General features: G+C 42.6%; 1 long non-coding RNA gene across 1 annotated transcript; it reads right to left on the minus strand.

Moving 5' to 3' along the window:
- Positions 1-11,832: 11,832 nt before the first annotated feature.
- LOC141982335 (uncharacterized) lies at positions 11,833-31,296 on the minus strand. Its single transcript, XR_012638033.1, has 4 exons — positions 31,059-31,296; positions 29,284-29,457; positions 18,507-18,596; positions 11,833-12,235 (listed from the first exon to the last, which is right to left on the minus strand). It is a non-coding gene; the product is annotated as an uncharacterized LOC141982335 (long non-coding RNA).
- Positions 31,297-72,089: the final 40,793 nt, after the last annotated feature.

The raw sequence follows: 72,089 nt of genomic DNA on the forward strand, positions 1-72,089 counted from the left end.
CATCAACAGTCCACACCTTTTACTTTGGAAAAGCTGCTACAGGAGCAAATCTGTCTGTTAGGTCCATGTCTAGTCCAATGTATCACAGTGCCTGCAAGACAAGTCAAATTTTCAAAAGCTTGTCCTGAGTACAATTTCTTGTGTAGTACACATTTTGGGAGGCAGTGCAAGCGGAAGATGTGTAAATTGGGGATTAGACCTGATTGGAACATTTTTGATTAAATATTTATTTGTCAAATATGACGTTTCACCAAAGCCAAACATTTTAAGGATGTATTGATTTCAACAAAGTTTTTGATAGAAGATTCCTGAGGTCCAGGGTAGACTCTCTGGTCATTTCCAGAGAGAAACCCCAGATCAAAAACCTGAACTTTTTTATCTAAAAATTGGATGTTTCCACTAATTCTGTTTTACAACAATATTTTAAAAGTTTTGTTTTTTTCCAAAGAAAAACAAAAACAAATGTAAAAACCTCAAAAGTTGTCATAAGCTTTACTGAGGATTTTCAAAGAGGGTGGCTGGACATCACTTGCAGGGCCCGAGCTGGTAGGTGCCCTCTGAGCATCCTTACCAGATTGGGCTTCTCAGGTGAGTTCACACAAAATAGCTGGGGTTGGGAAAGGAGGATGAGGCCCTCCCTCATAACATTTAGCCCAGTGGTTAGGAAACTCGCCTGGGATGTGCAAGACCCCAGTTCAAGTTCTCCCACCACCTGAGGGATCTACCACCTAGTGCTCTAACCATTGTGCTCTGGATTAAGTCCAAAGAAGACTATGAAGAGTTACAAAGATATCTCACAAAACTGGGTGACTGGGTAACAAAATGGCAGATGAAATTCAGTGTTGATAAATGCAAAATAATGCACATTGAAAAACGTATTACCAACTATGCATACAAAATGATGGGGTCTATATTAGCTGTTTATCACTCAAGAAAGAGATCTTGGAGTCATTGTGGAGAGATCTCTGAAAACATCTGCTCAATGTGCAGTGGCAGTCAAAAAAGCTAACAGAATATTAGGAACCATTAGGAAAGGGATAGATAATAAGACAGAAAATATCACAATGCCACTCTATCAATGCATGGTATGCCCACACCTTGTATATGGCATGCAGATCTGTTCACCCCATTTCAAGAAAGATGTATTCGAATTGGAAAAGGTACAGAGAAGGGCAACACAAATGATTAGGGGTATGGAACAGCTTCTGTATGAGGAGAGATTAAAAAGACTGGGACTTTTCAGCTTGGCTAAGGGGTCTATAAAATCTTGACTGAGAAGTGAATAAGAATATGTTATTTACTCCTTCACATAATACAAGAACCAGGGATCACCCAATGAAATTAGTAGGCAGCAGGTTTAAAAGAAACAAAAGGAAGTACTACTTCACACAATACACAGTCAACCTGTGGAAATTGTTGCCAGGAGATGTCGTGAAGGCCAAAACTATAACAGGGTTCAAAAAAGGCCTAGATAAGTTTATGGAGGACAGGTCCATGAATGGCAATTAGCCAGGATATTCAGGGCACCCCATGCTCTGGGTGTCCCTAGCCTCTGTTGCCAGAAACTAGGAGTGGACAACAAGGGATGGATCACTTGATGATTGCCTGTTCCATTCATTCCCTCTGAAGCACTTGGAATTGGCCACTCTGGGCTAAATAGACCATTGGTCTGACCCAGTATAGACGTTCTTATGTTTATGTTCTTATGGATATGCTGACGGGGAGCTCCTCAATCTGTACTGTTAAAGCTGTTGCACTCCAGATAAATAATTAAAGAGTCATTTGGGCCCGTGAGAGAGCATACAAGTCTGGTGGTTAGAGCTGAAACTCTGGTCCCCCTGCTTCTTGCTAAAATTGCATGGGCACCTAACTCCAGAAAAATGGTTCACACTGAGAATTACTAGCAGAGATAGGTGCCTATCTGCATGAGAGAGGAGAAGGGCTCAGCAGGTACCCCCATTGGCTAGCTTAAGCAGCTCCCTTCACAGCAGGCTGATTTTTGTGAATTGCACTTTTTGTGAAGTGTCTCTCCCCATTCATTGTATCGGAAGCCTATGGATATTCCTACACAGCTTTCTGGAGCCAGGAGCAAGCCTCCCAGCCCAGTTTGATAACTTGGGCTCACAAGGGTCACACTAGTACTCTAAAAATAGCTGTGTAGATAGTGCTGTGGAGTTGTGGCTTGGACTGGAGGTTGAGCTCTGAGGCCTGGGGAGGGGGTAGGCTTCAGAGCCCAAGCTCCAGCACAAGCCACAACTAGTGCAAGGCCTGCCTGCTAGCCTGAGTCTGTCAACCCAGGCTGGGAGGCTTGCTTCCATGGGCTTCAGAACACTGCACAGATGTACCCTACATGCCAAACTCAGGCTTTGTGAATCACAGTGCTTCTTCTAGACACCTAAAAGTTAGGTGCTATGACACTCAGCGACATCACGCCAAACTCCTTTGGTGCAACCAAGTCATAGCTTATAAAAGTGTAACTCTAAAGATATATTGCTCACTACTAATCCTAAACTAGCTCCTAAGTGTCTAGGGTAGATAATGTCTATAAAATACATATTTCTGAAGCTGTTGTGGTTTTTCCTACTTGGTAGGAACATCTATGATCCTGTTGTCTTCTCCTTGTTCTTCCCCGTCACTCTCTGTTTTTTTGTTATGTTTTAATCTCCATGTTCTTCACTTAAATTGACATTTCTTTGGCGCAGGCCTTTCTGTTTTCTTAAGGGTCATGTCGTGTACACAATATATCTGTAGCATATGGTGCTGTGCAAGTACTATATAAAAATAACTGCTGCTGGCATATAAGGGACAATTTTGCCAGCAAAATAAATAAACAAATTGCAAGAGAGAAACTGATAATGAAGCTCCAGTAGTTGATCAGCAACCAAAGCACAAATCTTCAACAACTGAAATGGACTGGTAATCAAGGACTACCATCTCACTCAGCACACTGTGATTTCTCTTTATTGTTGGAAATTGATTTTCCACAGCCTCCTCTGAGCTCCATACTCATCCATAATTAGCTGTGATGTACCTGTTGGGGGCTGGATTTCAACTGGAAATACATGATGCTCTATGTTAACTATTTGTTGCGTATCTGAGTAAATACAGGGTGCCTGATTTCCACCTGCTTTCTCACAGAGATGTGGTGGAGACTCATTGTCTACAGAGAGACTGTGGCTTTGCAGAACTTCCAGGCAGCTTTTGCTAGTTTAGTGACACACACTGAGAAAAACTCTCCTGCTATGGTTTGCTCCATATTGCTACCCTAACCAATCAGGGTGGGGAAACTTGCCATGTTGGTTGTTTGGGATGCTGAATGTCCAAATATGTGACTTGATACTGGACTCAACATGTCATCTGGCCATCACATTGTTATCCAGTATCTTTATTCTGATTAGCATGCTGTCTGAGAGATCCTAGTCACCTTCTTTAATGACGGATTTGCATATAAATGGAATATGAATCAAGGGTCTCATCATCTCCCTACAGTGTACTAATCTATAAGCCATTTTGCTGAATAATGGGATAAAGAGTGGAATATAAAAATATGGAAAAAGAGAGAGCTGATAGCCTGTCCGAATATCTGTGGCTATTCTAGCCGTTCACCCAAATAAAGCTTGAGCCTGAGGGCGTCTGTGGTGAGGAAAAATGATAAGAACAACAAATCTCATTTTTTGGCACAGTCAATTTGGTATATACAGTATGTTTCCTTTTCTTGTCTAAATTTTATAATATACATACATGCATGGGCCTCTTGGTGTATGCTTTTAATTAAATGGCTATTATAATAAAATTATTTTCCTCTGCAAAGATGTCTGTCTCTGTGAGATTTAATGACAATTTATTATTTCCATCATAACTAAACAACGCTTTAGACTGAAAACAGGTACTTTTAATATAGCCATAGGTTTCATATATGATACAGAATTACCTTCTTGGAAGTTATACATATGCATAAACCCTGCACAAATACCAATATGGAATAATGACACAGATTTCCTCCCTATTCTTGATTTTATGTGTATAATATTATCATCAGTATGAATATAATTCTGAGTGCCTTTTGAGAAACAGAAGGAAGGTCTGAGAGTTGGGCCAAATTCTGGGGTGAATTATTCATTGACAGTGACATCTGCAAATCGTATACTCTAATGTGAAACATACAGCAAGTAAATAAATTATTCCTTTTAGATATATTAAATTCCTTATATGGAATAGATACTACATTCCCTGATTTTTTTTAAAAAAAAGTAGATGAGAAATGGAAACAGACTGTTTGCAATTTTCTGAGATCATGAGAAACTGCTGAGCCAATTGGTTATTTCTACCCACTTGCTTATTTCTCAATTAATGCTCCTGTAACATAAAGAGTAAACAAGGGTTGCTCTGCTTGTTGCTTAATTATCCATAACAAAACTTTGTGAAATGTGGTACCTCAGCAATTGAAGGTACCATAGTTGTATGCAAGTGCCTGCCAATAACAATATGAAAAACTTCATAGGCCTGCCAAGACTGCTTCTCAGTGAAGCTGAGGCTTCTCCAAGTTATATGAACCATTTCCTGCATATGGGTTCCACTTTTTCCTTCAGCGCAGCTTGAAAAAGAGATTTATCATACCCGGCTATCTTCTCTTCAGACTGCAGTCTTGGGGTTGCTTCTGGGAAAGCTTGAATAATTAAATCTGTGTGCTGTCGGTTAAGGACGTTTCGGAACTATTTTTTTTTCTTTTATCACAACTCTATGTTGCAGCCAAGTGCTGCAGTTAGACAACATATTATAATCTATATCACACTGATTTCCCACAAGCTGCATGAGATGACAGGAAACTTTTGCATAGTGTCTTATATACTTAGGGACAGATTGTGGCTTGGTCTGCCAGTACATGTACATATAAGGGAGTCAGGCACAATAAGATCTCCCCTTAAGCAACAATGCGAGCTAGTTGGATCATGGGTCCAGCTGCACAGGACTAAGTGAAGCAACTCGCCTGTTTACGCCCTCCTCAGAGTAAGTGGGCATGGATGAGAATGCGTAGAGCCATGGCTCCACTCTGTTGCTCACTGACCAGAGTAGCTGAACCAGCACAGAGCTGGGAGTAATTTGATCCCAATATAGGCCAGCAGTAAATTACTAGCACTTGGGAGCAAGGGGGAAACAGAGAGGAAAGTGTGCCTCAGAGAATTATCCCTGAGTGACTGTGCTTCCTACGGTTATTCCTGAGTTGGTGCTACTTATGCACCACCCCTTGCTCAGGGGAATGTCTAAAGCTAAAATCTAGCTCTTACAGAACACCTATTATGGGCAAGCTTTTCAAAACTGCATGCAAAATTGGCCAATTTGCATACATAAACATGCGTTTGATTTTTGTGAGTGTATTTGTGCATGTACAGCTCTGAAAATGTTGCTCTGTATGTTATGTATATATGGTTTATTTGGGAGGATAAGTACATAAAGATCATTCCTCGGTAAATATACAGTTAGAGATGTGTATTTATATACAAATACTTTAAATCCTCATTGGCTGTAAATATTTCCTCCCACAGTTATGTTTTTCAGAAAGTCTTTTTTATTCTAAACACACATTCACCATGCAACAAAAGCAACAGTAACTTTAATTCCAACTTGGCACAGGAATGTTCACTGTTTTCTTAGATTAAACTCCTTTCTCCAGCTGTATCTATTTTAAGGGCCTGATCAACTCCACAGTTGGCTCTCATGCTTCCTTAGGGTAGTGAAAACTTGTGGAGAACACATAGTTTATGCAGAAATGAAAAAAGAGCAGAGACCATAGTCTTTCCCAGATTCCACGAGCCTCCCAAAATTCAATATTAAATTAGCTCACAGTATTTCTCATTAGCTCCTAAGTGTCTAGAGTGGATAATGTCTATAAAATAAATATTTCTGAAGCTATTATGGTTTTTCCTAGTTACTAGGCCCCTGGGTGACAATTGGATCACGGTCCCAATTCAGCAAGGTACTTAAACACATGCCTAACTTTAAGACTGGGTGTAGTCCAGTTGTAATCAATGGGACTGTGCACCATTTTAAAGTGAGGTACGTACTTCAATACCTTGTTGAACTGGGGCCTATGTACAGATCACAATGACTGAAACTGAGATTCAGTCTGTGTTACATGCAGTAACTAATAATACTTGCTGAGAAGAACCACGGTCCATCTCGTAGCAAGTGAAAAAAGAATGATTACAAATCACATTGAGGCTTTCTAGTCAAACAATGCCCCTTTGTAATTCTGTTTTCAATATGTTACGTGTGTTGCTTCCAAATACTTTGTACTTTATTATTTGTTCACAGGTAGCATTTGCTGAGTGACATTAGTGCATGTGGAGCAGTACAGAACATACAGGGAGACACAGAGCCTGCCCAATCTATTTTAAACACCAGAAATGTCAGTTATATTTAATCAAGCCGATCAAAAAAAGCTGTCTAAATGCAGTTCAGCCTTAATTGACAGAATATATGGGCAGTAGGATATGAGATGAGAGGTACTTGTTTTAAAGCTATTTATTTTGGGAGTGAAAAGCAGGTTTCTCAAGCCTTACCTACTAATGATATAGCAGAGTAGCAGGTGATATTTCTACAGGTAATAGAGCATGTGGTAATTCAAAAGGGAGCTTGGAAAGCAATACTTTAGGGAGCTTCAGTTTCATCCTTCCTAATAGGCTAGCCTGCTCAATAGTTTGCGGTCAGGATTAGGTTCAATCATGCAGTCATTAGGTTCAGCTGTGGAAGTGGATTGTGGGCCTTTTCATCACAGCTCTACCCTGTGACATTTGCAGGTGTGCAAAGCAATTGCAAATTGGCTGTAAAAAGCTACCATTCTGCTCTGGTGGAATTTTACACCTACTTCACAATTCTTTGGCACAAATGTGAATGACTACGCATGGTGCAAGGGTGTGGAGAAATCAGGCGGCTCATCTGTATAGTATTTTATATAAAGTATATATTTCAGATGTCAAGAGAATGAATTTTGTCAGACTCAGACAATCTTTGCTTGCTTTATCCATCTCTCTAGCTCAGGGATCGGCAACCTTTGGCATGTGGCCCATCAGGGAAAGCTGCTGGCGGGCCAGGCCGGTTTGTTTACCCGCAGCGTCCGCAGGTTTGGCCGATCGCAGCTCCCACTGGCCGCGGTTCACCGCTCCAGGCCAATGGGGGCTGCGGCAAGCGGCGCGGGCCGAGGGATGTGCTGGCTGCTGCTTCCCGCAGCCCCACTGGCCTGGAATGGCGAACCGCAGCCAGTACGAGCTGTGATCGGCCAAACCTGCAGATGCTGCAGGTAAACAAACCTCCCTGGCCCACCAGCGGATTTCTCTGACGGGCCGCGTGCCAGAGGTTGCTGATCCCTACTCTAGCTGGTTATCCCAAACATGTGGGTGGCACCAAGCCCTATAAAATGAAAGATGAGACAGACAACATTGTTTTTGTCTTGGGCTTTTTGTTTGTTTGTTAGTTTTGGTCAGTCATCTTAAATGGATGAGAGGGTACAATTTGTTTTGGAAGAATAGTTAGTAGAAAAGAGACAATGGAAGAAAAAAATCTGTTTCTGATTAAGCTAAGTAGATATCTTTCTGTAATCTACATGGGAATAGAAGAAGAACATTCATTTAGATTAGGGCTGTTTTAGCACTGCAGCTGGTTGTCATTTCATGAATTTTGAGTTTTTGACAACATTTTGAAATGAAAATTTGGTTTTCACCAACATCTCCCTTCTTCTCTCTTCATCCCTCTCCAAAATGAACATTTTTACAGAAGCTTTTATCAAAAATGTTTGCATTTTCAACAAGCAACAACACCTTTTATAATCCAAATTTTTAACATTTCAAAATGTTGACATTTTTCCATTTATTAACCTGTTGCCTTTTTCTTGCAGTCCACCACACTACTTCATCATTGCAACATTTTACCTACAATTGGGAAAGCAGGTTAGCAGCTTTCTCTCCAGTGTGGTTCCAGGCACTGCTGCGTATGGTGCCATTTGGTTAGCACAGTCCTTCCTGCAGACTAATATTACCGCCCTCTGAGATTTGATGCACTCCACTATATTTGTATATCAAGCAAGTCCACAAGTCATTCATGAATTTGATGTAACCCCCAAGGAGATTACCTAGATTCCTGGGGCTCTGTCTGCTGGAAGCTCAGGGAGAGGCACGCTGCTCCCTGGTAGGGCGGGGGAGCCAAGGCAGACTCAGAGTCTGCCCGGCAACCAATAGGAAGTGAGATGCCCTCTCAGGGAGCTCAGGAAAGGGGAGAAGCCATTTTTTGAGTTAGTCTGGAGCCAGCGAGGGCAAGGGCAGGACTGGCTATGTGGGGAGCTGGTGAGTCCCAGGCCTGCATGCAGGGTTCCCCCTGAGACCTGGCTTCTAGGGACCTGAAAGCAAGATCCCTCAGCTGGGCCTTTCCCTCTCCACTGATGGCTCCCAGTTTGTAGAGTTTTGCTGGGGAGCTTCCCCAGCCAGGTTGAGTTTGCCCTCCAGCTCCCTAGGTGAGACCAGTCACCACATGGTCAGGTCTGCTCTGGCTGCTAGTCCAGGGCTGCTGCCTGCTGTGAGTGTGTCTGGACGCTGGGATAGGAGACGACAGTTTGCATTTTAGTACAGTTGTGTAATCTGCACCTTGAGCCCTGCACCCCTTTGTGGTGAGGGGAAATTCTGGGACCGAAGCAGCCTGACTCCTGCCTGAAGAGGATCCCTGCTAGCAGAGATCAGCCCCTCTGCAGTGACCGAGGAGACCAGAGTCCTCTCTGAACCTGAGGATCATTCATGGATTTTGTGAGTGCACCATCTGTTAGTCAGTCAGGGAACTTGTTTGGGGTCCCCCTACTCCCTGAACTGTGTCCTCAAGCCAGGGAGTAAGGGTTTGGGGGTTTTATAACCTGCTGCATATTAAACCTGTGGAGGGGGTTACCACCTTCTCCTACTTGTGAGTCCTTTGGGCTGTACTGAACCCAATCAGCCACCCTGCTAAACCACTGCAGAGAAGATATCGTGGTCATAGGTCATCAAGGGCCCCAACAAAGTATACGTACCAACTGGACACTGACCTTACATTTGCTACATCAGGTCCTGTGACTGGGGAAAGTCACGGGTATTATCAGCATGGGCGCTGGTGACCCTAAGAATAGTGTTTTACCCTGTTACGTTACATTTGTTCCCTGTTTAATATAATTACTGTGTTGAATACATTGTATGTATTTGTGTTATTTCTTGGGAGTCTCCAACTATCCGGCAAGTAAGTGGGAATTACACTGTGGTTAGAATTTTCCTCCCAAGCTGCCCTGGTGACCCTGCCAGGAAGGAGCAAGGGCGGTGGAGGCACAGCCAAATAAATTCACAGGGAAAAATAAAGAAGACACACCCTGCTGAGTGGGGGCGGAATCCAGAAGAACCCAGGCCTGTCTATCAAAACCTGTAAGCAGATTTGTCATTAAAGAAGGTAACCAGCTGGAGAGGGGGTGCTACATTGATTATGCAAGTTAACCCTACATTTTAGTGCTGATGTAAGGGGCTTACTACTGACTCAGTTGGAACCTTCACACCCTGTGCTTATCCTCAAGGAAAGCTATAAACTATTGTCTGTTTTATAGATGGACACTTTAAAAAGAAATTTGCCTAGAGAAAGCCAGGAATCTTACCCCTCACCATACAATTGCTTTTTTCATACGAGACCCGTGTGCAGATAAACCTTGAAAAAGCTGTTCTTGAGAGATCACCTACCTCTGCCTCCTGACGCCTACCATACACTGCCTGACCTTGCCCTTCGCTTGTGACCTCCACTCACTATTGTTGTCCACAGGCTCATCTCTCCCTTCCATCCATGCCGGGGGGCTGCTGGTAAAGGGCTTGACAAAGCAACACATATAATTTTGGATACGGTGGCAGCCTGTACTGTCAGCACCTCCAAAAAGGGAGTGTTTTGGGGTGGCAAGCTGGTGCTTCCATGAAGAAGGTGGCAGGAGGTGGAGACCTTTAGGTCTGCTCCTAGATGACAGCAAAGGGGAGTCATAGCCTTGAGGTTCAGTGAGGAGGTCTCAGGCCCAAAATTCTCAAGTTGAAATTGGGCTTTTGTATGACATGGATTCAAGACAGATCCTGACCTAGAATTCCTGATTCAAATATCCCTGAAGTACAGAAGTATTCAAATCTAGAGTTATGGCTCATCTCTACTGGAAACTAACTAGCATTTTGACCTAAAGCTTGAATGTAGCAACCATGAAAATACATCACTTTATGTATTATGTTAACATGATTTTATTCTATTTTCAGGCCAACCGCCATCTATTTTACTTTATATAATAAAATAATAATTAGTTACAGCTCTTCAAATGTTGAGTCTTTCATCCAAAGATCCTACAGCAGTTGACAAACTTTGCAAACAATGTGAATATCCTACAGTCCTTATTCAGGCATATCTCCACTGGGATGCAATGGGAATTTACCATAGTAAGGACTGAATAACTACTTTCTATATAGCTCTGTAGATTGAGGATCAGAGAACCCAGCACTGAATTGAGCCATCTTTTGGATAGATGGCAGAAGCCTTTAAGCAGCTTACAGACATGCCATGCAACAAATGAGTCAAAATGAAGCCTATGATGTTTGTCTCAAATTCTGAGGGAGTTTTATGCAGGCAAAATATATTGCTTGATTTGAATTTAGTAGAACAATACACTTGCAGATGTGGCTTGAGATTTTCAGTGACCACAGATGGTCGGCATTTTAGTTAACATGTAATCTAAAAGAAAGCACCTCCAACTGTCTGGTGCCCCCTCAGGCCATATTGGGAAATGACTCATTTCTGATTCAGAAGGAAGACTCCTACAAACTGTATCACCAGTGCCACTTCCTGTAGCACTTACATTTTGCTTGGTAGCCATCCACCAAATCCAAGACATTTTGAAAACCAGGAATAGAAGCTGAAATATACTGTGTCTTATGTGATATGAATCCAGTCTTCTACCTCTCTCTGGCATCTGATAGTTACACAACTAGTATAATGAAGAAGCATTACAATCGTGATATCTGCTCAAACGGCAGGCAGTATTGCTTCAGACATTCTCTCTAATGGCATGTGTTATGCAGGATTTCAGACTAGGAGATCATGATGGTCTCTTTTAGTCCTAACAACTATGCATGTGTAAATAATTGGTGGTTATACTTCACGTAACAATGCCCTCAAACCATTGCTTTCAATTTGATAAAGAGAGGTTGCTTCTTGAACTTGGTTTTTAGAGATTGTGTAAAGGAGGTAAAATTAATCTACAGTTTTTATAGACAAAAGTTGCCTCTAATTCTTGATTAGCTGATTTGAGGAATGGTTTAATTACATTATTTACTTATACTGTGCTAAGCTAAATCAAATATTCTACTGGATTGCATTAACTTCATACAAACGTGTCACTGTAATGTTAGGCAGCTAAAAATGTTCTAAATCCCAGCTAGAATGGAAATAGATGCAATTATATGAAGTTTCACATGTCATAAAAAGAGAAGTACTTAAAAGCATATAGTATTATTAGGCTGGATTTCCCAGAAGAAGAAAGACTACTCTGAAAACAATATCCCTTTATTTTTTATCCCTTTAAATCCTTCTTTGTGTTACACATTTCCTGATTTTCAAAAAAACCCTTTCCCATGTTGGAGCTGTGCAGTCTGTTGCAAATATTTCAGTTAGTACAACCGCATATAGTCCCTGGCTGATACAGTCACTACTAACTCAAGTTCAGACATTTAGACAATGTAAGACATGATGGACTTCCAATATTTTCATGTGTAGTGGGAATATCATTAAGGGTGTGACTCTTTCTCTGGGGCAGGGTAATTTGCAGGAATATGCAGCAACATTAAAAAATTCATAAAACTGTTGCAGTGTGTCAGAGACCATGGAATTAGCATGAATAAGAATCAGATAATTTCAGTCATATCTCCATATCTCTGGTAAGTTTGGGTAGGGTTCAAAATCTCCTCAGACCATTAAAAATCAGATCTCCTAAATATCCAAATTAGACACCATGGCCTCATCTTTACAATTCTGTGTCTAGGTAGTCATTTCACAAGGATACTAGTGGAGATTTGTTGTCTTCTTCACTTGTGTTCTGTCATGAGGATTCTTCTGTTACCATAAATTTGTCTATGTACATTTATCTGAAATAGACAAGGAAGTTCCATGTCTTCATTGTCACCTGCAGATTGGTGGTCCCATTATAGTAATCCCCTACCTGAAACAAACAAAAATGTACCTTAAACCTCAATAAAACATTTATTTATATGCTTGGTCAAATTCAATTTGCCTGGCCTTTGAAAATCTACATCTGTTCTGTATACAATTTGTATTGCCATTTGTTACGCAGATGTGTAACAAGACAAATACCTGTCCAGGCTTACATGTGATTCAGAAATGCATATGTTGATCATACTATTGGAAAGAGGTTAAGGAAAAGACAATAAATCAACCTACAAATAGTTTCACTTGGAAAGGTCTCGGAGACCAGGGTTATTTTTATTTTAGGATGCTTTTAATTTGAATCAAAAATGCTTTACCACATGTTCAGCCAGAAGTTCAAAAGGATTGGTAACAAACATTTAATCTTTTTTATTCTGGGATTGGCACTAAGCCCTCATCAAAAAGCGTATGCAGTCAAACAGCTTATCTCCACTGAGCTGTTTCCCTTAATGTGTTCCTAATTATAATCCTATATATTGCTCACTGTGGCCGACTGAACAATATGGCAGTAATTTCTTTACAGGCCTCAATGTTCTTTGAACTGTGAGTACAGAGGACTAGAACGGAACCAGATCAATGGGATTTGAGTGCTGGCAAATCAAGCCAGATGCAATCTCTGGAGAATACATTTCCAGCTGTTCTCCAGAAAGGAACTTGAGCAGGCAGCTGGGAACTTTGCTACCCCTTACAAAATATACCTAAGTAGCTGTATGAAAGGTGTAACCATTGTTATCTCCGTTGAATTCTGTGTCTATGGAAGTTGTCCTATACCCCACAGAATGGGGCAAAAGTTCACAGCAGGGCAGCTGGGTAGAAACAAGGCCAAGTTTATAGGTATTTTTCATTGCTAGAATTTGTTAACCCTACTGAGAAGTTTCTAAAGGATTATTTAAGATCTGTTTCATGCAAATGTTTCCATAAACTGAATACCGTAATTTAAAGGTGAATGGGAAAAAAATGATATATCACTATTTCTTTGCTCTTTTTTTACTGTAAAGAAAGTCTGAGCGATTCGTGTTTGTTTTTTTTGTTTTAAATTCTTTTAAAATTAGGAATTCAGGTGCTCTCTACTCTCTTTTTCCTGAATGAATAAATGGTTAAATGGATAGAGATGATTATGACATCACAGATATCAAGCAAGTGACATTGGTTATGACATGGTAATTGACATGATATTTATTCACGGTTTAAAGCACTGTGTTTTTCATTTATTTGTTAACACATATTTAACACCAATACCATATAAATACTCAAGATGACTTTGCTAAAGATCCAGTATCCTGCCCTTTCAATAAAAGTTCCTTTGAAGGTCACTTTCATGACATTTGTACAGTTTGTGTAAGATGATGTTTTGCAAACCTTACCACAGATACACTTAAGCTGAAATTACCCCAAGCATGGATGGCCCGTGCAAAGCATTTTGCATCACTTAAGCCTCAAAATAGGGGCACACAGGACAGCAAGATGACTGAAGCATCAATGGGTTCCCAGGTTGCTACACGGTGAGGGGCCCAGCACAAGCTTTAAGAAATCCAGGAAAACAGGTGAACACTGCACTACATGGCTCCAGCAACCCCCCAAATCCCGTGCAGGAATGTCAGAGTGGCAGTGATCACTGTTCTAAACCAGAGGCTGAAATAGCCCTGGAGAGGATGCCCTGCAAACCTGTAAGTTGCCTGCATTTGAGGGGTTGGAAGGAATGACCTCTCACAACCCATATGTTCCAATACTAAGGTTCTTTTTTAAAAAAAACCTTGGGCATTGGCAGTTATTTGGGGGTGGGGAGTTGAATCTGCAAAGCGTATGGGGGTTATGCAGAGGTTCGAGTAGTGGAACAGCTGCAGGGGGTGCCAGCCGAGCCTTGTCCATCATGGAAAGAGCTTTGTTGTTGATCCTGCATCAACCACCACAGAAGCAGTGTGTTGTATTTAATTTAGATTGCATAAAGGGTCAAAAGGTGTTAACATGACCCTAAAACTGTCCAACATTAAACAGTTTAAAACAAGGACTGGGGTTTGGTCTACACCAGGAATCGGCAACCTTTGGCATGCGGCCTGCCAGCGTAAGCCCCCTGGTGGGCCGGGCCAGTTTGTTTACCCGCTGCGTCTCCAGGTTTGGCCGATCGCGGCTCCCTCTGGCCGTGGTTCGCCGCTTCAGGCCAATGGGGGCTGCAGGAAGGGCGGCCAGCACATCCCTCGCCCCGCACTGCTTCCCGCAGCCCCTATTGGCCTGGAATGGTGAAACGCGGCCAGTGGAAGCTGCGATCGGCCGAACCTGCAGACACTGCAGGTAAACCGGCCCGGCCCGCCAGCGGATTTCCCTGACGGGCTGCATGCCAAAGGTTGCCGATCCCTGGTCTATACAGACCTCATCCTGCTTAGTTCCATGGCAGACACATTAAGAAATTCATGCTAACATTTTGAGATTTATTGGTTAGGTGCACAAGAGGAAAGGAGCTAAAAGATGTTCTAAAGCACTTTAAAATTGAATTTGAATGATTATGTAGAACAAACTTAACCAAAACCTATCAACATCCCCTTTTAAAGGGAGGATATCCACTCGTGCCTGTTATTTTGTGGGACAATCTTTTTGGTGGGAAGGAAAAGGTTAGTTTTGTTGCTCAGCACTGCGATGCTAAGAATCGTCACTTTTCCTGCTTTTGACAAAGAGACAGATATGAGGGGGAAGACAGACAAGGTAGCAAAGGGGGAAAATATAGCTTTTGATGCTCTAGGTGGCAGGTCAGTCAGACAGATGCTTTCGGTTGGCAGGTTAGCCACGACCACTGTTGTCCTGGGCTCTGGCTCCTCTGCTGGTCTGGGACATCATCTAGCTGGTCTGGTCCCTCTCCTTTACCAGTCTTTCTCTGGCTGGGCAGAGCTGGCTGGGCTGTCTCTTCTCGTTATGTTGGTGTCATGTAGTACAGTTGACCTCAGGATCAGATGAAAAGCAGAGAGACAGACAGATAGACAGAGACAGGACAGGACAAGAGGAAAAATAGTGGTGCAGAAAGAAACACACAAGGGAAATGGAGACACAGAGCAGGATCTTCCAGGTCTCTGGCTGGAGTCTGCGCTGATGTGGTGGTGATGGCCAGGTTTCCTTGCTGATCGGCTGAAGTGTGGACTTCAAAATGACTTTTGAAGTCCAGGGGAGAGGACAAAGTCCCAGTAGTGGAGAAGAGGCCTGACAGCCTTTCCCCCATTCCAGGAACCACTCAGTCCATGTATCCCCCCGCCCCTGCAGGTCTTTTTCCAAGGGCTCCGAATGTAATGTAAAATGGTGATGTAAAATGAATGTTCAGCAGATCTCGCATGTAAATACATTGCAATGCCGGCTACAAAAGTGCCATGCAAATGTCTGTTCTCACTTTCGGGTGACATTGTAAATAAGAAGCAGGCAGCATTATCTCCTGTAAATGTAAACAAACTTGCTTCTCTTAGCAATTGGCTGAACAAGAAGTAGGACTGAGTGGACTTGTAGGCTCTAAAGTTTTACATTGTTTTGGTTTTGAGTGCAACATGTAACCAAAAAAAATCTACATTTGTAAGTTGCGCTTTCATGATAAAGAGATTGTACTATAATACTTGCAAAAGGTGAATTGAAAAATACCATTTCTTTTGTTGATCATTTTTACAGTGCAGATATTTGTAATAAAAATAATTTAAAGTGAGCACTGTATACTTTGTATTCTGTGTTGTAATTGAAATCACTATATTTGAAAATGTACAAAAAATCCAAAATATTTAATAAATTTCAATTGGTATTCTATTGTTTAACAGTGTGATTAAACTGTGATTAGTAGTGATTAATTTTTTAAATCACAATTCATTTTTTGAGTTAATCACATAAGTTAAAAGTAGGGCTGTCGATTAATTGCAGTTAAGTTCTGTTTAAAGCTTCCTCATTTTTTGTAGCTCCCCATTTTAAAGATAAATGCTTCTGTGGTAGGTTTCTTTGATATTTCCCCCCTACAGGGATGTAAAATTTAATTACATCATGGTTGCTATTATTGAGTGTTTCAGCTATATTCACCTCTTGGACCAGATCCTGACTAAATGAAGAATTGCCTCTTCTCTGGTGGGTTCCATGACAAGCTGCTCCAAAAAGCAGTCATTAATGGTGCCTAGAAATTATATCTCTGCATCCCGTCATGAGGTGACACATTCCCAGTCAATATGGGGATAGTTGAAATCCTGGTTTCTGATTTTGTAGCCACTCTCATCTGCTTAAGCATTTCAAAATCATCATCACCAATCTGGTCAGGTAGTCAGCAGTATATTCCTATTGCTATACTATGCAAACATGGAATTTTCTATCCATAGAGATTCTATAGTACTTCTTGATTTATTTAAGATTTTTACTATTTTCACTCTCTGCTTTCTTTCACATAGCATGCCACTCCCCCACCAATGCAACCAACTCTGTCATTCCTATATATTCTGTACCCTGGTATTATGGTGTCCCATTTACTATCATCATTCCATCAAGTTTCTGTGATGCCTATTATACCAATATCCTCATTTAATTCCAGGCACACAAGTTCACCCATCTTAGTATTTAGACTTCTTGCATTTGTATACAAGCATTTATAAAATTTGTCCATATTTAGTTGTCTGCCTTCACGTGATGTGATTGAATGAAATTCTTTTTATTTTGACTGTTTCTCTTCAGGTCCTGCCTGTACTTTATCAACTTCTATCCTCTCCTCTTTACTAGGATATAGAGTATCCCCTTTAATAAATCCTCCACTAAGGGATCTTTCTGTCTGAACCATGTGCTCCACCAGCCCTTAGTTTGACCTTTTCAGTTTAACATGCCAGCAATCTAGTTCTGTTTTGGTTTAGGTGGAGCCCATCGTTCCTGTATAGGCTCCTCCTTTCCCAAAATATTCCCCAGTTCCTAATAAACTTAAATCCTTCTGCCCAACACCATTGTCTCATCCACATATTGTGATCCTGCAGTTCTGTCTGTCTAACTGGCCCTATGCGTGGAACTGGAAGCATTTCAGAGAATGCTACCATGGAGGTCATGGACTTTAATCTTTCATCTACCAGCCTAAATTTGGCCTCAAAGACCTCTCTCCTACCTTTTCCTATGTCACTGGTACTTACATGTACCACGACCACCAGCTCCTCCCCAGCACTGCACATATGTCTAGTTAGATATCTCAAGAGGTCTCATATCTGGCAGGCAGTTTACCATGTGGTTCTCCCAGTCATCACAAACCCAATTATCTCTATTTCAAATAATCAAATCCCCCATTGCTATTACCCTTCTCTTCTAATAACTGGGGTCCCCTCCACCAGAGAGAGATCCTCAGTACAAGAATACACCATGATATCATCTGGAAGGAGGTCCAAAAGTGGGATTATTTACATCTGCTCCATCTTGATGTTCTCAATCCCTGAGACTTTCATTCTCAGCAGCACAGAGGCTGTCTGACTGGGGTGGGACTGCTCTACTGTGTCCCTGAAAGTCTTGGCTGTGTACTTTCTGGTATCCCTTAGCAACTCCAGTTCAGATTTTCTGGTCTCAAGAGCCCGTACTTGGTGTCTGAGAGCCATGAGCTACTTGCACTGCATGCACACATTCACTGCCTAGGAAGCTCAAATTAATGCAATAAACTGGATAGTCTCCAGTCTGCTGCTGGACTTCTGCCTGCATTATTTTTAATCTTGCAGGGGTTTTTGTTTGTTTGTTTGTTTTGTTTTATGGGGTGGGTTATTGGCCTAAGTTTTGAGAATGTTAATCAGGTGTATCTGGCTCTCACCTTCCTCCGCAAAACTCTCCTGTCGTCTGCTCTTGTTTGAGAGTTCCTAGTTGGTTTTTTAAACCTCTGGTCTCCCTGAGTTAGGCCAACGCCCTTCACAAGGGATCCTAAAGAGTTTAGGTTTCAGAGTAACAGCCGTGTTAGTCTGTATTCGCAAAAAGAAAAGGAGTATTTGTGGCACCTTAGCGACTAACCAATTTATCTGAGCATAAGCTTTCGTGAGCTACATCCGATGAAGTGAGCTGTAGCTCACGAAAGCTTATGCTCAAATAAATTGGTTAGTCTCTAAGGTGCCACAAGTACTCCTTTTCTTTTTAAAGAGTTTAGGGATCAAAGGATGGCAGGTAAGGCCTCGTTAATAAGCTCTCAGCCTAGCCTAGCAGGCTGCTTGGCTCAGCGCACAGCCCCCAAAACAGGCTGCATTGTAAACTTCAGTCAAGCAGGCTCTGGAAAGCAAGCTAGCACACAACAAACAAATAGACAACACACTCACCCAAGGTCATGTAGTCGCTTCTCCTTCACCTTGAGTTCTCCCTTGCAAAACTCCCATTTGCTGCTCCTGTTCATGATCATTTCCACAGTACTGAAAAATTGTGTGGCGAACCACAGAAAGCAGTGCATGTTTAGCAGGGGGACAGCGCTGTACCTCAAAGTGCAGTAAAGCAGCTGTTTTTTTCAGAATGGGCAACCAGGTGTATTAATAGATGCACAGGAAGTGTTTGGGCATGTTTGATTTTCAGCTGAAGCACTCAGTCTCAATGAACACCCTGTAAAATCCGTGTTCGTCCTTAGTGGACGTGTAGCAGTCACATTTGGGATCCCCTGTACCAGCCGGACAAATTCTCTGGGATTGGAATGAGTTGCAGGCTACACACTAAATGCAGATGATCCAACGGAAAGTGCACTTAGGGCTTGATCCTGCACCTACTGAAGTCAATAGCAAAGCTCCCATTGACTTTAATGGTGCAGGGCCAGACTTGGTCACTTGGAAATACAGCATGCGGGTAATCTTAGTTCTACAGGCTTCAACACGGCCAGAGACTTCAACTTCACCCTGTGTCACGTGTTCACACATGGGAAGTCTCCAGCACAACAGAACCTCCCCAGGTTCCCCTGGCCAGGTGTTGTTCCACTCTCTTCTCTCCGGCAGGGAGGAGGGTCCACTGTACCAAACCCAGCCAGCAGAGCAGGGCAATCCACCCCATGGCAGCTCCTCTTTGGGAATTCCTGTATTATCCATGCAGCTTGAAAGGGCTAGTCCTGTTTTCTGATTGGCTACTGCCACTCAGGCAGTTATTTCTAAAAACACTCAGGGCCAAATTCTCTGCTAACCTAACTCCACTGAAGTAAGTGTAGGTATGCCAGCCGAGACATGGGCTTTTTTTTCTTTAATATTTACCTCTCCTCTCCCCCCACTTTTGAAATTGCTCTTAGTTTACCTCAAACAAATTCCTTTCAAGATGAAATTGTCCATGCTTGATCTCAGCCCATAGACTAGCACCTCTGGAAAATTTTAACAAAGTTGTTTCAACCACTTTTAAGTTATGCAAGCACTATCTATATAGCGCTGTATGTGTGTGTATACACACACTTTCAAATAGGTACTGATCAGATGACCACATTTCTGATGCTAGACACTTGAGGGCTGAATCAGTAGTTTCAAAGTTACAAGCATTTAAAGCCATCAGTTTCACACTCAGGCAGTAGCATTTTTCTCTAAGGTTTTTCACAGCAGCACTTAAGCTTAAAACAGCTGTTAAACTGACAGGCTTGGCCAAAGTGTTCAGACTTAGGTGCCTAAAACTGGCCAACACAATTCTTATTAACCCCCTGAATGAGGAGCCTGATTTTCAGAGGTCCTGGACACCCACAACTTTCTTTGGCTCAGTCTGCTTAGCATCTCTGAAAATGATCCTACTTAGTTACATAAGAACATAAGAACGGCCATACTGGGTCAGACCAAAGGTCCATCTAGCCCAGTATCCTGCCTTCTGACAGTGGCCAGCGCCAGGTGCCCCAGAGGGAATGAACAGAATACGTAACCATCAAGTGATCCATCCCCTGTCGCCTATTCCCAGCTATCAGAGGTTTGTCGCTCACATCTGGCTACTCCTACTGCTGTTGCTAATTCAACACTGTATAAAGTAGTAAAAAAGGGAATGGAGTATGCTCACAACCTTCCATTTAACAATGCTTTAATATAATGGCTCTCAACCTTTTCCAACCTTTTCCCCACTCCCCAGCCCATCCAGCTGGGACCCTCATGTCTTCTATCAAGATGGGAAGAGCAAGGCACTTTGTGATCCCCGCCGCTCCCCCCCCCTCAGCTCTAATGTAAGTCAGAGTACACCAGCTACGGCACTTCAAGGTCTCATCTGCACAAGCATTTCCCCAAGTTTCTCATCATTGCACTAGCACCAGTGCAGCATTAGTGTAGATGGGACACTGTTAGCTACTTGTGTTGTACACCGTGTCATCCAGACCTGTTCTAGGCAGCTCCAGCCAGCACAGTGGCTGCAGAACCAGCAGCCTGTTCTATGCTAGTTCTCCCACAGCACTTATGCAATGGTGGGAAAGATGAGAGAAAAATGCACAGTCCAGGAGATTTTGTTGACATGGTAAGCATGCCACGAAACACTCTTCTCTTAGTCAGCAGAGAATGTGCATGCATCTCTTACCCTGCCTGCCAAAGGAGCAGTTGGCCAGAGTTCGGGGACTGTCCTGGCATCAGACTACACATCAAACGAGTCTATCATGCAGCTGTGATGAGAGGGCATCTGTACTGGAAGCCATGTTAATGCTTTCCAGAAGAACAGCAGGTTTGGACGGTGGCAGCAAGAGAAAGTGAGTGCGTGTGTATGGAGAGGGGAGAATGACGGAACCAGTATCTCCTCAATTCAGGTAGGTTGGGTCTAAAACAAAACACAAGGTATTCAGTTCAGTTAAAAAGAGGAAATTTTTAGCTTGTGTTGTTGTTTTTTAAGGGTTGGCTCTCATTCTCCATCGCCCTGTGCCTTGCGCACTCATTTTCACCCATGCAAAATGGATGCCAACACTGGCATTCTGATTTGGTCGTGTTTTACACTCAATTTGCACAGGGGTAAACGTATGCACAAGGTTCAGGATGACAAAGAATCTGACACTTTGTGTTTCATTATGTTGTAATTCTGGTTAAAGTGGTTTGTTTGTTTAAGTGGCTAACTAACCATTTGGGTGCCCTGTTTTGAAAATCGAAGTCCTGGCTTAGATGCACCCTGAACGGAATGCTTAACTTGATGGTGTGATTATTATTCAAACTGTGGTAGCACCCACATTGTGCTAAGTGCTTTTCAAATACAGAGAAAGACAGGATCCCCGTGGTGTGCAATCTACAAACTATAGCCCTGACCTTGAAATCAGATTTGTACAAGTGGACCCTTCAGACATGTGCAGATAGATCCCCATTGACTTCAGAGAGAAACCATGACAGGACTGTCTCTGTGTGAATCCAATTGCAGGATTGGGGTCATAAAAGCTGAAGGCTCAATTTGGCGTTTCACTGGAGATGGAATTTTAGAGATGCACTGAACTTCAAAGCTTATTGGTCTGATGTAAGTCACATAGCGCTGGATTGTTTTCCTTAATTAACCCCCCCCCCCCAGAGAACTAAATAAAAGTTAGTATTAATGCAACATTAACACTGAAATCTTTACTGAAAAGTCATCCTAATTCTCCCCTCCATTGCATCGTGTACTTTCATTTGCACCTCTGCAAAGTGGCTGTAAATTGTTATTCTTTTTATAGTATTTTACACTTGATTTGCACTCTTTGCACAGATCTAAATGATGCAAAGCACTGTTAAATATGGCCCAAGAAATTTTTTAAAAAAACTTTAACTTGGCTGTGTGGCACATAAAGCTATCTAGTTCAGTTTTCCTCTCAGCTATGGAGTATTTAAGTTCTTAGTACTTGCTATGACTGAATTCCATGTTTTATGCCATAACAAGTATAGGGTACAGAAATTGCCTGAGGACTTGTCTACACTACAGACTTTTCAGTGGCACAGCTACGGGGCTGCAACTATACTTCTGTAGGGCCTTAGTAGTGGAGAAACTTGCTACAGAAATGGGGGGTTTCCATCACTGTTGTTAATCCACTCCCTCAAGAGGTGGTAGCTAGGTTGATGGAAGAAGAGTTCTGTCAGTGTAGCGGTGTCTATACTGTGGCTTAAGTTGGTTTGATTATTGTGAATTTACAGTTGAACTGAATTTTTCACACCCCTGAGCAAGTAAGCTATGTCAACCTAACTTTTAGGTATAGACCAGGCCTTAGTTAATTTTCAGAGTGGTAGCCGTGTTAGTCTGTATCAGCAAAAAGAATTAGGAGTACTTCTGGCACCTTAGAGACTAACAAATGTATTTGAGCATAAGCTTTCGTGGGCTAAAACCCACTTTGTTTGATTGATCATCTTTGCGTGTTTCAGTAACAATAGGGTTTCATGTCTAATTTAGTAAATATTTATCTTGCCTCTGATATTATTAAAATGCTGCAATTTTCCTTTAAACTTGGCTATGTGATTAAAAATCACAGAACATACTAGGAAAATCTCATGTTTGTACTGCATCAATGGCCGGGCCATTGCAGTTGCCATGTCCTGTGCTCTAATGGCAACCTTACTAAATCAGATCAAAAGGAAACAGATGAGGCAGAAGGTTTTATAATCCGGGCCAACAGAGTGTGTGGGAACAGATTTTTCCACCTAGATTGTTTCAGACTAATCAGACTGAAAAGTTTTTCTGCTAGTAAGAGAGAGGCTATTAAATAAGCAGTTTAGTAGTTCAGTCACTCCAACTCATTTGATGTCCCCATGAGATTATCAAATCAAATGAAAATAGCACCTATAGAAAGTGCTGAATACAGAATGCACTTTCACATTTTCCAGACTTTCTTCGCTGGCTGCTGAGTCTTTACTGGGTCATTTGTTTATTTTAATTATAAATGAATTAACATTAATTTACAATGTTCACTATCTGCAGAATGTTGATGATTTAATTTTTTGAAAAGGAAACCAGCTAGTAAACTCTTTAGAGCAGCGTATGCTACTCCCTCCAGGGGATCGTCACTCACACTTTCTGAATGAACATTACATTATGTCAAGATGTTGAAATAAAAATGCATCCTTTTATCAAATGTTCATAAATATGGGTCTCATACTGGGAGGTTGTGAGAATTCTCAACTCCATTAGGCTTCTTGATTGGGGCCCATAGATATGGACTCATATTTAGATATAGTTTTAATCCACTTTGAAATGATTCATTCTTAGTACTGGCACTCATTTTTCATTGTAATTCCAGTTTGCATCTTAACAGCTCATTGACATAACATTAAAAATCTAAAAAAAAAAAAAAAAAAAAAGAAGTCTATTGGATCTAATTAAGAAAAATACAAAAATGTTTTGAGAAAATTTGCATGATAAATGTGTCCTTTCTTGTTGAAAATTTAAACTTGAAAACTCTACCTGGTAGAGAAATAACATGAATTTTTCATGAAAATTTACACGGAAAAATGGCCCATTTTTATCAAAATATGAAAATTTTAAACCAACTCTGTTAAAAATATTGCTTATATATTATAGCTTCAGGGCTTGAATGTCCAGTCCCATTTCCACTGCTCTGTGGGTGCTAAGGGGACACAACTCTTGTGGAACTGGCCAGCTGGGTATTCCATCTTCCTAAGGAATTCCCTGAGTGGTATACATCTACCATAGCATTTCTATACCAGCCCTCCTAGCCCCTCCCAATTGTAGAGGGGGTGGCTAGGAAAAGAAGGGGTCGTCCTAATACTTCTTCATTCTGGCTCTTCCTGGCTACTGCATTGGCTCATTGGAGTTGCAGCCAGCTCATCTTAAGAAAGAGCAGCCCTGAAGCTGACCATAATAAATCATGTTTTGGGGGAGGGCTAAATCAACCAGGCTGGCTCCAGAAGCAGGGATCTTCAAAGGCAGCATAAACCCCCCAGGTTCTGTGCTGTGTGCACCTTGGTCGGGGCTAAGAATCTCACCTTCAGTATTTGTTTTGCCCAGTGGGCAGGTGTTGACCTGGTTGAATTTTAGGCAGAATTGTTGGGTTGGTTTATGAATCAGAGACCAAGAGCTGCAGCCTGGCCCAAATTGTGGAACAGAACCAAGTCTTCTGGATGGGATTGAATTGATGCTACCAGGTGATGTTCCTGTGCAACTTAGAATAGTCCAAGTAAAACTGCTCTTGCAGCTAGCCAGTCAGCCAACACAGCCCCTGCTCTCATGGAAGGAGTACATGGATCCCCTGAGCTAAGGAGGGGAATGAGACTGAGGCTTGTGCTGGAGAGCCACTGAACTCTGAAGGGGACTGTGATACTTCCAAGGCCCTCTTCAGTAAGAGAGGCCAATAGCCTCTCTTTTCCCTCAGACTTTTATTTGACTTTATTTGCTGATTGTGGACTGTTTCTTGTGCTTTGCCTGAGAGGGGAAGAAACGGCCGGGAGGCCTTGGTTGGAGGGTTGTGCACCAACCTGCTAGAGGGACACACTGCCTGCTGGGGTGAGGGTAATTGGACCCACATGTTTGTGCTCCTCATGTAGTTCCTAAAGGGAGTGCTCTGCCAAGGAGAGATTTGTGACACTGAGCCATGGGACAAGAGGGGAGATGTCTCTCCAAATACTGGACCAGGGGGACAAAAGGGAGGAGGTTAAAGCCACACCTGGTTGTGGAGGGACTACACTAGTATACAGAAGTGAGCAGAGAATCATTGCTAACACCCGTGGCCCAAGGAATTTACAATCCAGATAAATTAATCTAGATTAGCCTCCTAGATGTATAATCGATCATACAGAGTGATCTTGTTCTAAAATTACCTGGGGACAGATCATCCCATATTCTTTGCAGGACATAACAATGGGAAGAGGATCCAAGTATATGGAACGTCTATAAAAATAGATTACCTTCACAAAACAATTCAGTGCTGGTAACAAGCCTTTCAGAACTGGGCTGTTATTAATTTTTGTCTTATTAAAATTCAAAGCAATGACAATTCAAATGTAGCAGTATAAATATATTGTCTGAATTGTCTTCTTTCGGAAGACTATGTCCTACACTGGCAGAGGGATGGAATTCCCGTTTTAACAGGCTGTGTGGGTCTCTGATTACTATGATCCTTTGCTCCACCAAGCTGTGGTGGCAAACATCCATTGCCCTCTACCAAGGGTGGTGCACTGAAAACACATGTTTAAGCCAGATATTTACCAAATCTTACTCTTATCTCAGTTAAAAAAGAACAAATAATTCAATTAAGATTCCACTGAAGTAAATTTATGCTAAGGCTCCTTTACCTCAATCTGGCAGGATATGTTGGCCTTAAAGTGGGAGTAAGTAACATTTACATCTGCTTTAAGGTCTCTTTACTCTCCCAGTGTGCTGTGAGACTCAGAAGAGAGTCCTTGATTCATGCTGTAGCAGAACTAGTGCATCCTGTCTTGAAGTATCTGGAACACATGACGGCTGTCAAGGCCTTAATTACAAAAAAGCTTTTAGATTATATTAAAACAATCTGATGGGTCTATTATAAAAGAATACAAGCAAGGAAACTTGGAGTAAAGGATATGACTTTATCTCACACGGGGGGACACAAGTAGGTGTCTCATAGGGTGTGATCTTATGTTTCATAAGTGATGCAGCACAGTGAGGGATGTTAGGGTGGAGTGAATATTGTACTGGCAAAATTCTGTGGTCCTTACTCAGCTTTTATTCAGGCCAGGTCCCATGAATTTAAGGGACGTTAACCTGAGTCAGTTCTGAGTAAAAGCTGAGTAAAGCTTTCAGGATTTGGCCTACAGTAACTTGGAATTTCCTTGCTTTTGTTAGTCTAGGGGGGTACTAGGAAGAGTGGGAAATGGAAACACAGGAAACTAGAGGATGGGTATGAGACACGGAGTATAGTCTGTATCATTTTGAAATAAGAGGCTTGTTATGAGTTTTGAAATGCATGTGGTACTAATACATATTGGATTCAAACCCCTCTGACTTTGGCTTCATATTCTTGTACATTTCCAGTTACTCATTCATTAAGGATGAACACAATTGGTGCTTAAAAGTGTGGCATTTCTTTTTCTTTATTCTTAGTCTCTCTACATTGGACAATTTGTCCAGCACAACCACACTGAGAAGTGTTTCAGAGTAGCAGCTGTGTTAGTCTGTATCCACGAAAAGAAAAGGCGTACTTGTGGCACAAGTACTCCTTTTCTTTTTATTGAGACGCGTAGAGGGGAATTTGGGAGTAGAAAGAACATAGCATGAGGTGTGAAAGTTGAACCATATGGCATATATGTTTATGAGCTGTATAGGCTGTGAAATAACACCTCAACTATTAGCCTACAAGATAAGTGCAGTAAGAGTTGACAGGCTGTGCTTTATCACAGAATAGGTAGTGGTTGGTACATTGAGTACAGTACATGGCATTGGGATGGCTGAGGTGTGACTTACGCTGTTAGAACAAGGCTGTGGTTGTGGCATTTGGCCAGTGGTTGAAGTGAAAACTGAAAAGTGACAACAGTATCCTGCAAAAATCTGGTATTGTTCCCCAGCCTCTCATTTTGTTCCAAAGGGCATGACATACCATTATCAGCCAACTCTGCTTCAACAAATTCTCACTGAAGGAAAAACATTTCTTGACAGAATAAGTGCTGATTTTTCTTTTTTTCTTTTTTTACAAATCTTTTTTGTACAGTAATAGAGTTCTAAAGTAATGTTTGTGTGAAAAAAGGTGAAATCCAGTGAAAAATGAGGTTCAGAAAATTGATAAATCTTATAGCTCAGCAATTCAGATCAATGTTTTACACAGGAGGAAATCCTCTATGACATGTATCTGATAATGGAATCATTTCATATAAGGGAACTTACTGTATGAGGGCTCTTCTGTTCAAGCACTATACAATGGAGTACATTAGCAGCATAGTACCAGCTTAATACCAGGCATTGAAAGCTGACCCCTCCTTTCAGTTATTGCATCAGCAGGAGTTAAAGGAGCCTTGTTCTAGACGCGAAGGCCAGAAAGGCAGGGTGGAGAACTAGCAAATATTGAGGAGTGAGGTTTTTTGCATAAATTGGATCAGATTCTCATTCCATTGCCATTTCTTACATATTGACCTATGATTCTTCAGGAAAACATTCTTCCCCCAATCCTCCTCATTGCTAGTTTTGAAAACCTGATCTATCTTTCTATCTCTCTTGGTCCTTATATGGTTCCCATTTAGGGTGACCAGATGTCCCGATTTTATAGGGACAGTCCTGATATTTGGGACTTTTTCTTATATAGGCTCCTATTACCACCCACCCCGGTCCCGATTTTTCACACTTGCTGTCTGGTCACCCTACTCCCCTTACTGTGTTATCTGAGCACCGTCAGCATATCTGAACACCCAACATCTCACGTTATTTAAGCAGGCTATTCAGAACAACAAACCCAGTGACTGGCTACTTAGTACTATCATTGTCTGATTAATAAATGTGATGCTATAATTGTCAAGCATATGTTATGGAGGCAGGGAAAGCATTAAAAGTTGTGAGTCCTAGATCATGGTAGAATGTTTCAAAGCTAAACGGTTTTTACAAAAACGGGGACTGGAATAAACAATGACTTTCCAGTTAAACGCTTTGCTTTTAATGACATGAACAAAATATTAATATTATTTTAAAACCTCCTGCTGATAATGAACGGAGAAACTTGTCTAATTTTGCGCTGGATTTCCTCCCCAGTTCAAAGATACCAGAGTTTTTAAGGGCAAGATTCTGCCTGTGGGCGTGGTGTGGCTTTGTTGTGTCTGGAGTTCCCAGGAGGAATTCAGTCACAGTTCCTCCTAGGGACCCTCAGGGAGTGCACGCTGGAGTGGCAGGTCCACCACCATCAAAGAGGGTGCAGCATGTGCTGCCTGTTCTCAGCTCTGCAAGCGTGGTTGGCCATTGGGGGGGGGGGCAGAGCGACGGCCCCACTCTCCTGCTCTCCCTTTCAGACAGCTACTGCCCAGCAGTGAGGGAGCAGGTGCTGTTCTCCCTAAAGGAATTCTAGGCAGCCCCTGTGCAGGAGCATAAGAGGAGAAGCAGCCTGGGCTTGCCACGGCAGCCAGAGTCTGTCCGTAAATATTTATTTTCTGTATATCTGTTGTAGTCTCGTCCCTGTTTATTTTCTTGGGATCATACTTATCCGCTCACACTAAACGGAGGCTGGAACCACTGATGTCACCTCTTTTTAAAACTGAGGCTAGCCTATACTTACACTGCTATCGAAGGTGTGATTGTAGCACAGGTATGCCTACCAGTGCTAGCATTAGTCTACTTGGCACGGATAACAATAGCAGTGAAGAAAGCTGGGAATGGGTGACAAGGGAAGGATCACTTGATGATCACCTGTTCTGTTCATTCCCTCTGAAGCACCTGGCACTGACCACTGTCAGAAGACAAAAACAATGAGGAGACCTTGTGGCACCTTAGAGACTAAAAAATGTATTTGGGCATAAGCTTTCATGGGCTAGAACCCACTTCATCAGACGAATGGAGTGGAAAATACAGGAGCAGGTATAAATATATGAAAAGATTTGAGTTGCCTTACCAAGTGCGAGGTCAGTCTAATGAGACAATTCCATTGACAAATACGAACGGAGGAAAAATAACTTTTGAAGTGGTAGTGAGAGTGGCCCATTTCAGAGAGTTGACAAGAAAGAAGGCAACTCACATCTTTTCACATATTTATACCTGCTCCTGTATTTTCCACTCCGTGCATCTGATGAAGTGGGTTCTAGCCCATGAAAGCTTATGCCCAAATACATTTGTTAGTCTCTAAGGTGCCACAAGGACTCCTTGTTGTTTTTGCTGATACAGACTAACACGGCTACCACTCTGAAACCTAACAGAAGACAGGAGACTAAACTAGATGGACCATTGGTCTGACCCAGTATGGCCGTCCTTATGTTCTTAAGATGCAGCAGCATGGACTTCAGCACAAGCTAGAAGCCCACTCGGAATCCTGGATAATCCTCACACTACTAGCCCACGCCAGGGTCCATGTCACCGTATCCTGATTGCTTTTCTTAGCCGGGTTAGCTAGAATAAAGGTAGGGCGGGTACACTGACAGGAGCTGCACTCACACCTCTGACTGCAGTGTAGACACATCTCGAGAGTCAGGGTGAGCAAACGGCTGATCTTGGCCTTTACTGAGAATATTTTTAAATTTTTTATTTGGCCCTGTCATGGGGTTCACTCACCATTATCGGCACCTCCTGCTGGCTGTCCTGGGAATTAGCTCTGCGAGGTGTTGTGCTCCCCCTCTTGCAGTGTTTTCTCCCATGTGTTTCACCCTGCAGCCCCTCTCACTCCAGGGACTGAAGTCTCCTCTTCATGGCTTGGCCCTCCGGCAAGGTCAGTAAGATTATCTCCTTCTGGGGAATTCAAAGACTTTCCAGACCCGCTGTCTGGCTGACAACTCCAATGCCCTAACCCCTTCCCGGTGGCTGGTAGGGGAAACTAGGCCCACCGTCTACACTGGGTTCCAGCCCAGGAACCCCATAACAAGCAACCACGGTCCCTATACAATCCTATCCTTTGCTGCTTTTTTCCTGGGCTTCTTCCTCCTTATCTTGGTTCCCCCTCTATGGGTTTGCCAGGCTCCCAACTCCCTCCACTCAGGGAATGACTGCAACCTTCTTCCCAGCAGCCTTTCCCAACAGCAGCCCCAATCTGCAACCAGCTACCTGGCTTTCTACAAGCCCTGCCTGGTTCTGCACAGGTGAGCCTGTTCCTCTAATTAGGGCTTTCCTCTCAGCGTTCAGTCTACTAGGTTATTTCCCCCATGGGGCCTCCATTAACCCCTTCCACTCCTGTTTGGGGTGGACACCCCTATCATAGATCCTTTTGGGGGAAAGGGGGAGCCTGAAAGCCTGTGACTTTTTGTCCAGTTTTCTTCTTGAATGCCCTGCCTCCTGCTGAGAGCTGCAATTAACATGGTAAATCCCTCCCATTGGCCAAGGGAGACAGAGAAGAACCAAAGCAACTCCACTGCAGGGAGGTTGGGGGCGCAGGTCATGCATAGTTGCCAAACTGAGCTCCCATTTCCCTTCTGAAAGTATAAATGCCAGCCCATCAGGCCTGTCTTCTACCCTCCCCTGCTCTCCTCCAGCCCAGGCAGGCACAGAGAGAACATTTTAAAAACACTTTAAAATTTGCCCTGCAACCTCTGTCTATTCAGAACTTCCCTTCCACACAGCGGTGTGTGTCTCCTGTCCGCAGGCGGGGAAGGGGACTTACACACACTAGCGTGACCAGGGACAGCTGCCAGTGAGCCTAGTGCCCGCCCCAGTGGGTGGGACTGGAGGCCATATAGCCCGCCCCAGTGGCTGGGCGCTGGCTCCTGTGAGCGGCGGTCTGACATGCTTCTGCTTTCGCCGCTGCGGTTCCTGGTAGAGCCCTGCAGCACCGCGGATATCTGTTTTATATCCACGGATGTAAATTTTGTATCCGTGCAGGGCTCTAGGCATAATCACTTGTTGGTGACATGTTATAGAGTTTAAAGGAACCATGTTCACTGACGGTGGAATTATTCAAACACTTAATTTGAACTGACAGGGCCAAATTCCCTTCTCAATTATACTTTTACATTGGTGCTGAAGTCCATAGTGTTACAGCTGTGCAAGTGAGAAGAGACTTTGGCCCATAAACTGTTGATCATAGAATACAGCCACCAAAAAATAACAGAAGTAGAGTGATCCCGAAGTGCATGTTACTTTATAAAAACATCTCTGATATCAGATTATATTTCAAAATATAGGTTAAAAATGCTGATGTACCTTTTCTTGGGAAATCCCACAGTTTTGTTTATCATCCAGCATACATCTGATTTTTTTTTTAATTGAGCCCTTCTCTTTGATGTGGATGCAAACATTTGAAAGGGATAAAACAGCAAACAGGCTCCTTCTTTTACCAGTGCATTAAATATTCCTTTTGTCACTTAATTTCCCCACTGTATTCATTTGTGGTTACTCACCTTCTCCTCAGAGGTCTCTAGGGAGCCAGAAAGCTGGCTATCTTATGATCTGGAACATGAACCGAAGTATTGCTCCCAATAAATTACATCTGAAGTGTTTACCGGAAAATTAGCTCCTCTTGGGTACTACAGAAAATGTTGCACGCCTGAAGTGCCCACATTATAGAAAGTAATTCATACATCAAACATGTGGTAATCCCAATGAGGATGTGATGGGCTACAGTGGCCTGGGAAGAGAGGAGGTTTGTCTGTTCACTGTGTCTAACAATGCTGAAATGTTTTTTCCCTGTCCATTCACTTTAACAATGTGCCATTCTGTACCTCATAAGCACTTAATTTATTCCAACTCTTTGGCCTGACCTGTAATCCCCCCTTCTCCTTACCCATCTGACCCATCTGTGTTTCATTTCCCACTCATCAGCATCCAAAGAGCTAGGCCCAGGCCCCGTTTGGAACCATTAGACAGAGATTGGCACTGTTCCCTCTTCCTGCACCACATCCTCTGCTGAAAAAAATGGCCATCAGATCAGAGAACAGAGCCTGCTTTGTCCCCAGCAACCAAGATCTGGAAGCACTTTCAATCATTTGCACTCTATACCCACTCAAACGCATTAATGTGATCAACATTGGGCCTGTTGTGGGCATTTTTTCCAGCAAATAGCTTGCTAACATTCCAGGCATGTACTTCCCTGAAAACAAGACTGAGACAGGGCCCTGAATATTCAATTGGAAAATCACCAAGAGCAAGAGCTTAGCTTGGCACGGCTGGTGTTGATTCTTAATAAGTGACTTCCTAAAGCTGAGGCATGGGGCTTACAGCTTCAATGACTTGTTTGAAAAATATTTTGTAGGTGTCTCATACCACTTTATTTCCTGTGGTATGCGTCATATTGTGAGCTATTCTGAGCCAGGCTGTTTAAGCACACTAACATTTTTTTCCAAGATTGTGGCGTTCAACTAAAAATGTGCTTATACAAGATGATCTCATAGCTATTCGTGCTGATGTAGTTTTAACTAGTTGGGTACCAATAGCCCAAGGCCTAAAACTTGCCAAAAAAAGAAAATACCTGAGCAAAAACTTCTCTCACAGTAGTTTAATGCTTTCCAAAGACAAGGTAACAGGTACAGTATTTTCTTATGGGGGAGAAAAAGAAGTTTCAAAAGTCAGATCTTGTTGCTATAAGATCTTTTCTACAGTACATACCTTTCATTCTCATTAGAAAGGCTCTCTGTTCTAAGGTTTACTGAAATAAAAGGGTTGGAGAGATGTGGAACATCTAATTAAAATAAGTCCCTCTAATGTTTCTGGGTATGCTACGTATAAAATGTGTAGGAACAGCAGCTTGCCTAGGGCAGTTGGACTGACTAGATACATCCTAATGTTTTATTCATTTGGATGGGCCTTTCATCAACACTGCTACCATGACAAGGCAAGTTTGTCTATGCCGAAGGGGGCCAACTTAGATTTCTTGTCAACAAGCACTGATGGAGGGAGGGTGACTGGCAGGCTCTCTGGCCCAAAAACACAGTAGCATTGCTTTGTGGTGCCCCACTGAGGGGATCTTTCAGTTATGTTGTGGATCTGGCCCCTCATTCTCCCAGATGAAAGAGGGCGGGTGGAAGAATTGTGTAGGAAACCGTCAGAATCTTAGGTAGTATGGGCTAGCTGCCTATGTGACATCTCAAAACTCTTGCTGATAAAGAGGTGAAATTATGAGTCTTTGGAGGGTATCTTGCAGCTGTCCTTTTGGCCAAAAATGCCACCTTCTTACAAGGTTTGTTTAGGGGAAAAACTGCGGATGTTACAACTGTCAGGATAGTGTTAGGATCTGGCAGGTGTGAGAGAATAATGGCATTAGGGAGTATGGGCTAGGGGCCTAAGTGAAGTAAAACTCTCCGCTCCCTAGGCCCAATATCTGTGTCCTTAGCCAAGTCTACTTTTAGCCTGGGGAAGTTCCACTCTGAGGGGTAAGTCGCAGAAAAACCAGTGGTAATCGTGTAGTGTTAATTATTATTAATTTATTAATAATTAAATGTATTATTTCATATTTATTAGTTATATAGCTTCCCAAAACACATCAGATGGGGGTGGGGCTTCCTTCTGGCAAGGGAGATGATCGCTTTTTCCACCCAAAATCAGCTCAGAGAGAGAAGATTCAGCCTTGCTATAGCTTGAGCGTGTGTGTATGTGTGCACATGTACATAACCTCATCCAAAATGCTGATTGCGTGTTGCTCCATAACAATGCAAACTACTGACAAATGATTTACAATATAATATGCAATTCGGAATTTTTCATAATTTGCATTAAAAAATCCAGCCCAAATGTTTAGACTAACTGTATTATAATTTCATTGATTTGAATTAAATTCAGGTTTTGTTATTGATGTAAATTCTCTAACAGAGGTCCTGGTAGTTTTCTTAAATTAAATTAACTAAACAAGAGCGCTTTATATACTCCAAGTAACGCTGGCTTCCAAAGTTTGTAGTCCCTATACTGCATTTTTGGGGGGGATAATTCATGGAACTATATTAAATAATTAGTAGATTTTTGACACTCATTAGCCATATGTGTATCAATGTCTAGACACACAGATGCCTCGAGATTGCCAGAAATGTGCATATATATCATTTTTATTTCTGTGATATGAACAAATATCAGATTAGTCATTATTCTACACCACTAGGCAATATTTAGTTTTAGATTGTGCTTCGCATAAGATCACTGAAAGTAATTTTTTTAACTTCAGTCCTCTATCATTCTATACAGTCTGTTTATTACAAATTGCCTTGTTTTGTAATACAAAAATTAAGCCTTCCCCAATTAGCAAAGGAATGGGAAGAGAATGTATGTAATAAAATGCCAAAATAACAAACCCAGTGATCAATCATGGTATCTCAGGATAAATTGGTTATTACTAGCGATGTCTGCTAGAGTAGTTCTGAAGTTCTAAACTCATGATGTTTTGGCTGATTTGAGTTTTTCCCTTGCTCAGCCCCATAACAGAGCTTTAATGTTTAACATGGACATAAATTCACTGTGGCTCTCAAGTGAAGACTGTATTTGAGAACTGAATAGAATGCTTGAATTTACTCTACAGATTACACTTACACTAGCAAGTAAAGTTCCAAGTAACTTTCCTTCGCAGGGCAGCTCATACAAAATGTCAGGAAACAGCAGGGCTTAATTAGGACCCTGGTTTATAGTTTCACCTGAAAAAATACATTTAAAAAATCATGTATGTTTGGCTGTGCAGATTTTCTAGTCAATAAATTCTTGCTAATTAATCACATTAACGGCACGCCTTAAAAGTTGAAACAAAATCACAAAACAAACCAAATTCCCCATAAATATCAGATATAAAGACCTATTCACTGATGCATATTCTGTATTTCTAAAAAGAACTTTACAAGTGTTTTCTTCTCTCTTTTTTTCCATGCACTGTGCAAAAATGACTGCCACTATCAAAGAGCAATGTTGCAGGAGGTGAAGAAGAATGTGATTTCTTTGCAAAGAGATTCAATTCGGCCAAATTATATCATTTTTTTCTTTAGGCGACGAGTTAAATTCTTGCAAGTGCGGCTCTTTCAGAATTTCAGCCACAAGTGGCTACACTCACCTCCCCCAGACAAAAAGCAAAATGTATGAGGAGGTCCTGCTCAATCAGTGTATTGTTCCGGGGTGCAGAAAGCAGTAATCCTCAATGCAAACGGTGCTACTGAATACTGTGCTGCTATCTGCGGCTGTCTGATATAGTGTTGATGACACAAAAGCAGGATTATTTTAGACCCAGCCTCCTAAGCAATAAATAAACAGAAACTGTTTTACTTTGCAGGACATTCATTTATAACGGGGCTGTGGTTTTATTTATTTTTTAAAAAGAAGAACCCAACCACTTGTAAACCGACAAACTACTAAATCCAGTAACATCTCCCACATATGTGAATGTCTGATGGGGAACAACAGCTAAAAACCTATTTGTCACTCTTTTTTTAAAGGGACAGCAAATAATCCTCGTGATAGAATTTCTCCTGCACTTTAGTTCATTTTGGCCTGAGGAAAAAATATCACTTGCTTCTTTTCATATGACCAACATGCTTTTACATCAGAATGGAAAACCCTGTGCAGTTTCAAAATGTGAACAGACTTGAGTTAACGTCAATTCTTTTGAATGCTGCCTGTTAATCTGCATGGGCCATGCCCTGCTTATATATACCTTTAGGGTTAAGGGTCTGTCAGCATTGCTGTTATAAGCCCCCTCAGAAATGGGCTTTACAACTTTGCTATAAACATTTGATCTTGGCAGAAAATTGACATATAATAAGATCTCTGCACTTTCTTTTCTTTACCGCAAATGTAAAAATCAGTCATTTTGACTGGTGTCATGTTTGGTGGGCGGCAAAACAAGCAGGAAAACTCAGTGATGTTAGATGCTTGTGGTCTTCTCACCTGTCCCCTGCTACTGGACACTTTTCATCCCAGAGGGAACTCTAAAGGGCCATCTATTTTTATCTGTTTTAGGTCCTTCCCTCCCCCTTGAGGTCCTGTATTGTAGGCACCATCTTTCCAGCTAAGGATTGGTCCCCAGAATCCAACATTGCTACCCTTTAATCAACAACAGTTATGAAAATAATAATAATAATAATTATCACTCAGTATTATATCATGGGGTTGTTGTAAAAACAAAACAAAATAAAAAAACAGATAGCCTTTACAATGTAAAGCTCTTTAAGCATAACAAGGGGAAAGTTACTGTCTAAAATTTACATGATGAGACACCAGTAATCCTGACCATGAACTGACTCCATAGGTTTGGGTAGTCAGGAGTTTTGTTAAACCCTCCTCAGAATTCCTGCATTTTAGGTGCTTAAATGCACTTGTTCTCCTTTGACTTTCTGTACAATTCTCTCGGTGTCTAAGAGTGCTGACTCCCCGGAGGTCACTGACTGTGATTTCTTGCGCTGCTAGCATGTTGTAGAGCTGCTCATTCATTCCCTTAAGGATCTCTCCAAGTGCTCCAGTGATTACTGAGATTGTCTTTGTTCTAGTTTTCCATAATCATTCCACTTTTTGGCAATGTTCTTCATACTTAGCCATCTTCTCTTCCCTTTTTTTTTTAATGTTTCTGCCTGCTGGTATGGCATCATCAATTAACATAGTCTTATTTGTCTTCTTTCCTACAACAACTGTGTCCAACCTGTTTGCCTGCACAGTTCAGTCTGTGACAATTGCCAGAGCCCATAAAATCTAATTTAATTTAATTCATTCGCCAGAGTGCTTTCAATTTGGTGATTGTAATATCTCATGGTTCATTTAAATGTCTCCTTGCCACAAAGGGTCCAATGCAGACACTTGGTGAGCACATATATTCTCTCCCATGCAGGCTCCTCCAGGAGCTCAACACATGCTCCACTGTTTCTTCCTTTTCGGAACACATTCTGCAGTTCAGGGAGCCTTTCTGTTGGTCAGCCTGTTTCAAACGTAATTAGGCCTTAGGGACTGGTCTCATGCACTCATGATGATGCTCTCTGTATCTCTTTTGAGCTATCCTTCTATAAGCCAGAAGTCTGTTACTCTCCAATCACTAATGGATTTCACCTCTCTCCACCATTGTCTGTACTTTGATTTCTGTGTACCTTTTTTAGACTTTTTTGGCTATTTGTTTTCTCCTTTATTTTATACTTTTTTGGGTTGGGTTACACACTCGGCCATTGCTTGTTATCGCAACCAGATGATCTTTTACTCTGGCTGTCTCCTCATGTATTTTGATGTTTTATTCTTCATTGTCAATTGCTTCCTCCACAGATAGCAAACCTTTTCCTCCATCACATTGTCAGGTGTACATCCTGTCAACGTCTTGACAGATATTCATTACTCTATGAATCGTCAGGAGCTTTCTCGTTTAGATGTTGTAATAGGAAGAGAGCTTGAGAAATAAGCCCATAAGCCCACGCATAAGTCCCGGAGGTCCCGGAAAGTCACGTAATCTGTGACTTCCGTGACCTCTGTGGCAAACTTGCAGCCTTGATTATAAAAAATAATCAAATGCTTATCAATGTTTTCAATGTAATTGTTTATACTTATATAGCTTGTAACACCAACTAAGTATAAAGGCATCCTCATGTCACCCACAGGTTATCAAAGTACAGCTCTACATCCCATGCCTCAGTCATGGTCCCATGCCTAACATTCCCAGGTCCACTATAAGGGACTAAAAACAATTGAAAAATAAAATCTCTCCATCAGTCCTATGAGAGAATGTGCAGACTAAGGGACAAATGGGGCATGAATATGTGGATGGCAAAGCAAGGTGGCCACATAACAGTGTTTAGCCCACTGGGCCATCTTCAGTCCATGAATTATGCTTTTCCGGGGCATGGGTAAAAATCCTCCCCATAAAAAAACAAAAAGCAAGGGAATGTGGTAGGAAGAGAGCCTGAGACATAAGCCCTTGTATCAGAGGCCTGATATAAGGCAGGACATACTCACAAAATCTGGTAAAAAAGGGTTAATATTGCAAAAATACATATTCCTAAGAAGTGCTAAGCACAAAGTACTCACTCAAACACATTCCGATATCAAGTGGTACCAGAACATCCCGATATCAAGGATGGTAAAAAACATTCCCCAAGGATAACAGGAACACACTGACTCCTCCTAAAAGATAAGGTCAGGATGACAGTACATAATAAAAATGTTTTAATCTTACCAAGATGTACAAGGTGATGGATAATAACTAGTCACGTCAGGGGGCGGTAACTAACTGTGTCAGAGGCAATACTAACTTGTTTGTATCAGGGTATAAAGATGTATCTCAGAGCGAGTATCTTTGTCCAGCCGAGGGGGAAATGGAAAGTCTCGCCATTCACTGAGCTGCGTCCATTGTCACGGGCATACATGTCTTAGTGTCCTTGTAGAGTCTGCCAGGTGCTATTATTGTGCTTCATTGACAATAAACCTGGCCGGGCACCTTCACACCTTAACAAATCTTGTGATCATTGGGCAGTTCACTTGAGGTCTGCTGTGCCAGTTTTCTGCACAGAGTTGGGACGGCACACAGGGAGAACACACATGAAGCCGAACATCTGATGGCAGATGTCAATTTTTTTTTTTACTCTTGATTCCATTTGATCACTCTTGGTTGTGTACTGTACTACTGATATCAGCAACATGTTAATGGCTCAGATCAAATTCTTAGAGTTAAGGTTTGTCCTTGGAGTAGTTCTTATTCTTCTGTAATATTCTTTCTTCACTTCTTCATTGACTTCTTTATGTTGTAACTCTGACAGTTCCCTGATTCCAAGGTATTTAAAGGGGCCATGCTGACAGATATATTGGATAGTATCTCAGTTAACTTGTATGACATCTGATTGCACCAGTTTACCCCTTTTTACAGATGCTGATGCACATTTAGCCAACCAGACTACTAGGTTTATATCTTCACCAAACTTTTCTACACGTCATCAAGCTCTATATCTCTCCTTTTGTGGCAGTCCATATAGTTTCAGATCATCCATGTATAGCATATGGCTAACTGGTTGTTCCTCTTTCCAGATATAACCACAATTTATCTCATGGAACATTCATGTCAGCAGTAGTATTGCTACCATGAACAGAACTGGTGATAAGGAATCCTCTTGAAACATTCCTCTTTTCATTTGGACCTCATCAATAAAAGTCTTTTCCCAGTAGAGCTGAGTATTCCAGTTAACTATAGATTGCTGCAGGAAGGAAATGATCTTTGGATGAATCTTGTGCATTTTCGGTGTCTTGTTCATCCACAGATGTGGGAAGCTGTCATATGCTTTTTGGTCATCTAGTCACACCATCTCTACATTCTTCTTTTTGCATCTGCTGTGGTCATCCTGTTCAGCCTGTGGTAGTCTCATGCCCCTTTCGTGTTTACTGTGCAGCCTTTTTTGCTCAGAAGGCAGCATTCCATTGTGAGCTAGCACTCTCCAGATCTTCTTTGCCAGAATTGCCATTAGAAGTTTCCACATAGTTGGGATGATTGATCTATAATTTCTAGTATCACTCCAGCCTTCTTTCTTTTTTTGTATGAGGGCGATTCTCCCTGTCACCATCCATCTTGGACACCTGTTCTTCAGACATTTTTTAAGCTGTCCAGGTAAACAATCATGAATATCATGGAGTCACAGTCTCGGTGCTCTGGAACTGCTCTGAATGAAGCTCAGCCAGGACTCTGGTGCAACATGTCTCACCTCAGGGCATGCCTTCACCAGGGCAAGAAGACTGTTCAGCTTTGGCACTTCCTGGGTCCAACCCCAGAGTCAGCACCCTGTTCATCCCGTGAGCTTCCCTCAGCGAGTCCACCTGGACAGGACATCTGGATGGGAAGCCTTACATGTCCACAAAGGGGCCATGCACCCCAACTTCAAAGTCAGAAGTGACTCTCAGCCAGCAGTGTAAAATGGAAGGGATTATTAGTCATCTGGAATACAGCATAGAACAAATCTTTTTAGCTCACAAATCAGGAACATTCAGTAAAGTCCATCTTAGGGGGGGACCCAGAACCCCAGGGCCCTGGCCCTCCCCTATGAGTCCCAAGCCAGGAGACTGACTCACTTCCGACTGCCTGGCCTCAGTCACGCCCATTGCCTTCCATCCTTTGTCTTGTTCCTGGGAAAAAGGATCACCTGGTCACCACCCCTCTCCTTTCTCCAACTTGTTGTAGCCAGATGGCTCCTGGGATGAGGCCCCCCTGACCATTACTTGCCAGGTTATAGAGTGTTTTGGCCACTACCTATGTGCAGGCAGCTAGAGGCAGCCACACCTGCCCGCTAGGGTCTCTGTAACAATCACACACCCTTAGCCCACAAACTAGATAGTTGAGTAATACATAGGGGAAACTGAGGCACACACCGTATTCAGAGAAAACATTAAGAACATTCCCACTTCATCACAGTTACACATTTTAGTCAGAACCCATGCACAATCTGGTCCGGGTGCTTTCCAATTTTTCATTCCTCTCAGGATCTCATCTATTTCTTTCTTTGCTATCCCTGTGTATTTCTCTATGGTGTATTTTTAAAATTTCTCTTACATTTCCTCCCCTCCTTTACAATGTTCATAATAATTATTGATTTGCCTGGAATCGCTGCATTGGGTTGGGTTGGCAAGCTATACTCTGCTGGATACCAATATTTCTAGGCCTTGGGAGGGTTATTATTATTTATTTAACAGGAAAACAAGCACCTAAAGGCCACAACCAGGATGAGTTCCACTGTGCGAGGTGCTCTATTAACATATAATAAATGACAGTCACTTCTCCAAAGAACTTGTAATCTAAAGAAGCAAGACGCTACAAGTCCATGCGATCTACAAGTGCACCAAGGTGGGGTAGGGAGACAAGTTGTAATGAAATAAACATTTGTAGGTGCTCAATTCTAGCCAGTTAATAGTAGTAAGCACAGCTGTCCACTTGCTTAGCCATTGCCAGATTGTACTTCACTGTATGCATGAAGGAAGAGATGAGTTTTGGGGAGAGATTTGATAGAGGAGAGAGTGGTGACTTTAAGGATTTTGGCTGGGATCTTTTCCCATTCATTGGAGCAGCATGGAAGCAAAGCATGCAAGTACTTCTCAGAGAAGCGAAGAATTGGGTGACCAAGGTTGGCATCACTGGAGTGAAGGCAAGGGTTGACTTTGCAATAAAATAACAGGTCTGGATTGTAGGTTGTGGCTAAATTGTGGAGGGCTTTGAGAGTGAGAACAAGAAGTCTATGCTCTCTATATTGGAAGATGGGGAGCCAGTGGAGGGATCTAAAGAGTGCGGTAATGTAGTCTGAGTATCAAGTCAAAAAATAATTTTAGTAGTTGCCTTTCAAATGGATTTGAGGGAGTAAGATTGCAGGGATCGAGAACAGAGAGGCACTTGCTCTCTTGGTTATTAAAACTGTCCCATCATAGTAGTGGCATAGACAATTATTGCTTTAACTTTTGCCTTGCAAGAATCAAATGATGGTCAAGTGTGCCTTTGGAAAATTGAAAGGCAAATGAAGATGTCTTTTGAAGCTCAATGATATTAAATATGTTTCTGATTATGCTCCTACAGGGTGCATTCCCCACAGCCTTTCTGAAAACAAAGGAGAGCTTTTCCAAAGAGAATGGGCTTTGAAAACAAACAATAGTGTCTTACTTCAACCTCACATTGCTGTGATGGGTGAAGACTGCTCTGCTACCAGTATAAAAAATAGAGCTGACCAGAAAATAGAACTTCTGTTCCTCAGAACATTTTGAGATTTCAGAAAAAGTGATCATCTTGATTGCGGATGGAAAGTAAAACCCTTGACATTTTTTGTGGGACAATTTTTTAAAAAAAATCAATTTTAGGAGAGTGAAAACAAATTTTGCGGCTTATCAGCTGCGTACCTGGAAGGTTCTTGACAATTTCACCTTTTCCTGCAGAAAGAACCCTCCAGGTGGACAGATGGAGGACCATCATTTTCATTTTCCTGATGGAATGTCTTCTTTTCTTTCTGAGAAACTGAAATTTTCCTGCATGTGTAAAGGGCCCTTTCTGTAAAAAAAAAAAAAAAAAGGGAATGTAACGTGTGTGACACTCTGTACCCCAAAGTAGCACCCTGGAGTTCCCATATTCACCATTGTCATATGACTATGGTATGTTTTGTATAATGAATGCCTTGTGAGGTATCGTTTTAAAAGTCTTGATCAGTTGAACCTTAAAGTCCTGTTGAAATGTATGTACTATCATTGTATGTGAAGTATGAAGAATTGCTATATGTGTTACTGAAATATGTTGTGAGGTTGGGAGATGCCCACAACTGGCCTTTCAGTACTGACAAAGGAGCAACTGTCACTCACCAGACAGGCATTGATGGACCATCAAGAAGAATCCACTCTCCCAGAGGCTTCTCAGAGAGGGCACGTTTGTGATGGGGGCTGCCTAAGACCCACATCACAGCAAAGATCTCTCCAGCAGCTGGAGAAAAAGTATAAGTAAGGGTCGAAGACATCACCACCTGGCCTCTCTCCTCTCCCATCTCAACACCTGGAAGATCATCTGGAAGACAAAGACTTTGAACTGTAGAGATTGGTCCCAGGTTGGGAGGGGAATCCAGCCTGTGTATTGAGAACTGTGAGCTGCCTGTAACATCTATTAGAGTGAGAGACTGCTTGTTTCAAATTTGCTTAGTCTGTAGAATTTAGACTGCAAATTTATTTTTATTTCTGAAGTAACCAACTTTGATCTCTAAGACTGCTACTTATAATCACTTAAAATCTATCTTCCTGTAGTTAATAAATCTGCTTTATATTTTACCTAAAACAGTGTGGTTTTTATTGAAGTGCTTGGGGACTCAGCTCAGATTACAAAGGCTGGTGCATGTCCACTTTCCTTTGTTGAAGTGATTAATTAATGAGCTAGCACTGTCCAAGGGAGTCTTGAGCAGTGTAAGATGGTATATTTCTGGGATGCAAAACACGGGGCTGAGGGGTGATTGGTTGGTGCCTCTCTCTGTATGATTCATGAGTGGCTCAAGGAGCATTCGTGCAATTTGGTTGCTTGTGGGGCTCCACATGCTGATGGCTTCATGATCATAAAACCTGGATGGGGTTTCACTGCTTGTCACTTGCATAGCATTGTGTGAGACAGCCCAGCCTGGAGAGTTAAGGGGACACAGCTGTCCCACCGTTCCAGGGATCCCGTCACAAAGTGTTGCTAGCACAACTACAAGGGAGATGGGAGAAGAAAGGGATGATCTGAATGCAACTATGAACTTTCACAGGTAGGCATTGAAAACAATGCCTAATTGAATGAAATTTTTAACATGCTTCTGTTTGGAGACACCTGTGTTAAATAGTTTTAATTGTTTGTTATATGGAATTCAGTTAAAATTAGTTTGCGCAACCAATTGCTCATGATTTTCATTGTGTATCCAAACTCACTGCACAATCTTTATTCAACCAAACTTTATCTGTCATACACACATTAAGAAAAAGGGTCAAAACTGGGGGCATGAGACAAAAAGATGAAGCCAGAGTGGAACAGAGGTCTGCTTCTACCCAAACACAATAATATACAGACATAGAATCATAGAAATGTAGGGCTGGAAGGGATCTTGACAGGCTGTCTAGATCATCCTTCCTCTCCCCCGCAGTAGTGCTGAGGCAGGACCAAGTATACCTAGATCATCCCTGACAGGTGTTTGTCTAACTTGTTCTTTAAAACCATCTCCCTTAGTAACCTTTTCCAGTGCTTAATTATCCTTATAATTAGAAAGTTTTTTTTTCTAATATTTAACCTAAATCTCCATTGCTACAAATGAAGCTGATTACTTTTTGTCCATCCTCAGTGGACATGGAGAACGATTACTTACCATCCTTTTTATAACAACCTTTTATCTATCTGAAGTCTGTTATGTTCCCATCAGTCTTTTTTTCTAGGCTAACCATGCCCAGTTCTTTCAAACTTTCTTCCAGGTCAGGTTTTTCTAAACCTTTCATTATTTTTGTTGCTCTCCTCTGGACTTTCTCCAATATGTCCACATCTTCCTTAAAGTGTGGTGCCCAAAACTGTAGCTGAGGCCTCACCAGTGCCAAGTAGAGTGGAATGATTACCCCTTGTGTCTTACGTACATAGGTGCTGGAACTAGGGCGTGGGGGTACTGCCATACCTCCTGGCTTGAAGTGGTTTGTTTCCATTATACACAGGGTTTACAGCTTGGTTCAATGGTTCTCAGAACCCACAGTATACAAATTGTTCCAGCACCCTGGCTTACATACAACATCCCTGTTAATACATCCAGAATGATATTTGCCTTTTCTTTAACAGCATCACACGGTTGACTCTTATGCACTTTGTGCCATACATCTGCCTACCCAGAAGTTTTTGGATAGTTCTGTTGTTTGTTCTTGAAATGCCCCATCCAGCTCCTCCCTACCCTCCTAGGGTAGGATAGGTAGTAGACTCCTATCCCTACTATGACATTGCTCCTGTTCTTTTCACCTTTCTATTTTCACCCAGAGACTTTCAGCTTCCTTCTGGACCTCAGAACAAGTGAATATATTCTTGATATAGAAGGGACGATCTCCTCTGTATGTATTGTGACAAAGTTCCTCCTCTACCTTGGCGGGTCTTGTGCTTATTGGCGGATTTGCTCACTTTGGAGCTTCACGGCAGCCCTTAGTTTGGCCGTTTTTCTGAACCCACAGTCCAGGTCAACTCCTCCTGTGTCTGACCAGGAGTTGGGAGGTTTGGGGGGAACCCGGGCCTGCCCTCTACTCCGGGTTCCAGCCCAGGGCCCTGTGGAATGCAGCTGTCTACAGTGCCTCCTGGAACAGCTGTGTGACAGCTACAACTCCCTGGGCTACTTCTCCATGGCCTCCTCCCGACACTTCTTTATTCTCACCATAGGACCTTCCTTCTGGTGTCTGATAATGCTTGTACTCCAACAGTCCGCGTTCTCACTCTCAGCTCCTAGTGCCTCTTGCTCCCAGCTCCTCACACATGCCACAGTCTGAAGTGAGCTCCTTTTTAAACTCAGGTGCCCTGATTAGCTTGCCTTTATTGATTCTAGCAGCTTCTTGATTGGCTGCAGGTGTTCTAATCAGCCTGTCTATCTTAATTGTCTCCAGAAGGTTCCTGATTGTTCTGGAACCTTCCCTGTTACCTTACCCAGGGAAAAGGGACCTACTTAACCTGGGGCTAATATATCTGCCTTCTATTACTCTCCTGTATTCCTGGATCCCAATAAGATTACTCTCCTGTAGCCATCTGGCCCTACCCTGTCATAGTATATATATATATATCTTCTTACTATATGTTCCATTCTATGCATCTGATGAAGTGGGCTGTAAGCCCACGAAAGCTTATGCTCTAATAAACTAAGCTCATTTTGTTACATATTTAATCATATCAGAACAGCTGCACCACAGCAGGAAGTAAGGCATGAGTTTCCACTTTTTAATTTGCCCTGTGTCTGATCTACCCAACATTCACTTAAGAGAGCTAATGCCATGTTTTCTTGGCTCTTGAATGCATTGAAGGAGGCAAGCTCATGGAAATAATAGAACAGGGGAATAAGGTTCAAAATTAATTGACGTATCTATCTTTTTCAAATAGGTTGAGTGTTTTATTAGTGATATTTGCTATTGTTTGTTGTTATTACTATTATTATAACAATCAAGACTTATTACATTGTTGTGAAGTTAAACAAACAGTATACGATACTGTTCGGATTACAGATCTTCTATGCACTGGTACCCAGATGCTTTTTCCTACTGCCTTTCATGTACATTAAAATGTTGCTATCAAAACTGGAATCCCTTGTGGTTTGACGGAAATAACTGAATAGTTAAAGGACTGAGTATCGGGACAGTTTGGGTGTGAAGTTGCTAGGAAATGTGATCTTTTGTGGCTTGAGCATCCTCCAGAATTAAGTTTCTATGACTGTGTAAGACTTTTTCCCCCAGGGATTAGTGAAACTGAGCCACATCTGCATGGTGCCACAAGATATCAAAAAGTGATCGCAAATGGAATTGTGAAAAATTTTGTAAACCCAATGTTATTTAATATTTTAACCCCTGTTTTCTCAGTAATAAAATGCAATCTTATTATGTTTGGTCTGGAACATAATCCACAGTGGTTCCACAAAACCTAGTTTAAAATGTTCACCTGGTCTGCTGCTTCCACAGTTTTGTTAATAATTTCAGGCTTGGTTAAACTTTTTTAAAACAACTAAGCACGTTCCTTGTGGTTTTGTTTTCTCTTTAACAGGAAGGGGCTTAGTTTGATTTCTCATAGGGCCCACTGATGTTAATAGGAGTCATGTGGTCTATTAAACCCCAGTTTTCAAGAAGAGAATATAGCATACCTCTTCATTTTGACTGACTAATTTCAATACCCTCCCAACTGTGCGCCATAGACTGCCTTTGATCCTCCGCAGACTTCAAACTGATACAGATCAAAGGCAACCCTAAACAAATATATAAGACATGATGGGGAAAAGGTAGTTGACCAAACTGCACGCACCTGTCGGATGGCAGAATTTGAACACTTCCTCCTCCCCGCCCCAGGCTTACTTTTTAAACACTCATCTGCATTCTTTTATTTTAAAATTAGGTGAAATTAGAAACTGTAGCCCAGGGACAGTCTAAAAGATGACTTAGTGGATGCTAATATCATTCACCTGTTTGAGTTTAGGTCTAAAAGGAAGGCAAAGTGGAAGCTAGCTGTCAGAGTTGAGAAATATCTGGTATACATAAACTTCTGGGCCTACTGCTCCCAGAGAGGGAACATTTGTGAATCTCTAAAACCTGCAAAGTGACAGAGCTAACCCTCAATCAAGAGGCAACCTGGAGGAAGGAAGGTCTAAAGGGTAGGTAATAGAAGGAAGACCAGGGTACTTGAGTCACACACACATTCTACTCTGTGTAAATGGAGAAAGAAGGAAATTTATTCTCTCCTGAAGATATTTAAGTAGCATTTGGGGAAAATTTGCATTCATGATAATAATATAACCCACTCTCCATTAATATAGTGCTTTTTATTTTAAATCTCAAAGCACTTTAACAACAGTAATTAATTAAGCCCGCCAACACCATTGTAAGGAAAGGCAGTATTATCATAGACATTGTTCAGCTGGGTAAAATGAGATATAGGGAGGTGAACTGGTTCAAGGCCACATAAAAAATCAGTGGCAGAACCAGGAATAGAATCTAGGAGACATGAGTGTCAGTATACCACTCTGACCATTGAGCACATTCCCTCCTGGGCTGTACTATTGGTTTTCTATCTTTCCTATACAAATTTCCTATTTTGTTATATAAAGACTTAATATTCTGTTCCTTGGGGTTTTTTTTGACATAACTACTATTGTATATACATAAATTAAATTTTTCCCTCCTGCATAGTTACATATAGATAATGCAGTGTTTTCTCTGCTTCACTGAGGACTTCCTAGTGATCTATGAAGTGCTGGTGAATCCTGTGGTATTTGCCCTTTCTCAAAGACCCTGAACACCTGTGGAAACTGCTAGGAGGGGGAAAATAGAGAGACAGAAAGAGGCTAACAGCCACTATTGAAGTTACAGCTATGAGAGAAAGAAAAGGAACAGGAGTTGTCTTTAGAGACCTGAGCCACCACCGGGTGCCAATGAAAGCCACCCCCGCAAAGCAGAGCTGCCGTTCAGGGTGCAGCCAGGAGCTACCAGTAGAATGAGAGTCAAAAGGAGCTATTAGTGGGAGAGGACTCAGAGTATGTCTGCACTGCAGTGTAAGCGCAGGGTCTCTGGGTCTTAAGTCCACAGACCGTGTTTCTAAACCCACACTTGAGCATCCACACTGATTAGTGACCCTGGGTTTACAATTTCTGGACTCAAGTCTCACATCCATACTTATGTGTCCACACTGCACTATGCAGCCCCAAGTCAAACCAGCCTGTCCCAGGTCTCTTAGCACCCTCCCCAGCTCTAGATGCTCTAGCTCTAGATTCATGGTGCACCATAGGAAAATTGGATTATCCATCTCACAGCACTTTCTCAGAAGTTATTCCAGCTTGCCAACACATCCACCCAGCCATCTTTTGGGTTTCCACTTCCCCGGCTGCTGGAGCCAGCAACATGGATGCAGCACTGTTTGAAGAACCCATCCTGCTTGCACTTTCACTCCTGTTTGAGGAAACAGGCAGAGCATCCTGTGGATATTTTAGTGGTGTTTTTAACCTACCGCAGATACCTCAAGGAGGAGGAGACTCAAGCTGAGTGCTGCTGCTCACAATTCTCAGTATAACTACTGATGCCCCTTTTGTAGATCAGCACTTCTGGAGCAGGGCCACAAGCATAGACAGGTGGGATCACATCGATATGCAGATCTGAGATGACCAGCAGGGGCTCCAGAACTTTCACACAAAGGGAGCAACATGTCTGGAGTTTTGTGAACAGCTTGCACCCACTCTCCAGCATCAGGATACACACATGATGGAGGCCAGGCCGGTCCAGAAGTGGGTTGCTATAACCATCTGGAAAGTGGCTACTCCTGTCTGCTACAGGTCCGTTGCTAACCAGTTTGGTGTTGGCAAGTCGATTGTGGGGCCTGTGAAAGCACAGATTTCTGAAGCAATCAGGTGTACAATTTATCCAAAGGTGATGGCCATAAACATTTTCCCTAAAATAGCTGCTAGTTTTCAGAGAATGGGGTTTCCAAAGTGTGCTGAAGCCATTGATGGGACTCATGTGCTCATAGTTTGCCCTCATCAAGGAGCACATGAGCACATAAACTGCAAAGGGTACTACTCCATTATTAAGCAGGCCCTTGTTGACCACAGAGCCTGATTCACGGATGCCAATATATGCTGTCCTGGAAAAGTGCATGATGCCAGGGTTTTCTGTCAATCACAGGTCAATTCATGGATAGGCTGGGACACTATTCCCACCAAATGACATTGTTATGAATGGAGTAACTGTCTCCACTGTTATTCTAGGGGAACCCATGTACCTCTTTTTGCCTTGACTTATGAAACTTATGACTTATGACTTATGAAACCATACCTCAAACTCAGAGGCTCTGACAAAAGAAGGTTTAATTTACAATCTTAGTAGGTGTAGAATCATGGCTGAATGTGTGTTTGGCAGATTGAAATCCCACTAGCGTTGTTTACAGAAACATTTGGATTCCAGCGTTATCAGTGCTGTCCTCTTTATTGTCGCTTGCTGTGCTCTTCACAATGTTTGTGAAGCCAAAGGAGAGCCATTGTACAGTGTGGACTCATGACAGTAATGGATTGTTGGACATAAGAACATAAGAATGAACCTACTGGGTCAGATCAAAAGTCCATCTAGCCCAGTATCCTGTCTTCCGACAGTGGCCAGTGCAAGGTGCACCAGAGGGAATGAACAGAACAGGTAATCATCAAGTGATCACCCAGTTTTGAGAGATCCTTTTGTAGCTCTTTGCAGTCTGCCTGGGTCTTAACTATCTTTAGTAATTTTGTATCACACACCAGCACACACAGCCGGAAAGTGTCCCTGTCAAAAATGGAGCATGATGCATAGTTGCACCAGAAATCAGGGATGCTTTCTGCACCCACATGGACTGATAGACAGGCCAGCTGCCATGCAATTCCAAAACAGAGATAAAATAAAGTGAATAACACAAACAGTGAACAGTAAAACCAGTCCAAAACAAATAACAATGCGTATAAAACTCCCCTACCTCTAAGTGTCCCCTGCTTCCTGTTCTCCTTTGCCCTACTCGTGCGTTTTGAACACACCTGGCACTCCTGCACCGGAGTGGAGGACTGCACAGGGTACGCTTGCCCAGTTCAGCTAGCATACATTCCTTGTTGCCTGGACCACTCAACATAGAATTGTCCAACAAATTCCTGGTCTGCAGGACAGGGTAGCGTGGAGGGGACTCAGAACCTGGGGCTGGAGCAGGAGGTGCAAGTGGAACAGGAACTTTCGTGGCCATGAGTGTAAGCAGCCTCTCAAACAAGTGCTTCTGCCTCATTCTATCTTCCTTCCTCAAGCAATGTTCCTGCTCAAAGAACCGTGCTGCCCAGCTTCCCTTGCACTCTGCAGCCTCTCTCTGCCTTTCACCTTGACATCCATCCTTCTACCTCTGGGACTTTAGGTTGTTGGCTGGCCCTGTCCAGGATGTCAACAATAAGGTTGTTGGAGACACACTTCTTGGACTGCATCGGGACAGTGCGACCCCACCTCCAGGTTCCTGCTGGACTCTGACTGGCCTGTGGAGGTAGCAGGGCCTGACCTCAGGAATGAAACAGTCCATTATTGTCTCACTATTTCAGAAAATAGTGACATCATCATCATAGTGACATATGACATCATCAGCAGACATGTCTTTTGTCCAAGCCCCCAAAATGATCTTTTGTATAACTGTGCTTCAATGTATTCTGAGGTCGACATATTAGCTCCTTGGACACCACTGAGAATTCAGCCCAGCGTAAAGTCTTCACATATAATGGTAAGGTAAAATTTACAAAATTCATTTAATGATATATCTTTTAAAATTCCAAACCGTTTTAGCCCTTGTGGGGAGGAGGAACTCCCACCTGGAGTTCCTACTGTGGGAAATGGTTACAGCTATCAGACCCCAGGCCTGGTCGAAAATTCATGGGGAAATCACAGGATGTTGTGTTGGCTTCCACATGGATTACTGCCTCCCTGTAAGCTGCTGAAAGCTCTCTGCATTCATGCAGTTACCCTGCTGCAACTATGGCTTATGCCACAGTCTGCATGGATTAGGACTATCTATGGACTACCTGCAAAGACCCCCGACAATATGGAACCTTAAGATGGCATACGTGGACTATATATGTACCACAGGGACTACCTGAACTCACAACAGGGAATGCATCACCAGCATTCTCTTTGCTCCCACCCCACAAGCGTGCATCTGTAACAAAGAACTACAAAGCACGTCCGCCCCGCCCACTCCGCCACCCATCCCCAGCACATTTCTGGACTTCATACAACTCTCTGGTGTATTTTGGACAGTTAATTCATCACCTGGGAACTACATTCCCCCAACGCACCACAGTACCGTTTATGGGTGGCTCAAGATACTCTGGCATGGCTGTTTTGTACGGTGCAGTGTACTGTCATTGCAGCCAATGGAAGACTCTTATTTTGAACACCCCAGTGCATCTGTGTAACTGCGTGACAGTATATAATAAAAAGTTCATCACAACTGCTTGTTTAACTGTTATTTGCGCTTACCAGTACCGATTTTGAATGCCACATTGGGGATAATTGGGGTTGCGGGTAAGAGACACCAAAGCACTGGTTTGCAATCTGCAACTTGTAATAAAAATTTCATTGGATCATATGCCAGAAATCCCTCCCCATTTGTACATTAATAACAACAAACACAGATGCAAAAACTTAGCAGGCTCCAGCGCTACTTCTGCTTCTTCTGTTTCTGCTGCCAGTTCCATGGTGGGCTGCTCCCCGGAGGGGTCACCAAACAACTCCTCCAAGTATGGATCCAGGATGTACTGTAGCTGCTCTGGCAGCAAAGCCTCCTCAGGGACCGGGCATGAGCACCACAGTCACTTTGTGAGCCTGATCCAGTGACTGTTGGCTCCCCTCTGGTGCTACCTTAGATTCGGAGGTTAGACGGTTACACTCCCTGCTGATCAGACAGTCATAAATGGCTATGGGCTCAGTGCTTGGCACAGTTCCCAGCATCTGATTAAAAGTCCTCGTAAATGCGACAGGATGACGGAGAGTTTCCAGAGGTGTGGTTCTCTTCTCTGGCTTTCCAGCTGTCAGTCTGGAGCCACTTGATCTGCTCTCTGCACTGGCCACCGGTCCGTTGAATCCCCAACACTGCCAGCTTATCCAAAATGTTTCTTGGTACACATTGTAATTTCTGGTACTCTTCCTGTAGTCAAACATCTTACTCATCTTGCACCAGAGGCTTACCAGAATCTGACTGTGGTCCTGTGGACCAGGTAGCTTGAGGTGATCTAAAGGGAAAATGGTTCAGAACATATAACTACTAGAATACTTTTAGGATCAGCTTGCTGCATTCTTTAGAGTGTATTATTTACTGACAATTTTTTGTCTAATGTTTTCTGAAAACATCACAAGACTTTTTAAGTGTTGGAGTGAGTTGAGGGGCCATAAATCACTCTAAAACAGTGGTTCTCAGCCTTTTTAAATCATGCCCCACCTTGTCATTTTTTTTTCCAACTTGGAGCCATCATACACACCAACACCCTAAAATCTGGCCTGGCTGCCCCGCTTTCATGACAGGGGTCAGTCAGGCCAAATCTGAGTGAGTGGCTAAGCCCCCATAGACAAGCTGACAAGCCTCGCCAATTGAGAACCACTGCTAAAATTATGGCTCAAAGATTAGAAAAAGGAAAAGCTATAGAAATCAGGGTTTGTAGCTACCCATGTACTGTCCCTGTTTTTTAAGTGACCATCGCTGCATGGATGCTGCTGTAGGATTACAGTGTACAGCACTGTAAGATGCTACCAAACCAGCATTCCCCTCTCATTTATTCAGTCCTACCTCTACTGAAGTCAATAGCAAAATTGCCTGCAGTGAGAGTAGGACTGAACCCTTCTATTGGTAGTAGCATTTTATACCCACTTTGCACAAGTGTAAATGACTGTACAAGTTGCAAAGAAGTGGAGAATCAGGCCTGCAAGTGTTTTATTCAAAGAAACACAAAACCTGGGCTTTTGTAGGCTTTGGTGAAGTTAAAAACAAACTCTGGGCTGCATTCTGGTCAGTGTAACTGCTGATTTCAGAAGAGCGACTCTGGGTATGTCTACACTGCAATGAAAAAGCTGAAGTTGGCCCATGCCAGCTGACTCAGGCTCGCGGGGCTCGGGCTGTGGGGCTTTTTCATTGCAGTGGAGGCTTCCGGGCTCAGGCTGCAACCTGAGCTCTAGGGCCCTCCCACTTTGCAGGGGCCTAGCGGCTGGGCTTGCTTGAGCCCGAGTCCAGAAGTCTACACTGCAATGAAACAGTTCCACAGCCTGAGCCCCGTGAGCCCACGTCAGCTGGCATGGTCCAGCTGTGGGGTTTTTATTGCAGCGTAGACATACTCTCAGAGGGCACTATCCTGACTCTGTTAAGGTCAATGGGAGTTTTGCCATTGATTTCAGTAGGGTGAGGATTTCACCCTGAATATACAGTGGTGCAATGGAGATCAGAATCTAGCCCTATAATTTTGAGAGCTAGCTATTAAACAAATGGGATTAGTGTTAACCCTAAGTGTGCTGCATGTTTCTGGATATCAAGGAAAGGTCTGAAAAAGAACATAGGGACAAGAAATATGTGCTATGAAAGCTTAGAATGCAAAGAATTTTAAGGGGATGCTGAGGTGGTGATAATCTGGGACAGTTTATAAATGACTATAATCAATGGATTGCAACGGAATCAAATTAGCCAATGGAAAACAGAGCAACCTACATACCAAGGGCCTGATTCTCCTCTCACTGCCACTGGTGTAAGTTAGGAGTAGCTCCACTGAAGCCAAAGGAATACACTAGTGTGCAACTGGTTGTAGTGGGAGGAGAATCAGGTCCATTTGTGCATCATCAAGGTTCAGGGCTATGCCAATATTAAAGAAAATCAGTTGCATTACTAAAGACCATTCAGCAAATAGCAGGCTCCATAACGCCTCACTGGGACTTCAGTGCAGAAAAAGGAGACATCAAAGCAGAGCTCAAGTGGGACTTTCTTAAGGATATTTCTAATTCAAACAAGAGCTTTCCTTGCTCTCACAGGAATAATTATACTGCACTAAGTTTCATTCCCCTCAGTTGCCAAGTACAGCCCAAATTTCTGAGTAGTCATGCCCGGGCTCCTCAACAGCAATTTCTGTTTTAATAAAGTAAAGCATGCCACCCTTTCCACTGCCGAAATCCTAAACATCCTTTGGAAATATAGCTAACTCATTTAGTCCTCCTCAGAAAAATATTTAATATGTGTATCATTTACAATCCAATAGAAGAAGGGGGGATGGGTAGCGTTCAAGCCTTTCATACAGAAATCCCATGTAGGAAATGTAATTGTGTTGCACTGTGATAATCACTGAGACTGATCAGGGTTAGCTCTCTGGTGCTCTGGTGCCATAGTATGTGTGGAATGGAAAGTAACTATCTAGTGATCAATTACACTATAGATGGCTTAGGGCACTGGATGGTTTTATGTGGACATATAATTTTACATATAACTAAGTAAGTTGATGGAGATTTCATTGCAGTAAAATATATGTGGATGTATATAAAGAGTTTTAAAATCACATGCCATTAGATTCAGCTATATAATTAGATATGTATTATACAATTGAAAAAGTGAACATTTTGACTCTTGATCAGAAGATCTTTTTTAGGTTTTTCCCAGTTTGAAAATGCACAGTATAGTGTCACGTAAAGCTTTTAAAAAATACCCAAAACTGATCTTCTTAAAGCCAAGCAGAAAAAAACAGAACACAAACACACAACTTCTTTTTTCTCTCTTCAGATTGCATACTGCCTTTTAAAAGAAGCACAAGGGAAATATTTTAAGTAAAGATTTGTGGGTGATGGGAAATCTCTAGGCTGAATACACTCTCACTTGGGACTCTAGCCACTGTATCTATAATCCATATCTTGGGACAGTTGGCCTAGTACATTAGTCTGGAGCTTGGTAATTAGGAGACCTGGATTCTTGTCCTGATTTTGCCCTTGTCTTTGACCTTGGGCAATTCATTTAATCTCTTTGTGACCTAGTATTTCCATCTCTAAAATGGAGATGATGATTTGTACCCAGCTTTGTAAAATACAGTGGATAAAAAGTGCTATTGGGATGTATATTATTATGTAGATTTCTCTTTAATTGATGCAATTACACCTGTCCATAATGTAGATGAGCTAACAATTTACATTTACATGAAACACTACAAGGAATCCAGTTGGCCTGTTGCCAATTCTAACACACTTGCCACCTACAGATCTTCCTATTCAGATTATAACTTCGCACTCCAGGCTTCTCCTGGTAAAGGGAACTATGTAAATAGATAGGTCTTGTGGCCTGACCCGAAAGTTTTAAAAAACAACAAAACAACAACCTGATGGCCCTCAAACCAAGCAAGTTCCATAACTGAGTCCCCTACCTTGAGAGCACACTGCCCCCAATCCCTTAAAGGATACATCCAAGGACTGAGAACTAGAACATGCCAGCTAGTCTCATCTGTTGGGACAGGACATTGTTGCTTGATCTATTGATTGTGCATTAACTGTATTGATCGGTTAGAAATCCCAGTTAACACTCCATAGTTTGACAGGGTCTCATCCCACTAACAACTCCAGAATCATTAGAGTTATTATTAGTTTGGGAACCCCAACGTGCACAGGAGCAACAATCACAGTTAGGGAAACCCTTTTGCATAAGCAATGGTTTTATTAACACAGTTAGCAAAATCACAAACACTCCAACTGAGCATCTGAGCATCCATATAATCACACCATCCTTTGCAAAAAGACCCAGAGTGTTAGTCATCATCCTCATCAACATCGTCCTCATCATCATCATCATCACCAGTGGCCATCATCCTGGCATTTCCCAAGGCACACTGGCCTGGATACAGGTTTTGTGATATGTTTTGCTGATAACCACTATACCTAATGCATATTCAGTAGGGGTTCCAGCCCCCTTTACTTACCAGTATTTCCTCACCCTACTAATATTAGGGTGCCCTTCTCTCCTAGGTTACTAGGTCTTTTACTTCAAACTTATCAACATATACGTCAGTTAGTTACCATGGCATTATTGTGGTTGGACATCTCCTGATGTTCCTTATTTAAAAATATCTAAAGTTGACATCAACTGGCATCTTGTGGTTAACTGTTAGGAATTTAGTCATACTTTTTTATTACAGCCTTCTATCTCGTGATATCTTATGATCGAGGGTTACTGCTGGTTAACTGCTTATGCTAAGGCCTTATGCCTTCATTAGTTTTGCTAAACTATTGTCTTACAGGCCTTGAGACTTGTAGGCTTATTGCATTACTGCTTTACCTTATACCTATATTTTATCTAGCACAGCAGTTCACAAACTGTGGTTCGAGACCCTGAAGTGGGTTGTGACCCTGTTTTAATGGGGTTGCCAGGTCTGGCGATAGACTTGCTGGGGCCCTGGCCAAAGCTGAAGCCTGAGCCCCACTGCCCGGAGCTGAAGCCCAAGCCCCACCACCAGGGGCTGAAGCTGAAGCCTGAGCCCCACTGCCCAAGGTGGCAGGGCTCAGGCTTTGGCTTCAGCTCTCAGCAGCAGGTTCAGGTTACAGGCTTTGCCCTCCTCCCCCAAACTGGGGTGGCAGGACTCGGGTGGGCTCAGGCTTTGCTTCCGCCTCCTGAGTCGTGTAGTAATTTTTATTGTCAGAAGGGGGTCACAGTGCAATGAAGTTTGAGAAGCTCTGACCTAGCAAATACCTGCACCTATAGGTTTCAACATGAAGAGCTTTTTCAGATACAAAGAACTATATGGTTACTGAAGGCTTGCAAAATAGGTACTAAAAGTGAACTATTTAAAATAAGATTGCATTAAATATCACATTAAAGTGGTTCCAACCCAACATTTTGATCTTCTGTTCAGTGTAAAATCCTGGCACCAGAAAATGTTTCCTTGCGGGGGCATGACCTGTAGGCTCTACATTGAAGAAAATGATTGCAGGAGGGATTCAAGCAGAGAGAGTGGGCTAGGTCCTCAGCTGTTGTATATTGCCATAGCTCAGTGGTTTTCAACTTTTTTTCATTTGCAGACCCCTAAAAATTTTTAAATGGAGGTGCAGTCCCCCCAAGGGTCCATGGACCCAGGTTAAGAAACACTGCCCTCGCTCAATTGATGAGTATGGCCCAGAGAGGTTCTGGTCCAGGTTATGTTTAATTGAACATGAAGACATCATAGCTAATCAATTTAAATTTGGTGGATGCACCAGAGCCTGCAGCACTTCTAAGAGAAACCATATTCAAACTTTTAATCTACCCATTAGCTTTCTACTTTGCAATTACCCCTTTATGATGTTTGAGTTTTGATTGAGCTTCTTTTTAACTGACCAGCAGCCTTGAGCAGTGATCTGTGGGAAGGACATTTAACGAAGGAAGAGAGTACAAACAGATACAAAGCATGCCTATATGTTATGCTTCTAGGCCTAAAATCAACTTGTAAAGTATTTTCCGGAAATTCAGGAAAATATTGCAATAAGTCCATGATTTAGAGGTACATTAGAATGGATATAGAAAACATGATTTAGTCCGGGTGCATCAGTGACAGCACAACACTGCCTGTCTACACTCTTGTGTTTTACTGAGTATTTTTCCCCCCTCAGTTTTAAAACTTTGTATTTTTTTAAGATGCAATGAGGAAGCAAGCACAACTCTCAGGTGTTCATCTGCATAGTTCCGGGGCAAATATGCCAAGGACATTAATTGGATGCATTGGTGCCAAAGGGGCAGAGAACTTGGTGCTACATTCAGGCTAATACAAATGATTGTAGCTGATATTTTATTTTGGGGCTTTTGAATAACTTTGGGGGGAAATTGAAATGGCTTTTTTGGTGGTCACTACATCTACAGAGGCAACCACAGTCAATATCTAGTAGAGCACCCAGCATTACCTGTATGTTCTAGTCACGTTGCCTTTTCTGCACATCGATGTTAGTTCTATAGGACTACTGTAAAGAGAGTGTCTCTGGGGCACTTCCCTAGCTGGGGTGGAGCCCCTGGCCACACCCGGTTACCACCAACTGGGCTGCCCAGTTCAGGCCCACCCTCTTAGTCCTTGCAGTGGCCCCCACCCTTGCAGACCCGTTTACTTTGTATTGCAGGTGAGGGGGGAAGCAAAAAGTTCAGACACAGAGAGCAAGCCCCTCCCAGGGCCAACAAGAAAGAAAGAAAGAAAGAAAGAAAGAAAGAAAGAAAGATCAGTTGCACCACCTAACTTCAGGAGTGCCTGGGTAACAGCTTTACTGGCATTCTTATGACCAGGTCGCTAAGTCAAACTCTCCCTTCTGGGCTTGTCCCTAAGTCCACAGACCTGGGTTGGGAGGTCATGGGCATGTCTCTGGCCTGGGGTTCCTTGACTACTCCAGGGAGCCACTTCTTTCTCAGAGTTTCCCCCTTGCTGAGTGTAGCTTCCTCCTTTTAAAGCCATGTCCAATTGGCAAGGCTGGGTGGGGAGGGCTACCTTAGCACACACAGCCTCCCTAGCCCCTTTCCTGTCAGTGCAGGATTTATACACCCTGTCACAAGCACAAAACGTAATGAGAGCAGAATCCCATAACCTGCTCCTAAACTCACATTCATTCAAAGAAAATAAGAAAAATCATCTTTGGACACGCTTTGTTTTAAACATTGGCATGTAAAATACAAAAGTAGCTTCCTCTGTGTGGTGTGTTTTTTCTGGCAGAATTTCTCTTTTTTTCCCAGTAATATAGAAGTGCTATTTTGCAGTATTTTAGCTTCTGATCTGGGCTGGAACCAAGACAGGCAGCGGTGAACAGAAATTAAAAACAGAGGTGAAACAAAATTAACTAACTTTTTTTTAGAGTTCCGAGTCATACTGATTTGAAAAGGAAGATTAGGTTCTGTTTTTATTTTATATGAATGAACAGCTTCAAATATCCTTTATTTATTTTTATAGATGAGGCTGATGGTTAGAACTGGTTGGTTTTTGTTGTAAAAACTTTTTTTATATATAAAAAATGACTTTTCAACCAAAGTTTGGATGAATTTTTCTGTTACTTTGATTAAAAACAGAAAGTGAATGTCTACCATTTTAGGGTTTTTATTTTTCAATTAAAAAAAGAGAGAAAAAAATAATTCCCACCATTTTTTTCTGTTTTTATTGAAAATACAAAATGAACACATTCAATTTGTTAAAAACATCCCATGAATAATTGCCATTTTTGACCAGCTGTAATGATGGTATTTGTAGTTCCTATACCACGATTACAGCCATGATCACTGGACAACTGTGCAGCCATAGGCACACTCCCTCAAGAATAACACGGGATTAATGCTGAATCCTGACTAAGAAAACTGGTGGCACTGTTAAGCAACATAAATAGGCATCTCTCCATCCAGTGAATGAGCTATTCAAAAATATTGTTGCAGAAAGAAAGTAATCTCTTACTAGTCAGATGTATCTCAAGTGTACTGGGCATGATTTCCAGTTTCACAAAGCACATTAGTATTTCTTTTGGCCCCCAGCTAGTGTCTGCACATACAAAACAAGCACGTCTTATTACTATGGTCCTCCTTGCAGCATATAGAGGTCTCTCACTCCAAGGGAAGTTGTAGCACTCATAAGGGAATGTGAGGGTTAGATTTACCTGTCCCCTCTCTCCCTTAAAGGATTGAAGGTCTGCTGAGGGGTCAAAGGGGAAAGCTTTGCTTGCAGCTGCAGATTTGTGTGCGTGCTCTAAGCTCTGAGCAGTGAAGGAGCTTGTGCAAGCTGTATTTGTTTCAATGTTAAAGTAGCGTTGTAGCCTTCTGACTAAATTATTTTCAAACTCTGCCCCTTTGTAATGACAGATCCTTTTGGGGAAACCAAATTTGAAAACAAAGTCATTGAAGATCTTGTCTGCCACAATTTTGCCTGACTTTTTGGTGGTAGGGTAGGCTTGGACAAATCTAGTGAAGCGACCCAGTATCACTAAAATGAATTCATATCCTCCTCTACTGCTGTCTAGATACAAGAATTATATTGATACAAACTTAAATAGTTCTCTTGTAACCATGTTAGTTAGTAAAGTTCTGGTAGGCTGGTGAGGGGTTTTTTTGCTTGATGCAAGAACATACTATAGCGACATAATGTTCAATATCCCTCTTCATCTGTGGCCAATAAAACCAATCTCTTGCAAGACTGATTACTCACTATGCTCCTAAATGTCCCATCTATTCATGTAGCTCTTGATATACTTTTCTTTTGTATTTTTCAGGTAATACCAGTTGATTTTGCAACTTGCTTTTCCCATAAAGTATTCCTCCTGAATCCATAAGAAGAAACATTTCATCCATCTCAGGAGAATTGAAAACGTTGTTGATCCTGTAAACTTGGAAACTTGCTGATCAGACTGATATGGCATTCATACCAGCCATAGGAACAAATGAATGCCAAAATCAGCACAAGAGATCACCAGAAAAATCCACTGACAGGCATCCGACTAGAGAGAGAAGAACCCCACGGACACTGACATATTGGGGACACCTACTTATCAGTGTCTAAATCCAACTGTTGGACTAGTAAACGCACCTGGGGTTTATCTTAATGTTTGCCACATGCCATACCAAGTGCCTATTGCTGTATCTGATCCTGCAGTCTATCCACAACATATGTAATATTGGTAAATGAAGTGGTAGTGACTTATGGTATGGACATTGCTCTAAATGAAGTGTTTTATAGTTCTGGTTAGTTTATTATGTTAATTTAGCACATTTTCTAGACAGCTTGCCATATGCCCAGTGACTTGGAGTAACATGGTTATACCATTTATCAAAGACTCAGTTGAGAATGACAGTTATGAATTTTACTCATGGACAACTGCTAACAAGCCTAATGGATGGGCTGTATATTATATTTTGATAATAAAAATGTTGGGACAACATTACATTAATGAGCACTCAGAAAGAAATGTCAGGGTTAGATTTGCCTGTGCCCTGCGCTTTTAACGATTGGAGGTCTGCTGACGGGTCACATGGGGTAGCTCTGTTTGCAACAGCAGAGTTGTGTGTGCTCAGAAAGGACTGAGCAGAATGGGACTTGTGCAGACTCTATTTGTTTTGTGGGGGGTCTTTGTACTAAGTTTAACAAAACTCCATTTTAAAAATTGTCCCTGGTCTGGGAGTGCAAGAGAGGACCTGAGGACATTCCATAATTGGACATAATACAGCGTAATATCTGGCAAGGGAAGACCGGATGTACTCAACTCAGTGTATCTCATAGTACTATCTGTTCCCATTTAGTACAAGACCAAACAATCTCTAATTAGGAAGGAAGATAAATTGCTTCACTCCTACCCATTTACTGGAATGGATAGATGTCTTTACTATAGGAATTTGATAAAGGAATATTAAAAATGACCAACATTTCTCCAACTCCCTCCCCCACAAAATGTATGAAATGAAAAACGCTCCATCACTGCAATAATAATGGAGAGATTTTGACACCAGTCAGGAAATTTTGGGTTTCCTGGGAACAGTCATTCTAATCCCATGTGTGTGTTATTATAGATCCTTTCATTATGGGCTATTTTGTGCCTCTGTGGGAGTGCAGAGCACCCCCAGAACTCCCCCAGCACACTAGCTGCTGCACCCACTGAAAAGGAGCAGCATATTCCTCTTATCACCCTTTACCTCACCCCTGCTCCCGCACCGCCAGCCAACTAGCAAAGCTGACTGGTATGTGGGGAAGAAAGCAGAGCCATGGCACTGTCTCCTCCCCCTCCCCCGCCCCCCCGGCAAGGCACTATGCACCCTCCCTTCCCCAACCTACTCCAGGCAGCATCTCAGTAGCAACCCTTCATGCTACCAAGTGAAGTGGCTGTAATTCTGCCCAGCCTTTCAATATACCGGGCAAGGGGACAGTGGGCCTCTCCCTGCCCCCCACTGCCTGGCTGTCTAAATGCTGGGCAGAATCTAACGCTACCTGGCCATACAACAGTGGGCAATTTGATATGCTATTCAGTAACTAATGCAATACAGTAGAAAGGAAGACTTTCATTTTTCCTATATTGCTCTTTCAGTACATCTGTGTAAACCATTGGAATGATGTATGGTGGATCTGTGGTTTAACTGAATACTTTCTATAAACTTAGAGGCACGAGTCATCGTCCAACTCCAGGCCATCATTTTTGGAGGTAAAATAATCTGGTTACCAAATATGCAACACGCTGCTGATGAAAAGGACCAATGGACAGCAAGGATACACATCACAGGGCAGAATCTGTCTCTAATTTTCTGTTGGATTGAATACATTTTGGGTAATAGGTATTTTGACATCAATTTCTCTCTAATCAAATGCCTCGCACATATATTCCTGGAATCTGAAGGCCAGTGAGGAAGAACCAAGGCCCAGACTTTAAAAGTATTTAGGTATTGCTCTGCTGAGCACTGCAAGGCCTAGGTGATTTAGAGGTACTCCAAAGCCCATTTCTGTTTCCAGGATTTTGGACTGGGAGGGGCATACTGAGAGGTGATGTTTGTCAATGCAGTGGGGTAGTTTCAATTTTATTTTCTTGGATGCGAGGAATAACTTTTATTTCCTCTTCAGGCATATTTGGCCCCGATGGGAGAAGTCTACACCAGGGGTTAGGTCAGTATAACTGCGTCGCTGGGGGGGGAGGGGGCATGTTTTTCATACCCCTGAACAATGTAGTTATACTGACATAAGTTACTAGTGTAGACCAAGCTTTGGATAGATACTTTTAACATGTCATAGCAATCTAAACAAATAATTTTCACATACTGTGTGTGACTTCCCACACTTACACACATTTCAAACAACCTCAGCCTGATTCTCCATCTCTTCCTCCTGGTGGTCATATACACCAGTACCAAGGGAGTGTAAAGTATGTGTAAAACTGTCTGCAAAATCCAAGTGACAGTGTTTTACATGTATTTTACATTTACTTTGCACAGATGTACTACAGAAGGTGTAAGGGAGCAGAGAATCAGGCCTCATCTATGTGATTCCTAGGACCTAAGTTGTTTTTTCTTTAAGATAGAGGCTGAAGGTCTTTATTTCTTTCCTCATCACTTTGAAATCACTCCCTCTCAGTCTTTTAAAATATGAACTCCACCTTGTGATTTCTGTGATCTTGGGATTGGCAGCTCTTTGCCTAACATATTAAGACCATGAAAAGGCTATGAAACTCCTGCAGATGTCAGCTCCTTCATTTATATAAGTCACAAGCTGCAGTCTTGGAAAACATGCTGATGCCAGAGAGCAAGAGAGATTAAAGGAGCTCTAAAAAAATGATTAACTGGAACAGAATTTGGTGGTGGCACATGTACGGCCGCATATGGGGATGTAAAAAATATTTTTTTAAGGTGAAAAAAACTTTAGTAAAAATACATCCTATCTATTTGTTAGTATTAGAAGCTATACTATGTCAGGACCATCAGATTTCTGTTAATTTTTAAAGCTAAAAAATCTTCCTTGTGAAGTATGGCAAACAAAAGGATAAGGAAGAAACAATATGCATTCATCTATTTGAACAGTGTTCACATTTTGATGGAATATTTGTCTTGTCAAAATTAGTGTCAGTAGTTTTGAGTCCCTTCATACATCAGCTATGAATTCAAAATGAGCCTGCTTTCAGTGAAGGTGCTGAGAATTTTGACATCGACTTCAGTGGGAACAGGATTGGGCTCCAAATTCTATTTTCAAAAGACGAGATGGATATGAAAGTGTACACATGAGGGGTCAGGGGAAATGAAGTTGTTGGTTTATACAGATACAGTTTGTGTTAACCAGCAAAGAGATGATTTGTGGTATCATCTGACCTCATTTCTCCCCAGCAAGGATTAACAAAGTGTTCTGAATAGTGCTAAGACTTTACATGTGCATTTGCTTGAAGTAGCTTCAGTGTAACTGAGCACCCCAGGAGGTCTGTAAACTTGTTAAAATATTAAGAAAGACATAATTGTTAAAAGGGCAGTTCTTACATGAACTCCCAGGTGGAATATGAAAAATCTCCTAAGGGTTCAAGGTAACACTGTTGCATTGAAGTCTGATGTTGCTCAGTTCATTTAGAAAATACTATAAACTACTTTACTATGGGAATTTGGTAAAGGAATCTTTCATTAATAGGAAATATTTGACTGTACACTGCAAATAAAGTGATGTTTACATAATTTGGTAAGATGTTTCAAAGATTCAATATCCTTCTGCTGTGGCTTAATGTAAGTACTATATCAAGCATGCCATTTTTAATAACATGAACATTTCATAATTAAGTAATTCAATTGTGGAAAATATGCTTATATTATCAACAGATACACCATTTGAATATACTCTTATTCCTGACATTTTTGTGTGAAGCAAAAGCTCAGATATCCATGATGTATATTTGCACTCAAAACATGCCCACAGTTGCGTGTGGCACAGGAATTAACTTAGGTCAAAGTCCCAAATTCTATGGAACTTATGAAACCGCAGTTTTTAGCTGTAACAAACAGACGTATTTATATGTAAAACTTCCTCGTTTTCAGTTGTGCTCTGATAATAAAGTAGGATACAGCTTCATTTCAAATATTTCCTCCCTGTTACAAAATGTTTCTGAATCAAAATTATCAAGTGTATCAAACCAAATGACTGTTACCTTTTTATAACTCCTTAATTAGTACATCAAAATTTTCTTCCCATTACCTTTTTTCTAGTTCATAGAATCATAGAATCATAGAATATCAGAGTTGGAAGGGACCTCAGGAGGTCATCTAGTCCAACCGCCTGCTCAAAGCAGGACCAATCCCCAATTAAATCATCCCAGCCAGGGCTTTGTCAAGCCTGACCTTAAAAACTTCTAAGGAAGGAGATTCTACCACTTCCCTAGGTAACGCATTCCAGTGTTTCACCACCCTCCTAGTGAAAAAGTTTTTCCTAATATCCAACCTAAACCTCCCCCACTGCAACTTGAGACCATTACTCCTTGTCCTGTCATCTTCTACCACTGAGAATAGTCTAGAACCATCCTCTTTGGAACCACCTCTCAGGTAGTTGAAAGCAGCTATCAAATCCCCCCTCATTCTTCTCTTCTGCAGACTAAACAATCCCAGTTCCCTCAGCCTCTCCTCATAAGTCATGTGTTCCAGACCCCTAATCATTTTTGTTGCCCTTCGCTGGACTCTCTCCAATTTATCCACATCCTTCTTGTAGTGTGGGGCCCAAAACTGGGCACAGTATTCCAGATGAGGCCTCACCAATGTCGAATAGAGGGGAACGATCACGTCCCTCGATCTGCTCGCTATGCCCCTACTTATACATCCCAAAATGCCATTGGCCTTCTTGGCAACAAGGGCACACTGCTGACTCATATCCAGCTTCTCGTCCACTGTAACCCCTAGGTCCTTTTCCGCAGAACTGCTGCCTAGCCATTCGGTCCCTAGTCTGTAACTGTGCATTGGGTTCTTCCGTCCTAAGTGCAGGACCCTGCACTTATCCTTATTGAACCTCATCAGGTTTCTTTTGGCCCAATCCTCCAATTTGTCTAGGTCCCTCTGTATCCCATCTCTGCCCTCCAACGTATCTACCACTCCTCCCAGTTTAGTATCATCCGCAAATTTGCTGAGAGTGCAATCCACACCATCCTCCAGATCATTTATGAAGATATTGAACAAAACCGGCCCCAGAACCGACTCCTGGGGCACTCCACTTGACACCGGCTGCCAACTAGACATGGAGCCATTGATCACTACCCGTTGAGCCCGACAATCTAGCCAACTTTCTACCCACCTTATAGTCCATTCATCCAGCCCATACTTCTTTAACTTGCTGACAAGAATACTGTGGGAGACCGTGTCAAAAGCTTTGCTAAAGTCAAGAAACAATACATCCACTGCTTTCCCTTCATCCACAGAATCAGTAATCTCATCATAGAAGGCGATTAGATTAGTCAGGCATGACCTTCCCTTGGTGAATCCATGCTGACTGTTCCTGATCACTTTACTCTCATGTAAGTGCTTCAGGATTGATTCTTTGAGGACCTGCTCCATGATTTTTCTGGGGACTGAGGTGAGGCTGACTGGCCTGTAGTTCCCAGGATCCTCCTTCTTCCCTTTTTTAAAGATTGGCACTACATTAGCCTTTTTCCAGTCATCTGGGACTTCCCCCATTCGCCACGAGTTTTCAAAGATAATGGCCAATGGCTCTGCAATCACAGCCGCCAATTCCTTTAGCACTCTCGGATGCAACTCGTCCGGCCCCATGGACTTGTGCACGTCCAGCTTTTCTAAATAGTCCCTAACCACCTCTTTCTCCACAGAGGGCTGGCCATCTACTCCCCATGTTGCGATGCCTAGCGCAGCAGTCTGGGAGCTGTCCTTGTTAGTGAAGACAGAGGCAAAAAAAGCATTGAGCACATTAGCTTTTTCCACATCCTCTGTCACTAGGTTGCCTCCCTCATTCAGTAAGGGGCCCACACTTTCCTTGGCTTTCTTCTTGTTGCCAACATACCTGAAGAAACCCTTCTTGTTACTCTTGACATCTCTTGCTAGCTGCAGCTCCAGGTGCGATTTGGCCCTCCTGATTTCATTCCTACATGCCCGAGCAATATTTTTATACTCTTCCCTGGTCATATGTCCAACCTTCCACTTCTTGTGAGCTTCTTTTTTATGTTTAAGATCCGCTAGGATTTCACCATTAAGCCAAGCTGGTCGCCTGCCATATTTACTATTCTTTCGACTCATCGGGATGGTTTGTCCCTGTAACCTCAACAGGGATTCCTTGAAATACAGCCAGCTCTCCTGGACTCCTTTCCCCTTCATGTTAGTCCCCCAGGGGATCCTACCCATCCGCTCCCTGAGGGAGTCGAAGTCTGCTTTCCTGAAGTCCAGGGTCCGTATCCTGGTGCTTACCTTTCTTCCCTGTGTCAGGATCCTGAACTCGACCAACTCATGGTCACTGCCTCCCAGATTCCCATCCACTTTTGCTTCCCCCACTAATTCTTCCCTGTTTGTGAGCAGCAGGTCAAGAAAAGCTCCCCCCCTAGTTGGCTCGTCTAGCACTTGCACCAGGAAATTGTCCCCTACGCTTTCCAAAAACTTCCTGGATTGTCTATGCACCGCTGTATTGCTCTCCCAGCAAATATCAGGAAAATTAAAGTCACCCATGAGAACCAGGGCGTGCGATCTAGTAGCTTCTGCGAGCTGCCGGAAGAAAGCCTCATCCACCTCATCCCCCTGGTCCGGTGGTCTATAGCAGACTCCCACCACTACATCACTCTTATTACTCACACTTCTAAACTTAATCCAGAGACACTCAGGTTTTTCTGCAGTTTCGTACCGGAGCTCTGAGCAGTCATACTGCTCCCTTACATACAGTGCTACTCCCCCACCTTTTCTGCCCTGCCTGTCCTTCCTGAACAGTTTATAACCATCCATGACAGTACTCCAGTCATGTGAGTTATCCCACCAAGTCTCTGTTATTCCAATCACATCATAATTCCCTGACATCACCAGGACCTCCAGTTCTCCCTGCTTGTTTCCAAGGCTTTGTGCATTCGTATATAAGCACTTGAGAGAACCTGCTGATCGCCCCTCATTCTCAGTATGAGGCAGGAGCCCTCCCATCACAGACGTTCCTGCCTGTGCTTCCTCCCGGTATCCCGCTTTCCCACTTACCTCAGGGCTTTGGTCTCCTTCCCCCGGTGAACCTAGTTTAAAGCCCTCCTTACTAGGTTAGCCAGCCTGCTCGCAAAGATGCTCTTCCCTCTCTTCGTAAGATGGAGCCCGTCTCTGCCCAGCACTCCTCCTTCATGGAACACCATCCCATGGTCAAAAAATCCAAAGCCTTCTCTCCGACACCACCTGCGTAGCCATTCATTGACTTCCATGGTTCGACGGTCCCTACCCAGGCCTTTTCCTTCCACGGGGAGGATGGACGAGAACACCACTTGCGCTTCAAACTCCTTTATCCTTCTTCCCAGGGCCACGTAGTCCGCAGTGATCTGCTCAAGGTCATTCTTGGCAGTATCATTGGTGCCCACGTGGAGAAGCAGGAAGGGGTAGCGATCCAAGGGCTTGATGAGTCTCGGCAGTCTCTCCGTCACATCGCGAATCTTAGCCCCTGGCAAGCAGCAGACTTCTCGGTTTTCCCGGTCAGGGCGGCAGATAGATGACTCAGTCCCCCGGAGGAGAGAGTCCCCGACCACCACCACCCGCCTCCTTCTCTTGGGAGTGGTGGTCGTGGAACCCCCAACCTCAGGACATCACATCTCATGCCTTCCAACCAGCGGAGTCTCCTTCTGCTTTCTCCCCCCAGACATATCATCTGGTCCACTCTCCGCAGTGGTACCTGTGGAGAGAACATGAAAGCGGTTAGTTACCTGTGTCTGCGTTGCTGGAACCCGGACATTCCCCCTTCTTCTTCTGGAGGTCACATGTTGCCAAGCTTCTTCACTGGCCTCTTGGCTCCGCTGTGCAACCTGCTCTAAATCTTTAGAGCTTTGCGCCCGTAGAAGCATATCCTGACTTTTGTCCAGAAAATCCTCAGATTCTCGTATGCAACGCAGGGTCGTTATCTGTTGCTCCAGACCTTCAATCTTCTCTTCCAATATGGAGACCAGCTTGCACTTTGTACAGACAAAGTCGCTTCTGTCCTGTGGAAGAAAGACAAACATTGCACATCCAGTGCAGGTCACAACAGCTGAACCCCCCCCCCTCCATATCACTTTCCTACTATGAGCTTCCTCAGAGAAGTTGACAAGATGTAAGCCTCACTGGGCTCACTCCAGGCGAACTCCCAGGCAAACTCCTGCTGTGTGCTGCTCTGCTGTCCCCCGCTGCTCAGCTCGTTCGCCGCCGCTCAGCTGGTTCGCGAAGCTCTGGCTATTTTTAAACAGCCAGGCTTCCCTGAAACAAATAAACAGACAGCCCCAAGGCCCGCCCCCTGCAGGCTACCAGCCAATCAGCACTCGCTCAGTTGTAGGACTGTTGTGAACTCCACACCACCTGCCCCAACCATGAAATCAGAGCACCGGGAAGCAGAGATGTGTGAGCCACACAGGGTACTTACAAACTTAATCCACAGTTTGGTTCATAGGGGTTGGCCATAAACCAAATCTTTCACTTTTGTGTTACAGTTACAAGTTACAGTTTAACAAACTCAGACCTGCAAGGGACTATCCGGGGAAATTCAGACATCCAAGGCAACTCCTTGGCCAAACCACCCCTCCCACGGTGCAGCATGTAGCTTGAACAGAGACCCTCTCACAGAGTACACCATGGGAGTCGCATGACTATGGGTGTCACGTGGGAGATGTAGTCCAGCCAGGGAGCCCAGCCAATAGGGAACAATGAGGGCATGCAGCAGCATAAATACAACTCCATGAGGCATGGCAGCAACCTTTGGCAGATGGGGTGTGATCCACAAAGGAATTTAAATGTAGCAACACTGATCATCACAGCACCTTACTTTTAGGCACCTAGAAAATCACAGAAACAACTCTATGAACCACAAAGCCTGAGTCCGGCACCTAGGCTCCATATACAATGAATGGGGAGATGGGGAGAGATAGGAACCTAAGAATGCAGTCCACAAAAGTTGGCACACTAGACAGGAGCTGCCAAACCAAAGATGCCAATGGGGTGTACTAAATCCTACCTTTCTCTCAGAAATAGACACCTAACTCCAAGCTGCAGGCAGGTGCCAGTCCCCTGGATGTGACCGCTTTTTCATTATTTATCCACGTTGGAACAGTTTCAACAGAAGAGAGTGAGGAAGATCCACCTCAGGCTATCCTATAACTCAGTGGTTAGAGGAGGCTCTCCTGAAAGGTGGGAGACCTCTGACCAGATCTTTTCTCCCTCTCTGACAGAGAGGGGGGAATTGAACCTGGTCTCCCACATCCACGTTGAGTGCTCTGATCTCTTGACACCATCACATAGTTTTAAGGTGGCATCACATATTTTTCCTTTGGCCAGATTTTGAATGGGACATGATTCCGCAGGTGGCCTCCGAGCATGCCTACCAGTAGGCCCTGCCCACATTTGAGGCAGCCAAGCACCTATCTTCCACTGGTTCTTGTATCCCTCTAGGGCAGGGGTTCTCAAACTTTATTGCACCGTGATGCCCTTCTGACACAAAAAATTACTACACAACCCCAGGAGGGGGAACCGAAGCCTGAGTCCACCTGATCCCTGCCACCATTGGTGGGAGGGTCAAAGCCCCACTGACCTGGAGGGGGGGCAAAACCAAAGCCCAAGGGCTTCAGCACCAGGCAGGGGACCTGTAATCTCAGCCCCACTGCGCAAGGCTGAAGCCCTCAGGTTTCGGCCCCAGACAGTGGGGCTCGGGCTTTGACTTCAGCCCCTGGTCCAGCAAGTCTAAGCCAGCCCTGGTGACCCCATTAAAATGGGGTTGCGACCCACTTTGGGGTCCTGACCCACAGTTTGAGAACCACTGCTTTAGGGCTTAGGTGAGCAATAGGTGTCCAGATACCTAGAGGGAGGTAGTAGTGTGCATTCTGAGAGGCAGAAACATAGGTGCCGAGGGAACTTTTTCTTTGAAAATGTAGGTGCCCAGTGAGTTTAGGCACTTACAGGGTTCGTGGGGAACTCTGTGGACCGCAGTGGAACCAAAACTGGGATTTAGCCACCTGGGGCTTAGGTGCTTTAATACCTTTGTGGACCTGGGCCATGCGGTTTAATATTGGACTGATTCTGAATGAAACATGTTGAGCCACAAATGTCAAAACAGACTGTTTCTCCATTTCTGAACTGAAATTTTTTGAAATGTTTCATTGCATGGAAAAACTTCAATATTTGAGTTTTCATCCCAATTCAGGACAAACCCAAATTTTAACATATCAGAAGTTCCCATGGGATGGAAATTCCAATTTTTTTCTCAGCCCTATGAAATACTACTTGCTTGGCACTAGGGGAGGGGAATTGTTGGAGGCGTCAGAGTAGAGCTAGCTGAGAGAGGGAAGGAGTCTGACTGACTGAGGAGAGGAAATTTCCCTACTGTGGAAACTTCCTCTTCCTGTGCTCACAAAACATAATGAGCCTCTAACACAAGCTCAGTTCAAGAGGGTTCAAAGTTCACTATGATCATTTTGCACAGCTCACTTGAGAAACCTACGTTTGTGCTACATCTTACATTAGTGTGATAAATAAGTAAATTAGCAGGATACACTTAACAAAGTCCAACCTAGCCTCTGTTTTATATCAGTCAAACAGAGCTAAAATCTGGGGTTCACTGTGTTTTTATGATAAAACCTTTAGTATCAGACTAGCTAACTTGTGCTGAGTAGAGAAAAAAAATACATTTAAAATGTTTAACTAGAATGAATAGGACATATAAGGTTTCTTGCTATTTAAGCCCTTTTACAGCTTAACAAAATCAAGAGAAGAAAATTCACCTGAAATTTTGATGTAGACCTGACAGGACAAGGTCTGCAGCTCATAAAGAAATCCTGATTGAAAGATTTATCTTCTGGAAGGAATCCATGTGGATAAAGTGGCTAGATAAGAGAGGATGGAATAGCATACAGTAGAAACAGGTTCTTATGCTTTTTGTGTAGTGGCATTCTTTTGTTCTTTGTATACAATATTCTAAATAGAAAGTCTGAGTCTGCATATTAATTGGTGGGATTTAAGAACACCAGATATGAAGCCCACACACATCACTTCTGATTGGCTCAGAAAGAAAGCTTAATGGAGTATAACAAAACAATCACATAATGCTTTCTTTCTAGGCCATCTGAAGAACACCTGGATAGCATTTGAAATGTGAATGATTACAGAAAAATAACAGGCTGGCATCTGTGGAGTATCATCTTAATAGGTAACACATTAAGTAGAAGCTTTGGGTGCACAAAGAATTCAGGATTAGGCCTCATGACTCATTTTAACCTCACACAGGCCCTGATTCAGGAAAACACTTAGAGTGTATTTAAGTCTGTCCCTATGCAGGACAGCACTTAACCACATGTTTAACTTAAGCATGTGCTTAAGTCCCATTGACTTCCATGGGACTTAAGCATGCACTGTAAGTTAAGCAAGTGCTTAAATGCTGTCCTGAAGAGAGATGCTTTCCTGAATTAAGGCCATACAAAGCGCAGTTCAGTGACGCCTATGGAATACACATATTTAATATATTCATAGCCTCCTTTTTTAAAATCACCACTCCATCCATCCCTCTGTTTAGCAACGAATCTAAAGGATACCACTCCACTTTACTATTACTACTTTCCATCCTTTACAAATATATTAAAGTTGTCATGACATCCTCAATTTTTTTACACTATCTTACAGGCATCCCTTGGGAAAGCTGGAAATAACAGAAGTTTGGTTCGCACAGGAAAGTTACACACTGGAACTGTTTACATGGTCTGCAATTGTGGTCATCTGTACCTAAGCAAAAGGGAACCTCTAATTTTCTAGTTTATGTGACTGAATTTTTAACTGCTGCACAGAGAAAAGACATTTTTTGTGAGCAATGAACTCTAATTATAATTTATGCAGGCTGCATCATTTAAATAAGCAAATAGTGTTCTATTCTTGACATTTCCTCTTCTGGAAAAAAAATTACCCTCTAGGAAAGACTCCAACGTTTTACAAAGAAATTACTTCCTATAATCAAAATTGCCTTGCTATTTAGTCAAGGAATTTGGGTCAAGTACACATTCTCATGGTTTCAAAAGACAACCATATGTATGTCAGCTTACACTTCTTTCTGGTTTTTTGTTCCGATTCCTGTAACAGTAACATATATTCTATTAATATTTCATAGCTGACCAGATAGCAAACTTCCCAGAAATTGAAAATCACTAGACGTTTCTGGCTTGGAAAACTGTCATGAACA

Source organism: Natator depressus, chromosome 1, assembly GCF_965152275.1.
Source record: "Natator depressus isolate rNatDep1 chromosome 1, rNatDep2.hap1, whole genome shotgun sequence".
In the NCBI taxonomy this organism is placed as follows: domain Eukaryota; kingdom Metazoa; phylum Chordata; order Testudines; family Cheloniidae; genus Natator; species Natator depressus.